The sequence below is a fragment of the Nymphaea colorata genome, chromosome 11 (assembly GCF_008831285.2).
Source record: "Nymphaea colorata isolate Beijing-Zhang1983 chromosome 11, ASM883128v2, whole genome shotgun sequence".
In the NCBI taxonomy this organism is placed as follows: Eukaryota; Viridiplantae; Streptophyta; class Magnoliopsida; order Nymphaeales; family Nymphaeaceae; genus Nymphaea; species Nymphaea colorata.
Window position 1 is genome coordinate 12826402 of NC_045148.1, and position 72089 is coordinate 12898490.

General features: G+C 38.6%; 1 protein-coding gene across 3 annotated transcripts; it reads left to right on the forward strand.

The window, feature by feature from the left end:
- Positions 1–1184: 1184 nt before the first annotated feature.
- On the forward strand, positions 1185–30838 carry LOC116264183 (cadmium-induced protein AS8). 3 transcript variants are annotated; one of them, XM_031644255.2, is made up of 4 exons: positions 1185–1433; positions 9383–9629; positions 13008–13272; positions 13362–13812. In XM_031644255.2, exons 1-4 carry the CDS (start codon positions 1431–1433, stop codon positions 13435–13437), a joined length of 591 nt encoding a protein of 196 aa, XP_031500115.1. In that variant the 5' UTR covers positions 1185–1430; the 3' UTR covers positions 13438–13812. The 3 variants fall into 3 exon arrangements, with proteins under 3 accessions (XP_031500115.1, XP_031500117.1, XP_031500116.1); XM_031644257.2 differs by lacking the exon at positions 13362–13812 and adding an exon at positions 30820–30838 and having other exon boundaries at positions 1187–1433; XM_031644256.2 differs by having other exon boundaries at positions 1188–1433; positions 13008–13478.
- Positions 30839–72089: the final 41251 nt, after the last annotated feature.

The window sequence follows — 72089 nt, forward strand, 5'->3', positions numbered from 1 at the left end:
CTCCACTTAAATAATGTCTCACTCAATAGGAGTCGTTAGAACAAGAACTGTGTTCTCTAGAACACAAAGCCGCATTGCTACAAGAACACACTCTTTTGGGTATAGTGTTTAGGAAAACTTTGTTGCTCATGTCTATAATTCATTATCTAAGTATTTGTTTTGAATGGATTAACCATATTGGATAAGGAATCTGAATTATGATGGTTATTGTTAAAGACCTACTCTCCAACTTGTTAAAGAGTATTGCTGCAATATTAGAAAGTTGGAGAGTAGGTCTTTAACAGTTATCAAATGCTCTTTGGTACAAAAAACTTCTTTGATGAATCTAATGCGCATCAACATCTGATTGCACAAAAAGCTTCAAACTTAATTTTGTTCCTTTGAACCTCAAGGCTGAACCCATCACAAATTCTTTATATTATTCCACAAGTGGATAGTGATAGCATGCAGTTGCAGTTAACTTTAGGTCTCGTTTGAATATGTGGAACTATACGATAGATGCGAAATTTTAGTTCAAATTTTCCGAAAGGTCCCATCACGAATCAACTCTTCCTCTGTTTGCACTTGTCAGTCAGGTAATTTACTGTTATGTTTCATGTTAACTCTCTCATCTGATCAGTTTACATCTTTGAACTCTAAAATGGCTTCACTTTTCCGATTGTAAGATGGGTATCATGTTCAAAGCAGCAATATTTCACCAGCCTAGACTTTCTTGTTCTTTGTCAATTGAATGGCACGTAAGTGAAGCAACCAAGGTGGAGAAGATCGAAGAAAACAGAACACATACTGTTGAGTAATTATTTTCTGAACGGTTTTTGTTGTAAACTGAACACAAGTTAGCGCCCCCTAAGGGAAGTCAGTAATTTGAATATTAATTGACATTCAATTTTAATTGGTGTTGTCCTTATAAAGCTTGACGATCTGATTTTCTCTCTTCATAACACAGTATTGATTTATATGATACTATCAGCAAATGAAAAATACATCAACACTCGGTTCATAAAGCGAAAATGAAAAACGAAACAGTAGCCAATTGAAAGTGCAAAGCCGAATTCCTGAAAAGGAGAGATTCTTTTTTTGATCAATATGTTTGGATATGGTTTTTTAGTTTCCGGTTTTTTGTTGCACCGAATTCAATACGAATTTAGTTGTATGATGCCGAGGTCTTTAGTTCCACATGTTCAAACGGGGCCTTATCCACGTCACTGGTTAGCTCGGCTCGCTTTGGCCTCTGTGGAGAAAACCCCAGCACCCAGTTGGGTTCCATGTCAATGGGACTCTCCGATTGAGTCCACCGGTTTCACCCATCAGTTTCTTCCTCTGCCTTCCGTTCCAGATACTTGTGAATCAAGCCGACGCCATCGCGTCGGCATTTTTGGAGGACCGTCGCCGGAAAAAGACCCGGCCGTGGAAGCCACTTCTTTTCCTTGATGGTAATTAAGAGCTGGAGTATAACTCTGTTTGTACTCCGTGGCTTTGTTCTCATGCCCTCGCTTGTGTTGCTCATTTCGCCATGTGCTTGTTTTCTTAACCTGGTTTTTTTACGGCTTCATGAAATCCTATGGGCCTCGCAAAACAGGCCCTGACGCTCTTTTTCTGAATAAAAATTTTGTCGTTCTTTCTGATAGTTATAGCTTTTGAACAGGGTTCTTTCTTCGGTCCTGTGAGCTAGGGACATTGCCAATTGTTCATCAGTTCCTTTTTTTCTCTTCTAGGTGCTTTTGGTTTTTATTCTATTTTATTTTACTTTGGTGCAATTGAAAGTCCGACGTGCATGACTTTTCTATTCTGAGGTCATGGGGAGGCTTTCTGATGATGTTAGATTTTCATGCGCATTCTGCAGAAATGACCCAAATCTCTAAATCTTTAGCTTATATTTGATTAGAGAAGTGGAAACGCTTATTCATCATTTGTTCTTTCTTGTGTATCTTTGTTGGATTGACTGATCAGCTTGAGCTTGGTTGATTACTCTTTCCTGCTACTTCGTTCTTAGGTGCTTGTATTTTATCTTCCTTTTCCTTTCTCGTGCTTGTATGGATGTGTGTTGGGTGCTTTATTGCTGCTTTTCCGTCTATCTTGCTTTTATTTTTCTTCTGATTTCATTGATTTGTTGCGGTAGTGATGGTGGTATTGATATTGGTACAAGTAATACTGAGTACAACATTGATTGGCATCGTTAGAGTGTCAATCTTAAGGTCATAGTAATGGTGAATGTTCTCTTCACTTAGTGTTGGTGGTGTTAATCATAGATGTGGTGGAGCCGGTAACAGTACTAAGCAGTATCAATGGGGCATTAGTTATAATGGACTGGTCGATAGTGTTTTTCCTAGTGTCAGTCATGAATATTACCCATACCTTGCTACTGGATTGAAGCATGATATTACGGTCCTGATCACACTATAGCACTTGCTGTTGCAGGTCCACAGCAGTAGTTAAAATGTCTTCGTAGCATGCAATTATGTTATCCACAAACTGACAGACCCTGGAGTCAAGCATATCTCTGTTGCTTGAAGCCTGAATATTGATGTCAGTCTTCCCATTAGATCTGTTTTTCAGATAATCATGTTCATGCATTTTGGTGATAAAGTCCTTGATTCTTGTGAGTCACACTATCATAATGGAAGGATCATGGGTTTGAGTCACAGCTTCCATACAAAACTCATTTTGCTTGCAGAAAAGTCACCTATTTTGGTCACTCTTGTCATATACTTTAGGTACTGTTAAAAATGTCTACTAAAAACTGTCTTCTTTAAGGAGCAAGACCATAAGAGGAGATTCATAACTGAGTCGTGATCTGCATAACTCTGTGTGTGGAGGGAAAAAACTCTTAGGTTTATCAGTTATGGTATTAATTAATTTAATTCTATCATCTATATTCATGCTCTACATGAAACTTGAAACCGTGCAACATACAAACATGTACAGAGAGTAATCTCCAAAAATAAAAAAGAGGAGGCTCATGTTGTACAGTGATCTTAATGTATAAGATGGTGGTGAAATTATCGTCTTTCATTGAATCTTTAAGAAGTGAGAAGAAAAATGAAAAAAGATAAAGGGAGGAAGGTTGCCCAAGGCACTCAAATCATCAATAGTTTGGGAGGGTTTTCACCAATTGAGGAAGCATTAGGGTAAAATGATCTGATGAAATATTGAAAGATGAGATGTAGGTTTAAATGCTACGCAGGCTTTGATTCCATGTAAGAAACTGTGTATATATATTGTAATATCCAAAGAAAAGCTCAAGTGTCAAGTAAACTCATTTTCAAGGAAGAAGCTCAAGTGTTACACAAGCTACCAAGGCAAGAATATCAATGAGCAGAATGTAATGTATAAGTAAATTAACTTTGTTAATCAATGCAAGAAAATGTGTGAGGAAATCCAAAGATCAAAAGCTACCAATGCCTCGATACCATGCACACACACAAACCTCTATGGCTTCATGATGGAGTAACTGAATTCTTGTAACTCACTTTATCAGACTTTCTATGCAATGAGTCCTTCCCAATCCTTGTTCCTTCCATTAGCATTGCACATTGAGGGAAGTATGAAATATGATAACTCATGAAGCCGTTGCAGTGATGTAATAAAAGCAAATAGGACTTATAACATATTGCCACCTCAAAAATGTCTCTAAAAGTCAAACTAATAACTTTGAACGCAATTGTGTTTAAGCCATCTGATCTACTTTGTTGAAGACCTTATGATGATCATTAGTTACACATTATACTTTGCAACCCTTATTTTCTCTCTCAATCTCTGACCTACTTTTCTCTCACTTCCTTCCTTTTCATTTTCCTTTTCACAACCATCATATTCACCCTAAGATGAGTAGATTTTATGAAGGGAAAGGTACCTGCAAATCCAGTCCCAAGATGAAACTGGCATGCAATTCCTACACACACACACACACACACACACACACACACACACATGTCCAAGATGAAACTAGTTTTACTCACACACACACACACACATATATATATATATATATAAGTTGCTGTCACAAATGTCGTGCACAGGTTTTTTATTGGCAATAGCTGGATTTTATTTGGTTATTAATTAAAAACCAAAAATGGAAAAGAATAAAAAAATATGAAAGTTGAGTTCTCTAGTAATTTTCTTACAAAAACATTGATAAAACTTTAATGTACTTCTAATCAATGTTGTAAAACGCGTATTGTAAGCCGTATCGGTCGGGCTTTAAGATACGTCGTATTGTAAAATATTGTAACGTATCGTAATCGTATCGTATTTTTTTTTTTTAAATTATAAATAAATCAGAAAAAATTAAAAAAAATCGAAAAACATAAAAATTTCAGAAAAAAATAAAAATAATAAGTTCTTCATAGAAAACATGTTTGAGATAATGATAGACTTATTATTGCTATAAACTTACGCGTTCATCATTCATAAACATCAAAATTCATAACAATATCATTCAACAAAGCAGAAGCCATAAAGTGATAAAACATTCAAGTGTTCAACAACCATAGATTCATAACTCTTAAGTCGTTCGATACATATAAAATGAAAGCACTCTTGACTTGACTCTCATTCATGATTCATCATTCATAATCTTCATCATCTTCATCTTCATCTTCTTCTTCATCTTCATCGTCAAGAATTGGAAGATCCTCACCAACATATTCAGCACCAGCAGTGCCAATAGCAGACTCTCCTTCATCAACAAAGCCTTCTGTTGCTTCAACTTCAAGGTTGAAACATTCAAGATCTTCATTATCAAATATTGTAGCTGGTTCTTCCTCAATCCATGGCTCTAGATCATCAAAATTTTTCAAGCTAATAGGATCGAATTGAGATGTGTGCTTCCTTGCTAATGATTTTTCTAATTCTCTACGTTAAATAAGAGAAAACTTGTTAATATATAATTTCATATAAATATATTGTACAAAAAATGTAAACATTAAGCTATATGCCTATATTACCTTTGTTTCAACCTCATATTATATCGAACAAAGACAAGGTCTTTTTTTGCTATAGATATGTTGAAAAACACTCCAGTTCCTTTCGCATCCACTAGCACTGCATGTTTGGCTGAGGACTTTGATTGCAAAACGTACTAGGTTTGAACAATCAAACTCATACCTATTCCACCACAAATCTAAACAAAAATATAACAAATTAATGTGAAAGTTTTAAAAGAATCAAATGTAACAAATGCAAAGTAAATTAAAAATTTTTATGTATTTACTGGACGCATGGTTGTCCTGGCTCGAATGGCGATAGGTTGTCCCATGTTCCGAAAACAAGTATCGTATAGATCCAACTCATTGTGCACAACATCTTGTTCTCTAAAATCTGCCACTAACACGTTAATACAATCCAACAAACCACCTAAGACTTCTCTGTCCTTCTTAAATGTAGAAGAAAATCTAATTGCAGGATTTAGATAGTAAGCTGCTGCGTAAAGAGGTTGATGAAGCTGTCCAATCCATCTTTTATCTATAATCTTCCATATGGGCATATATAACTTTTTCTTTCCTTTAAAGTTGTCTCGAATTGCCTTTTTTGCTTTATCCATAGCCTCATATAAGTACTTTATGGAAGGTCTATCCTCGTTGTCAGCTAACCTGAGAACTTTAACTAATGGAACACAAACCTTCAATAGTTTCACACATGATTCCCAAAATTCGTTATTGAATACAATATCCACAACTAAATAAGCATTTCTTTTATGAGCATGTGGATATGCAGCCCATTCTTCACTAGCGAACATCTGCCTCAAAGGAGTTCTTTGTTTCTCCACACTCTGCACAGTCAATACATTTGTAGCAAATCTAGTTTGTGCAGGTCTCAACTCCTTTTGTAAACTTTCTCATCAAACTCAATGCATATGCATGATTATAGATATCTTGACATTGGTCAATGGCATGATTTTATATCATGCATCTCATTAAGATCTTGAAGCATTAGATTAACACAATGAGTGGCACATGGACTCCAAAAGAATGTTCTATACTTTTGAAATAACAAATCTCCTGCAGCCTATGTCACATGGGTACGGGTACGGGTGCCGGTACTGGTACGGGTACAAACCATTTTCAAAAAACTTGGGTACGGGGGTACGGCCGTACACACACACATATATATGTCAAAAAATGCAGAAAAATAACATATTTGCACATATCTATATCAAAAATTACAAACAGAATAACATATTGTCATATTCATAAATCATATTATCAGTCTTGATTCTGATTCTCCTCAGTCTCATAGTTAACATTCAAAATACATCAGCTTTGTTGATTTTCATTATCCTCACTCCTCAGTTGCTTCATCAAGATTAGAAGGAACAACAGGTTCTGTAAGAAAGCTTTAGCCGAAAGTGTTTCAAACAACAAAAACATAATATTCAGACACCGGATTCTATATCGATCAAAGTCTCCCACCCATATGCACATACAAATCAAACCCAAATAAGAATAAATGAACAAATCCACCAAACGCTTCATACCATACCGACTACCGAGACATGTAAAAACAAAGAATCTCTCTCTCTCTCTCTCTCACACACACACACATCGCCGGTCGTTGCTGGCAGCGATGGGTATTCTGCCTGTCGTCGTCGCCGGCGGCGATGGCAGGGGTGGAGCCGCTGAAATGGTTTAAAAATAAAAACAAAAAAACAAAAAATATACCTTGAGAGGTAAGACAGTCTGCCTGCCGTCACCTCCTACCGTTTGCCGTCGCCGGTCGCCGCTGCTGTCGCCGTTTCGCCCTCCGTTCGCCGCCTCTGCCGTTGCCTGTCGCTGCTACGTTCGCCGCTGCCGCTGCCTTCATCGCCGGGCTCGTGAGAGGTAAGTCAGACGAGAAAAGGAGAAAAGGGTTTTGAGCGAAACCCTTACGATTTTTGTTTTTGTTTTTACGTTAAAATAGATATAAAATTTAAAATAAATAATCGTTAAAAAAAGACAAATTTGGACTTGGTCAAACTTGACTGTGTCCGAAAAAGGTCAGATACGGCCTCCAGTACGTTGACCGTACCCGGTACGGTCAACGACGTACCGGAGGCGTACCCATACGCGTATCGGTACCGGTGTCGTACCGGTACCGGTAGGGTACGCCTCCAAAGGAGGCATGCCCATGTTACACATAATTTGCAGCAATATTTGTAATAAACTGTACAATGTTTGTAGGTCCAAATTCTTGTACGACATTATCAAAAACATTAAACAAAATCTCAGCAGTCTTAGGAACATCAGACAAGTCAAGAGATTTCAAGAACATTGTACCTTTAGGGCAATAAACAAGAAAATTTACAAGTGTTCTTGACCTTGTATCAGTCCATCCATCTGACATAATTGAGCAACCTGTTTCCTTTCAACATAATTTCAACTCATCACAATGTTCAGACACTTTTTTGACCGTATCCTGAAGAATTTTGCCCCTCAACTGATGATATGATGACATTTTGAATCCGGGGCCTATAGAAGCAATTGCATCTGCCATAGCTTAGAATTGAAAAGAATTAGCTGCATTAAATGGAATACATGCATCATAAAACTATTTCCCTACTATCTTTTGTGCATGATATATCATATCTTTAGATGTCATAGCACCATAAATCTGCGGCTGACCACCTGGGCTAGTATTTGAAGGGAAAAAAACTCTTAATAGAACCAACACTAGACCTACCAGTAGGAACTCTACCACTAGGTGGTCGCATACCACGTCTGGCCCTAATATCTGTTGTGCCTCTTCTCTTCCTTCCTGTTATGTCAGATCGACCTCCTTCATACATGATTCTTTTTCCTCGACGATCTCTACCTCTTGAGGTCTTCAAATCTGTTCTTAGACTGTTATCATCTTCATCATCACATTCATAAGCTTCTTCCTCTTCTTCTTCATCTTCCAAAGGCTCATTATAGCCTATATCTGCCTCTTCAATTTCTTTTTGTATCCTCTTTTGACGTAAAACATGAAGCATATCTAAACATTGCTGACGCACAAATGGAGGCAAAGATTTGTTTGGTCCTCCAACACAAGGAGACGCATCTTTGGAGGTCCCTACCAAATTGTGTTTCATTCTACTAATCCCTCCTGAAAATGTATTCTCATCAAAAACTACATTTGAGTTTCAAGCGGTTATTCTCCTTCACCCTTTCGCACCATTGCCATGTAGGATCCATATCTTAAAAAAAAAACGAAATCCTATGGTAAATTTAATGAAAAACATTCAAAGTCTTTCAATCTATGATTGTATGATAAAAAAATATGAATATATGGTAAAAACATGAGATTTCATACCTTACGAAGAAGAAATGAAGAAAACCCCCTTCCTCCCAACGAAAATCAACCACCCATGCACAAATCGGCCCCTTAATCTTCGATTTCACGGTGAAAGTCAACTTTTTGGTGGTGAAAATGGACGATCGCCCTCCTTGACGGCAGTATCGGAGCATGAGAAATGAAGAACGGAGGGTATTTTTCAAAAAGAAGTCGAATAAGTAGGTCTTGGGCAGGTTTCTGCGAAATCAGCCCGTATCATACGATACAAGGTGTATCGTTCCGTATCGTACGATACGGACCATGTATCACACGATACGTGCGATACAGGAACGATACACCCCCTATTTACGATATGGGGTGTGTATCGTACTGTATTTTCAAAACAGTATAGTAGCATCGTACGATACGGGCTCGTATCGTACGATACGTACAACACTGCTTCTAATACATTAAAAGAAACATAAAAAACAAATTGTTAAATATATTAGTATTCCTTTTTTATGTCTGAGAAAGTGGAAAAGAGCGCAGTAAAAATACAACTTTTCCATATGACATTGTTTTTTCAAAATATCGCAAATTCGAGAAAGCAGAAGTATCTGTGACATATATATATATATATATACAGGCTACTAGGCCGGAGATGAAAACCAGACCCCTCAAAATTGATTGTTTAAACACTTTTTGTACAATCCAACCATGCAAATGTGATTTTAAGAATGTTTTGTTGGGAATATATATTAAGTTAGTCAAATAATGTTTCTATAGTAATACAAAAATCAAGGGCTGTTTTAATGTCAAATTTTACTTGTAGAAAAATCAATATTTTTTTTTATAGACAACTTGAATTAAGATCTGTTTTTTGTTGAATTAGTATTTATAAGCATTTTAGATTATTCATATTTTGTTTAAAATATTATTTTAACAATGATTTAAGAGGTCTGGTTTTTATACCTGACCTAAGTGGTTTGGGATAAGCCTTTCCTATATGTATATGTATTTGTGGGAGAGAGAGTTTGTTACGCCCATGCATGCACACATGCAGGTATATCAAACAAATTCTTATAATTGCATTTTCAATTACTTGTTCAATCTGTCAACTAATGCACTTTTTTTGTTAATTTGTTGACTATAGGTTAACATGATCATAAAAGGATTGTTCCGGAAATATGAAAAATGGAACCCTGTGCATCCAACATCAGGAACATTTTGGGGCATGGGAATAGGAGTCGGGTGTGGAGTTGGTTGGGGTCCAGGGTTTGGTCCTGAAGTCATTGGTTATGTTGGAGCAGGTTGTGGCTTTGGCTTTAGTGTTGGCATCACCCTAGCTGGGGTTGGAATTGGACTTCCTGCCAACGGCCTTATCCAAGCCCCTTATAATGGTATGTGACGCCTTTCAGTATCTTACATTTCTTTACTGTGCGCATGTTATATGGTAGGTCACACTAGTGAAAGCGCGAGTTATGGATACGAAGAGAACATGGCAAAAAAAAAAAAAAAAAAAAAAAAAAAAAAATATATATATATATATATATATATATATATATATATATATATATAGACACACACACATAGATACATAAGCCACAAAAATATCAAGCAAATACATCTGTAAGTTGTTACATATCCATTGCACTGACTCACAAAATATACTCCAAAGACATGCTTCTTCTTTCCTTTGGTCACTTCATGACTCATGCTTGAAAATGAGAACGGTCCACATATTCTTTGTATTTGATTTGATAGAATGTTTGTTAAGAGTTCTGCTGAAGGTTTCTGCTCATGGATTTGTTGAAACTTGAAAGTGGTTGCACAACCCAAGCATACAAACTTGATATTAGATACCTCCAGTTCTTAACTCAGTCATGGGATTTTTGGGCCTGGCTTCTGCTATGTTATTAGATTTTGTTTCCATTTATTGCATTATCGTTTTCATTTTTAATACTTCTATCTTACAAATCCATAGTATTTTACATAATATAACATATTACTGTTCTATATGACACCTTCCACTTGCTTATTGGTTCTCTAAATTTGAAATGACAGATAGTTGATTCCTTTTGCCTGATATTTTCTGTTTACACAGCCACTCTAGTAGCTATTATCTTGGGATAGTCTCGAACATATGCAAACGGATAGTCAAGATCTATAAATGATATTAAAGTAGGTAGTTTCTAATTCTTTCATAGGGTTGAAAGCAGTGATAAAAGTCCATTTATGAAGCTGATATTTTGCAGTTATGGACATGGAAAAATCAGGACTAAAATTGAGTCTACACCCACTTAAACTGGGACCTTCCCTGCATATTTTTTCACCATTGCATCTCTCTCTCTCTCTCTCTCCCTCCACTCTCTTCTCCCTCAGTATATATATGCACGGTGTGTCTGATGAGATCCAATGAAATTTAAGGCCTCCATCCTCCTGGGATCCCTCTGGAAATGGAAAACAGTATCTGTGATCTGCCAGTGGTCTACCTCGCTGGGGTAATAGATGACAATAGTTAAATAGGTACCGAAGCCACACTGCTGGAGGAGAACCATTAGACCTCATTTAGATAGCTGATTGTTTCTCCATGTGGAAATTCTCCTTTGGATTTTCTCCACCACTCCCTAAAGTATAGAATTTTTGTTGTGTGTGTGTGTGTGTGTGTATATATATATATATATATAGGAAAATTGGTATATCCCAGACCACCTAGGTCAGGGACAAAAAACCAGACCTACTAAGTTATTGTCAAAAATGATTTTAAACAAAATTGAACATTCTACTATGTTTGTAAATACAAATTCTACATAAAACATGTTTTAATTCAAGTTATTTTTAAGAAACACACTTATTTTCCTACTACAAAATTTTGGTGTCATAAGAGCTGTTCAGTTTTTGATTACTAGAAAAATGTGTTAAATTAAAAAAATGACTTTACTTAATATGTAATTCTCACCAAATTATTATTAAAATCCTACCTATACGGTTAGATTGTACAAAAAAAAAAACTTCAGCAATCAATTTTTGATGGTCTGGTTTTTGTCCCTGACCTAATCGTCTGGGATCTACCAATTACTAGATATATGTAGCCACAGGTATCATGATATTTTAGAAAAAAAAACTGTTAAAAATCAATTTAGTACCCTTTTATTGTTACCCCTTCACAGGATTCCTTTTTTTTTTTTAAAGTTTTTGTAAAAATAAAAACCGTGAATTGTCCCATCTGAGGAATATCGGATGACTCACGTGTAATGTAGCTATATATATAGCCACAGACATCATTCTTGGGATGACTCAGGTGTAACTTTGCTATTTATATATAGCCACAGGCATAATTCTTGAGTTTTTATCAGTGAGGTTTTTCTCAAATATCTTTTTTAAATTGCTTTTTCCAAAAATCGTGAAGATTTAAAAAATACAAAATTCAAAATGTTAGGTAAAATAAACTAAATGATTAACTAATAAGAAAATACCTAGTAGTTAAAATAATAAAATAATAAGCATCATATTGCATGTAGGGAGTCACCTTAAATACCTAAAAGTAGGGCTGTAGGGGAAATAAAACAGTAAAAAAGCTGAAAAAAATAAAAAAAAATCAGCGAATGGCGGTTGAGGGAAGGTGACAGCCTTCTGCCCACCCAAGAAAAAAAAAGCCTTGTCAAGGCCCTGATGCTGCACTTGGCGGGGCATCACTGGCAGTCCAGGACCGACCGGCCATCCCTGGCAGTGCGGGGGGCAGTGACCGTCTTTCCCAACCCAAGAAACTTTGCCCCATAGGTCCAGTTCTTTTAGTGGCGGGAGGCACTGGTGCTGACGATGTCCGTAGGAGCATCGCTGCTGACGATGCCTGGCAGGGGAAGCTACTGGCACCCCACTTAGTCACTTTCCGATCTATCGGGGAGCAGTGTAATTTTTTTTTTTTAAAAAAAGGCCGACAAATCAGACGCTCACAGTTGAGTGTGCTCATTATGCCATTACATGGCGTAGCAGGACACTCATTCTATATGAACCTTATCAAGGTTTTGGCTGTTCCCGTTCTGCCCTAGCTTTGAGGTTAACGTTCACCTTTGCCTTGGCTATCCTGGGGAGGTTTTAACTATAACTGGAAAAATCACTGGCATATTATCTGCCTTCTACGATACCAAATGACACCATGTGGCAGTCATTTTGTAGGAATTAATTCAGATATGACAACTTGCTCATGGTGACACCTTGTGACAAAATGTTGTTGGCTGTTCTGGTTCGTGGTCCAAGAGGCAGTGTCTGTTTTATGTTCGACTTTCAAGGTTATACTGTTATCGAGTTAGCCAATTTTCTTTATTAATTAAGTTAGATATGACAACTTGCACATGGTGACACCCCGTAACAAAGTGTTGTTGGCTGTTTTTGTTCATGGTCCAAGAGGCAGCCTGATTTATTTTCGACTTTGAAGGTTTATACTGTTATTGACTTAGCCAGCTTTCTTTTTTATTCTCTTGATTGAAGACAAACTGCTGTACAACAAGGTTTTCTGAAATTTGTCACGTGAACATGGATATTGCATATATGATTGGTAAATTGAGAATTTTCTGGTGACAATGTCGTGCTTGATGTTTATAATTGGCATTGTTATAAGAAAAAAAGAAATTCCATTGTTGTTTATAAAAATAAGTCCAAGTCACGCGTCTTTTTAGCTTAAAAATCAGGGGAGAAGCAAATAAAGATAGCTACTGCAGCTTCTGCTGTACTTATAGATGTGTTTCTGGGATTAACAAAATTCTTTTGGGGTTTTTCAGCATTTTCTGTAACAGGTAACAGTACACTGAAGTTCGCCAGATCCAACGTGATTCCTGCTATGAAAAATGCAGCAGAAAATTGGTGGACCCAAATTTGTCACATCCACGATTTCCATGCTGAAGCCACTGGTAGGCTATCTGCAGACAAGGTCAGGCATATGCTGCTCCCTAGTGGTGTCAACCTTGTTGAGTTGAAGAGGAACCTATCACTGGCTTCTGAATTTTTGAATCGACCGAGAAACACGTACTTATCTTTTGGCAAAGGGTCAGGATCCGGCACCAAATGATGATTTTCTTTCTGCTTATCTTGAATAATGTCAGCTATTAGAAACGTATTTCACCTTCCTTTTCCAGGGGTGCACAGGTACGACAGGTATTAGGTCTGGATCTAGTATTACGTTTTAGATTTGGATGCCTTGATCATGTTTGATTGTGCGACGCCGCATTAAGGGGGAGGTTGAATTCCTGCAATTGGTGGCCCTATATCCACACACGAGCTCTGGATGCAAATGTGCACAAAGAAACCTCCATCAAGCATAGTCACAAAAGACAAGTGTTTAAAAAAAAAGGGAAAAGAAAAAATGCCTTAAAGCAAAAAATAAGTCAAGCGAATAAAGCGACAGAGAAACTTTTTTTTAATGCCAAACTGCTTGTTTCTACTAATTTTTATTTGTTATCTACTTATTTTCTTGATGTTGTCTTATTATTTCTTGAGAAAAATCTCATCGTTTAAAACATGAAAACAATATTTGTGACCATCCACAAACTTGATGGAGTGGAAATCTAAAGGCATATTCCCATGACATTTTTTTTGGCTTACATTTCTTATTTTTATGAGATTTGGATCAGTATTTTAAGTAAAATAAATTGTCTAGGTAGGTTCCAATGGGGGTCTCTAGAACAACCATTTGAAGATTTACAGCATATTTAACACTAGATAATTGGAGATAGGCATCTAAGATGCCCGATCATTTTGGTTCCATTTTTCTTACATTTCTAAAAATTGTGCGTTTCTTGGATATTGAAGGATCATTAGTTCATCTGGTAGTAAACTTCTGCTGTAAAGTGAGAGCATCGGCTTGTGCCGTAGGGCTGAAAGTCATGCAAATAAGATATCGTGTGCTCTTCAAATCGTACTTGGGTTTGGGAAAAAAACCTTGTTCGGATGGGAACAGTATTCCTGATGAGATTGCAATTCCTATATGAAATGTAACCAATTACGTATTTCATAATATCTCAATAAGAGATTCCTAACTGAATTATTGGATGGATAATGTCATCAATCTGAAAAATAATAGGACAAAGGAATACTGTGTATCTAGTTCAAATGCATGTTCCATGAATTTATGGAACACTTTTCCCAGCAGCTTGCCTGTTGCAAGACACCCCCTTAGGATTATTTACAGGCATAAACTACTTAGGTTTTCCATGGGGTTCCTGGTTCTTGTTTATACAGAATCGAACTTCGAATCTAATTTTATGTGTAGCAAGCTGATTTGCAACCAAATTTACACCGTTGGTTAGGGCCTGTTTGGATGGAGGGAAGTGAGAGGGAAGTGAAGGGTATGCACCTCCGTCCCAGTCTCTCCAATTTTGGAGGGATTGGAATTACACAGGGCAATCATTTCTTTCTCCTCCCTTTCTTTTACATCCAAACACATTTAAAAGGTTTGTTTCCTTGTCCTTAATAAACCATCCAATCACATGTATTTCTGTCATTTTCTTTTCTTTCACTTTCCTTTCATCCAAGACAAGCTGTAACGTAAATAAATGAATGAGCAAGATCATGTTGAAGCATTTCGTGTTCAAGAGATTTGGTTTAGAAAGTACCTTCAAAATTGGCAGTGGATTTAGTGTTTTGGGAACCCACTGAGAAGGAAGCAACAGCCAGCAGCTACACACTCGGTTGATTTAGGAGTTGTGTGCCCAAGTAGTTAAGGGGTGATCTAAGGACCATGGGATGGAAGCAGTGCAATGCACATGTTAGGCCAATGGAACGGCCCTAGCTAGAACTCCAAAGGCACATGCTCAAATTCCCTAAAAAATGAGTGAAGACTAATAATGAGCCTTCATCATCGGATTTATCATATCAGCCAGTCCAGCTCACTTTTGAGAATGGATGCACCCAAATGATTGTCTTCACCTTAAGGGACAGATCTGGTACCTTGACCAAAACTGGCATCCAAGCTAGACCATGGAGCAGATGATTGCAAGCTATTGATATAGCTTGGGAGATACGATATCTGCTTAAACATTCTTAGGGAAAGGTTCGAGTCGTTTTGGGCCCTAAATATTGGTGTCTTCACATTAAGAAAGCCTTTTGACAGTTTTGTACAGAAGGCATAGGTTTTGTTGTTTTGATAAAAATACTTTTATCTATTTTGGTATCCCAACACCAGCCTTTTTTCATCTGAGTGTTAAATTGCCGAAGACTTGATTTTTTTTTTTCGTACATATATTCCTTTTTTTTTTTTTTGTAACAATAAGGTTGCAGTAGCCCTCTCTCCTGGCAGCCTGCATCAGAACCAGTCCAATGCCTATATATTATAAGATATGGGGCTTTAAGTGCTGGGGTAGATGCAAATTTGGTTTGGAAATTGCAACAAATATCCTTATAACTTCAAGTAAATTCATTTCTGTTTTTCAAATAAAATTAAAGAATTATTCTTGTTCTTGTATAATTCTCATGTATATGAATGTGAACCTGTATTAGTTTTCCAAACCTCCTTTTTAGGGTCAATATCTTCTCTAGCCTTTCTTGAGAGAACATATTTTTATGAAAAAATAGAACATTTTTCAGCGATGCCTCGTAATGATTCTCAAAGGATTACAACCAAATATTTAGGATCAGCAAAGAAATGCTCATGGTGTAGGCTTATTTTCTATACTACTGTGTGCTTACTTTTATGTTTGTGCTACTTTGCTAACCGAACATGTGGTATAGATTTGGATATGTGAACGCATATCTACTTTTTTGTCCAAAGTCGATGTTTGCTATCAGTGCACACAAAGCTTGAACAATTACATAGGTACCATATAAAGCCCGGCTCAGTGGACGGGATTCTTTGTAGATTGTGAGTGCATAAGGTACATTCATATTTGGTGTTATGTTATGCATGTCAGAGTTAAACTTGTTGATTTTGTTGTTTTGTCATGTATGTCATTGCCAATGCTTTTGACCTCATAGTTCTATTATTTATATCGTTGTAAAAAATTTTGATCTTTTTGTTTTGTTAGGTTTATCACCATCAAAGCTTCTCAATCTTGTTGGTTTTGTTATTTGTTGCTGTCAATTTTTTTTATTTTTATTCTTTTCTTATGTATGTCACTCAGTGCAAGTGGTATGAGCGCCCTATTAGTAAACCATGACGTCAACGAAGAAACTATGTAGATAAATAGTAGTTCAAAGCGAAATATTTAGCTACTTTATATGAATATGATAGAAAACCCTGCTCTTCTAACTACATTTGGGCCTCACCAACAAGACTTCTAGCATGATTTTCATCCATTATCACATCATCATCATTCTCCTTAGCTGGTAACTTGCAAGCCTTTATCAACATTTGTTTCTTCTATGCCTCAGAGACTGAAGGTGCCTTGCTTGCCAATGACTTAGTCATTTTATCATTCTTTTGTCTCATATCATTCAGTACGTAATAAGTTTTTGCTGTAGTATCTTGGTACTCATCAACAATGTCTACATAATCTGGCTTTCTCACTAGTTTTGAAGCATTATTCTTCAGTTTGGGCAATTGAGGGTATCTCCTTTCTCCTTTACTCTCCTCATTGAATGGCAAACAAGTAACCTGCAAAATCAACATTGTATGCAAGCATACAAAAGAAAATTCTCATGAGGATATCAATGGAGAAAACTTCAAGTGTTGGAAATGCTCATTAGGCCAATGTTCTAGCTTACTTATTTTGTCTGCTTTCCTACTAATGGTATGTTGCCTCACTCCAATGAGTTAAGCAAATGGGAATGCAACGGTTGCGGTTGTTCAAGCAATCTGGGGCATCATCATCAAGAAGTGGCATCATCCTCTAGCCAATGCAAATCCTGAATAGTGGTGAGGTTTGACTAGTTAAGGGCATAATTTTTTTTGGTAATTTCATGCTGGAAGGGCAGACACATCATTCAAATTTTGAATCTTGTGATTATTCTATGTCCCATTTGTTAGAATGTATGTATTCCTATATATATATATATATATATATATATATATATATATATATATATCTATGTGCATGTACATTACATATATTAGTGTGCTAATATATGTCTTACATATATAGATATGTGTATATTTTAGGGTACCTAGGTCATACTTGTAATTTTCCTTTTTCTTTTATGTATTTTTCTATTTCTTTTTACACCTTTATTATTATTTAAGAGGGGAACTAGCTGTTGGGCCTCTCTCCAACGGCTAGAATTCTAGCCGTTGGAAATGGCCCAACAGCCATTTCCCCTTCTCCTCTCTTCTTCCCTTGCATTATAAATAAGGGACTGTTGTCCCCTTTTAGGTCATGGCTTGTTAAGACACATCTTGTAGTATTTGCCTTGTTTGGCTGAAGATCAATATATTTTCCTTATCCTCTTGTTAGAGGATTCTTGTGTATTGCCTTGTTGAGTTAGTGAGAGATTCAAGAGTGATATTCTTGAAGTATTTGCTTAACTTGGGCCTGATTTACATGGTATCAGAGACAGGTTTTTGGCTTTTTGTCTTGCTGCCATTCAAGATTGAAGGTTCAGTTTTTATTCTTACGTTGGAGCTATGAAGCACTCCAAGTGTTCGAGATTTTGCTTGCTGCAGTTTTACACAAGAAGAGTGTTTTTGCTGGCTTCTTTTTGGTGATTTCTTGAAGAAATTTAGCTCCCTTGGTGGTGAGCTCGTGGCTGTTGGAAGGGTGACTGGTTTCTATTATTGTTGAGTTTTTATCCTTGCCGTGGACTTCTTTTCACGTGGCTGCCATCTTCTTCATAACTTGTAAGTGGATCTACCTTGTTGATTGTGCCCATGGATGACAAAGTCTCTTCTATTCCTTTTCCCAAACTCTCGTCAACAAATTACATACAATGGGCTAGAACTATGGAACACTTTATTCATAGTAAAAGCCTTTGGGGACTAGTTGATGGGACAAAACTTGAACCACAACTAGTCCTTACGAAAGTTGTTGATGGAAGGGCTATGGAATTGGATGCAACCGAAAAAGAGAAGGTAATGGCTGAATACAACAAGAAATGGGAAGAATGGAGTGTTGGTCATCACAAAATTATTACTTGGATCTTGACTTGTGTTGACAATGCTACTAGCGGGCAAATCTGTAAATTAAATTCTGCCCTAGAAGCTTGGGAATATCTAAAGAAAACTCATACCATGAGAGATGTTGCTTATATGCATCATGTTCAACTCAAAATTCATAATCTTCAACAAGGAGATAGATCCATTAAAGATTATGTGGCTGAAATAGATCAATTGTATGATGAATTGAGTATTTTTGAACCACATTGGACACAAGATCTTATTCTTAGAGAAAAGCAAATACAACGTGAGAAGTTTTACAAGTTTATCATAGGTCTTAGACCGGAATTTGATGGTGTCAAAACCGCTTTACTTCATCGTTCTAAAACACCATCTATGAATGAGGCTATTGCGGAGCTTCAAATGGAGGAAAATCGTCTTTGTCTTGATAAAGAGAAAGTCAACAATGTGCTTGCCACATCTAGGCCGGGGGCCCATTTGAGACCTTATAGACCTCCTCACTTCAATCGTAGGAGCAAGAAGAAAAGTTATTTGCTATCATTGTCAAGAAGAAGGACATACCAAGCCAAGATGTCCAAAACTTAGAACTTTTGACAAAAGAAGCAATGTTGCGGCTCCAATCCAAGAAGAAAGAAAAGAAGCAAGCTCATTCCAACTTGATCAACTCATAAGTGCTCTTCAACCGTTTCTAAATGGAGGAGGCACACCTTCCACTTTGGGAGCTACCGTGGCATCTACTTCTTCAAGTAAGTATTCTTGGATTATTGATTCGGGTGCATCTTTTCATATGACGCCTTGTGGATCCCTTCTCACCGAATGCACTAAAAATGATTCTTATTCCTTTGTGAAAACGGCAGATGGTACTTCTCTTGAAATTGATTTTATTGGAAATCTTGACCTAGATTTTGGATCCAAAACTTTAAAAGTACCTCAAGTAAGACACATTCCTAAATTAAGCTTAAATTTATTGTCCGTTTCTCAAATAGCCGACCTTGGTTTTGATATAATCTTCTCACAATCCAAATGTTTGATACAAGACCGAGTATCCAAGAAGACGATTGGGGAGGGTTTTAGAACAAAAGATCTCTACTACATAGACTTTTTGGATCTTTCAAGACCATCTTGCAATATCTCCAAAGAATGTGACATTCAAACTTGGCATCAAAGACTTGGACATTCCAATATAGAAAAAATGTTTCATCTTCCCTTCATGGAGAATTTTTGTCAAAAGAACTTTTGTTGTAATGATTGTATCAAGGCTAAAATGAAAGCCTTACCTTTTGATAATAGAAACTTTATTGCCCAAAAATCTTTTGATTTAGTGCATTCGGAAGTGTGGGGACCCGCTCCTATTATGTCGAAAGGAGGATTATTGTACTATGTGATTTTTATTGATGATTATTCTAGACATACTTGGGTTTACTTTCTCAAACACAAATCGGAGGTTTTCATAAACTTTAAAAATTTCTACAACATGATCTATACCCAATTTGGCTCAAATATCAAAGTCTTTAGAAGTGATTCAGGAGGAGAATTTATGTCAAATGAATTTCAACAATTTCTAAAAGAAAAAGGCATTGTTCATCAAAGATCTTGTCCTAACACTCCACAACAAAATGGAGTGGCCGAGCCTAAACATAGGCACATTATTGAAACTACTAGAGCCCTTCTTTTATCTAAAAATGTTCCCAAAAACTTTTGGGCTGAGGTTGTTTTGACTTCAACCTATTTAATTAATAGAATGCCTACCAAACTTTTGAAACATGTTTCTCCTTTTGAGAAACTTCACCATGTTAAACCTAATTACAATAGACTTAAAGTCTTTGGTTGCAAATGTTTTGTGTTAAGTGACAAAGATGATAAAATTTCTTCCAAAGCCATTTCTTGTGTTTTTATTGGGTATTCCGAAACTCAAAAGAGTTATAGATGTTATGATATTGAAAAAGATAAAGTTTATGTTTCAAGAAATGTGATCTTCCTAGAAAATGAAGATGGTTTCAAAGATGAACCCAAGAAACTAGAAGATTATGCTTTTCTTTGGACTAATGATATTGATGATGATGATGATATTGATGATGATGAACCCGATAAAGTTGTAGAAGTGCCAATTGAAGAAGTCAACAATGACAATTCTACTCATTTGATTCCTCCAAAAGAGATCTTAGTTTATAGAAGAAGAGATACCCAAAATCAAGAAACTAATCAATCTCTCCCTAAGAGATCCCAAAGGCACACTAGACCTCCTCAAAGATTTATCTCTTATGAGTCTTTTTCCCTAAAATTTCGAGCTTGTCTTATGTCACATCATTCTTTTTATGAGCCATCTTCTTACCTTGAAGCTAAAGAAGATCCCAATTGGATTGAAGCCATGAATCTTGAACTTAAAGCTCTTGAAAGCAACAAGACTTGGGATATTGTGCCTCTACCAACAGGGAAAAAGACTATTGGTTGTAGATGGATTTACAAAATCAAAACTAGAAGTGATGGAACCTTGGAAAGATACAAGGCCAGACTTGTTGCCAAGGGATATGCTCAAGAATATGGGATTGATTATGAAGAAACCTTTGCTCCTATTGCTCGCATGACTTCTGTTAGAACTCTTATTGCCATTGCTTCTGTTAAACATTGGACTATTTTTCAAATGGATGTTAAAAATGCTTTCTTAAATGGTCAACTGCAGGAAGAAGTTTTCATGAGTGCTCCCCCTGGTTTTGATCTACCTCAAAACAAAATTTTACGTCTTAAGAAAGCCCTTTATGGTTTAAAACAAGCTCCCAAGACCTGGTTTGATAAGTTTAGTAGTGTCATGTTTAATCAAGGTTTTCAATCTTGCTACTCTGACACTGCCATGTTTGTAAAAACCACCTCCGTAGGTGTAATTGTTTTATTATTGTATGTTGATGATATAGTTATTACTGGGAGTGATGATAAATGGATTATAGAGGTTAAACATTTTCTTAACAAATGCTTTCAGATGATTGATTTGGAAAGACTAACTTATTTTCTTGGAATTGAAGTTGTTTATAGCAAACAGGGTTATCTTCTTTCTCAAATGAAGTTTGCCAGTGAATTAGTTGACAGAACAGGTATCTCAGATGACAAAGTTGTTGATATTCCAGAGGCACTGGAAGTAAAAATGAAAATTGATGATGAAGAGATATTGGAGAATCTCACTCCTTTTCGGCAAATAGTTGGCGCTCTCTCTTATCTCTCCATCACCAGACCTGACACTACTCATGCCGTGCATGTGATAAGCCAATTTCAACAAAGACCCACCTCAGTGCACATGGGAGCGGCAATGCGGATCGTCCGTTATGTGAAAAACACTATCAACAAAGGACTATTTCTGTCTTCCTCTTCTATATTAGAATTAGTTGCTTATACAGATGTTGATTGGGGTGAAGATCCCAACAATAGGCACTCCACCATTGGTTTTTGTGTGTTTTTAGGTGATTCCTTGATCTCCTAGCGATGCAAGAAACAAAATAAGGTGTCACTATCATCAACAGAAGCTGAGTATTGTAAATCAGGCCCAAATTCGAGAATACAAATGCTTCAAGAGATACACTCTTGAAGATCCCAACAACTTCAATAGATAATGCAAAGCCAAACCTCAAACTTGAGGAGAAGATACCAAATATATTAATCTCAAGAGAAGAATACACAAGAGAGACCAAAAAGCCTTAAAAGAACAAAGGTCCCAAGTGCCCTATTTATAGAGGAAGTATATAAGAAAGGAGGAAGAAAAGAGGAAGAGGAAGTGGCTGTTGGGGCTCCCAACGGCTAGATTTCTAGCCGTTGGGAACTCCCAACAGCTACTTCCTTTCATAATAAAAAAAAGGAAAAGAAAAAGGTTTAGAAAAAGGCATGAAAAATAAAGACAAAATAAATACAAAAAGTTACAAAAAGTCCTATGCATACACACATACATTTATATATACAAATCATACATCAAACTGCTAGGAGTTTAAGATATATGATAGTAGATACAAAAACATGTATGTATACTTACATTATAAATTCTAACACCCCCCCTCAAACTTACGGTGTAATCACCAAAAGTTTGCCAAGAAGAAACTGGAATCTTGCGGAAGCTAGTGCTTTGGTGAAGAAATCTCCAAGTTGATATTCAGAAGGGACAAAAGATAGATCAATTGTTCGGCTAAGATATTCCTCTCTCACATAGTGACAATCCATTTCAATATGTTTTGTCCTTTCATGAAAAATGTGATTGCTAGCAATATAGATGACACTTTTGTTGTCGCAGCAGAGCTTGGTGGCGTCATTGAGGTCAATTCCAATGTCCTTCAATAAGCTTTTCAACCATACAATCTCCATGGTGGTGGTAGCCATTGCACGATACTCTGCTTCAGTTGAAGATAAAGAGACTTTATGTTGTTTTTTGCATCTCCATGAAATGAGAGAGTCACCTAGAAAAACACAAAAACCGGTGGTGGAATGCCTATTATTAGGATCTCCACCCCAATCAGCATCAGTATAAGCAATCATATTCAAGTTTGATGAGGAGGATAGAAAAAGTCCCTTAGTGATAGTGTGTTTGACATATCGAACAATCCTCAATGCAGCTCCCATGTGTAATGAAGTGGGTCTTTGTTGAAACTGACTTATAACATGTACAGCATGTGATATGTCAGGCCTTGTGATGGATAAATATGTGAGAGCTCCCACCAATTGACGAAAGGGGGTGGGATTCTCTAGAATTTCTCCATCATCAATCTTCATCTTTACTCCTAAAGCTTCAGGAGTGTCCACTACCTTGTCATCAGTGATTCCTGATCTGCTTATAATGTTATTGGCAAACTTCATTTGTGAGAGCAAGTATCCTCTTCTACTATAAGCAACTTCAATACCAAGGAAATATGTTAGTTTACCCAAATCAGTCATTTCAAATTCATTCTTAAGGAAAGTCTTTACCTGCATAATTCCGTTGGCATCATTACCTGTAATAATCATATCATCTACATATAAAAGCAACACAATTGTACCTATAGTTGTGTTTTTAACAAACATAGCTGTGTCAGAAAAACATGATTTAAAACCTTGTTTAAACATAACATTGCTAAACATATCAGACCAAGCTTTTGGAGCTTGTTTCAAACCATACAATGCCTTTCTGAGATAAAGAACTTTGCCTTTAGGTACATCTAGCCCAGGGGGTGAGTCCATGTATACCTCCTCATTTAAGTAACCATTCAAAAAAGCATTTTTGACATCCAATTGATATATGGACCATTGTTTAATAGAAGCAACAGCAATAAGAGCTCTAACAGAGGTCATACGAGCGACAGGGGCAAAAGTTTCTTCGTAATCAATCCCATATTCTTGGGCATATCCTTTGGCAACAAGTCTAGCTTTATACCTTTCAATAGATCCATCACTTCTAGTTTTGATTTTGTAAACCCACCTACATCCTATTGTCTTTTTCCCGATAGGAAGAGACACAATGTCCCAAGTTTTATTATCATCAAGGGCTTTAAGTTCATTGTTCATGGCTTCAACCCAAAGTGAGTTAGTTTTGGCTTCAACATAGGATGAAGGTTCATCAAGAGAGTGAATAACTAATAAGCAAGCTCTATGTTTTGGAGAAAAAGACTCGTAGGAGACAAATTTTTGAGGTGGATGAATATCTCTTTCAGATCTCCTAAGAGTAGGTTGAGAATCTTGGATGTTTTGTTGAGACCTTCTCTCATAAACTATTACATCCCTTGGTGGTGGTCTATTAAAAGAAGTGCTATCAACCTCATTTAGAGCATCATCATATGAAGAGTGCAAAACATCATCATCATCATTATCATAATCATCATCTTTTATCCATAAAAAGGAATATTCATCTTCATGCTTGGGTTTATTTTCATTAAAGCCATTTTCTTCTTCTAAAAAAATCACATTTCTAGAAACATAGACCTTATCGTTTTCAATATCATAGCATCTATATCCTTTTTGAGTTTCGGAATAGCCAATAAAGACACATTGAATAGCCCTAGATGAAAGTTTATCATTTTTGTCATTTAAAATGTAACATTTGCAACCAAAGACTTTGAATCTTTTATAAATTGGCTCCAAATTAAAAAGTTTTTGAAAAGGTGAAATATTTTCTAAAATTTTAGAGGGCATTCTATTAATCAAGTAAATGGATGTAAGAATTGCTTCAGCCCAAAAATTTTTTGGAACATTTTTTGATATAAGGAGAGCTCTTGTTGTTTCAAGAATATGTCTATGTTTTCTTTCGGCGATTCCGTTTTGTTGGGGGGTTTTGGGACAAGACTTTTGGTGTATAACTCCCTTTTCCTTTAGGAATTCTTCGAATTCATTGGAAATGAATTCTCCTCCGGAATCACTTCTAAAAATTTTAAGGTTTGCATCAAATTGAGTTTTGATCATGTTGTAAAAGTTTTTGAAATTCAAAAAGACTTCCGATTTGCGTTTAAGAAAGTAAACCCAAACATAACGAGAGAAATCATCTACAAAAATGACATAATAAAGTAAACCACCTTTAGACATAATAGGAGCGGGACCCCATACATCCGAATGCACTAATTCAAAAGGTGCTTTTGCAACAAAATTTCTATTTCCAAAAGGTAAAGCCTTAATTTTGGCTTTAATACAATCATCACATGAGATCATTTCTTTACATTTCTCTTCCAAAAAAGGGATACAAGACATTTTTCCTAAACTTGAATGTCCAAGTCTTTGATGCCAAATTTGGATGTCACTCTTCTTGACTACATTGCAAGTTGGGTTGGAAAGATCCAAATAATCAACATAGTAGAGATCATCTTTCCTAGAACCTTCCCCAATCGTCTTCTTGGAAAGATGGTCCTGTATCAAAAATTTATTTTGTGAGAAGACAATATCACATCCATGATTTGTTATTTGAGAAACCGACAAGAGATTTAAGTTAAGTTTGGGAATGAATCTAACTTTTGGTATTTTGAAAACTTTTGAATCAAAATTTTGATCAATATTCCCAACACATCTGATTTCAAGAGGAGTTCCATCGGCGGTTTTAACAAAAGGGCACGATTCCTCCTTAGTGCATTCGGTAAGTAATGAACTACAAGGGGTCATATGAAAAGAAGCTCCAGAATCAAGAATCCAAGAGTACTTACTTGAAGATGTAGATGCTATCGTTGCTCCGGAAGTTGGAGAAGTCCCTTTCCCTTTGAGTAGTGGTTGAAGAGCATCAATAAGCTTGTCTACGTCAAATCGATTGCTTTCTTCATACATTGTCCCAGCCACACTTGTCTTTTTGTCAAATCTCCTCAATTTAGGACACCTAGGTTTAGTGTGTCCTTCTTCTTGACAATGGAAACATATAATCTTCTTGTTGCCATTATTCTCATAATTTCGATTAAAATGAGGAGGTCTATAAGTTCTCATATGAGCGCCGGGTCTTGAAGTAGCAAGAACACTTTCACTCTTTTCTTTACAAAAATTGAGTCTATTCTCCTCCATTTGAAGCTCGGCTATGGCTTCATTCATAGATGGCACCTTATGTCTATGAAGCAAGGAAGTTTTGACTCCATCATATTCCGGTCTAAGACCAAGAATGAATTTATAAAATTTTTCCCTTTGGATTTGTTTTTCCCTCACTCCAATGTCTCTTGGATCATACCATTCGGGTTCAAATAGGGCAAGTTCGTCCCATAATTGCTCCATTTCTCCAACGTATTGCTTAATGGACTTATCCCCTTGTTGGAGACTTGCAATCTTCATTTGAAGATTGCACATGTAAGCCACATCTTTCATAGTGTGGGTTTTCTTGAGGAAATCCCAAGCATCATGAGCAAAATTATGTTTTGCTATTTGGCCCATAGTCGTAGTATCAACACAAGCAATAATCCAAGTGATAATCTTGTGATGTCCTATCTTCCACTCTTCCCATTTTCTCTCGTATTCACTCATGACCTTGTCTTTTTCCACTCCATCTAGTTCTTGGGCTTTACCATCTATGGTTTTGGTTAGGACTAATTGAGGTTCACTTTTAGATCCATCAACAAGTCCCCATAAGCCTTTACTTCTAATGAAATGTTCCATAGTTTTTGCCCAAGAAACATAGTTTGATGAAGTAAGTTTAGGGAGAGGAGTAGAAGAATTTCTTTCATCCATAATGTGTACCTTGTAGAGGAGACGTTGAGGTAGTGCTAGGATGAAAAACAGCCACAAAAAAAAAAGAAGCTTTTGATGTGCCAAAAACTGCTTCAATCTTCACCTCAAGGAAGCTTGATCCCGTCACAAATATCACCAAAAGAGGTCAGCAAACAAAACCCTCTTGTGTTTGTGTTAAATCACAGCCGGCAATACATCGAACACTTGGAGTGCTTCACAGCTCCAAAGAAAGAGTAATAGCTGAATCTTCAAGTCTTGAAAAAAAACAGCACGACAAAGAGCCACAACCTTGCTCTGATACCATGTAAATCAGGCCCAAATTCGAGAATACAAATGCTTCAAGAGATACACTCTTGAAGATCCCAACAACTTCAATAGATAATGCAAAGCCAAACCTCAAACTTGAGGAGAAGATACCAAATATATTAATCTCAAGAGAAGAATACACAAGAGAGGCCAAAAAGCCTTAAAAGAACAAAGGTCCCAAGTGCCCTATTTATAGAGGAAGTATATAAGAAAGGAGGAAGAAAAGAGGAAGAGGAAGTGGCTGTTGGGGCTCCCAACAGCTAGATTTCTAGCCGTTGGGAACTCCCAACAGCTACTTCCTTTCATAATAAAAAAAAGGAAAAGAAAAAGGTTTAGAAAAAGGCATGAAAAATAAAGACAAAATAAATACAAAAAGTTACAAAAAAGTCCTATGCATACACACATACATTTATATATACAAATCATACATCAAACTGCTAGGAGTTTAAGATATATGATAGTAGATACAAAAACATGTATGTCCGTTATGTGAAAAACACTATCAACAAAGGACTATTTCTGTCTTCCTCTTCTATATTAGAATTAGTTGCTTATACAGATGTTGATTGGGGTGAAGATCCCAACAATAGGCACTCCACCATTGGTTTTTGTGTGTTTTTAGGTGATTCCTTGATCTCCTAGCGATGCAAGAAACAAAATAAGGTGTCACTATCATCAACAGAAGCTGAGTATCGTGCGATGACAACTACAACAATGGAGATAGTGTGGCTTAAAAGCTTATTGAAGGACATGGGAATTCATATCATGAATCCTGTCAAGCTTTGTTGCGACAACAAAAGTGCAATCTATATTGCTAGCAATCACACATTTCATGAAAGAACAAAGCATATAGAGATGGACTGTCATTATGTTCGTGAAGAGTTCCTTCAGAAAAACATAGATCTCTTCTATGTTCCCTCTGAATATCAACTAGGAGATTTCTTTACCAAAGCTCTTGCTGCTGCCAGGTTTCAATTTCTCCTTGGCAAACTTTCGGTTATCACACCGTAAGTTTGAGGGGGATGTTAGAATGTATTCATTCCTATATATATATATATATATATATCTCTATGTGCATGTACATTACATATATTAGTGTGCTAATATATGTCTTACATATATAGATATGTGTATATTTTAGGGTACCTAGGTCATACTTGTAATTTTCCTTTTTCTTTTATGTATTTTTCTATTTCTTTTTACACTTTATTATTATTTAAGAGGGGAACTAGCTGTTGGGCCTCTCTCCAACGGCTAGAATTCTAGCCGTTGGAAATGGCCCAACAGCCATTTCCCCTCCTCCTCTCTTCTTCCCTTGCATTATAAATAAGGGACTGTTGTCCCCTTTTAGGTCATGGCTTGTTAAGCCACATCTTGTAGTATTTTGCCTTGTTTGGCTGAAGATCAATATATTTTCCTTATCCTCTTGTTAGAGGATTCTTGTGTATTGCCTTGTTGAGTTAGTGAGAGATTCAAGAGTGATATTCTTGAAGTATTTGCCTAACTTGGGCCTGATTTACACCATTTGCAATGCCCACTAGAGGGGATGTGGGGTCAATAGTTGCCTCTTTAGTTTGTAATAGATTTAATGCTTGGAGGCAATGGATGCTCAACGGTTGACCATTTCTCTCTAATGTGCCATGTTGCTGCCAAGTTAGTCCAACTAGAGACTAATCGTTGCTTCACTTTTTCTTGGACAAGTATGCCCTTAGTACTGAGACGTTTCCCTTCCATGGACACATCTACCCTATGATACACGGGTACGCCTCCAAAGGAGGCGTACCCTACCGGTACCGGTACGACACCGGTACCGGTACGGGGCTGGGTACCGCTTCGGTACGCGTTGACCGTACCGGATACGGTCAACGTACCGGAGGCCGTATCTGTCCAAAATTGGACACAGTCAACATTGACCGAGTCCAATTTTGTCCATTTTTTTTAAATGTTTATTTCATTTTAATGTTAAAAATGATTTTGATGTTAAAAAAAAAGTAAAACGAAACCCTTTCATTTCTGTCTTTACGACTCTTTACCTCTCGTCTCTCTCCGGCAACGAAGCGGCGGTGACAGGGGCGGCGAACGCAGGGCGGAACGGCGACGACAACAGCGACGACAGGAGGTGACTTTGCGTTTTTTTCATTTTTTGTTTTCATTTTCATCGGCTCCGCCGCCTCCACCCTTGCCTTCGCCGCCGGCGACACCGGCGACGGATTGTGTGTGCAGAAAACTCATCGCCTGAAAGTGAAAACCCAACACCCCTCCCTCTGGCTCGCCCTTTCTCTACCCGAGAGGGTTTCAAATCTCTCTCCCTCTCTACCCGAGAGGCTAGCTGATGATTTATAGCCCAACCGCTTCCTCATGTGTTTTGTGTGTTTATTTGTATGTGTCAATGTGATTTGCAGCTTTTTTGTGTGTTTTCATAATAAACTTGATCTTCTTCCTGGTAAGCCAGAGATTCAGAGAATATAATCGAGGCCTCCTTTTCATTCTTCATTGTCTTAGAATATGAGGCCTTTTCATTCTTCACTGTCTTAGAATATTGTTGAATGTGGATTGCATTTGCCGGCAGGGCATGTGAATGAGTGTTGCACTCATGCCGTTGTACTGAATGAGTGCTGCATGTAGAGCCGTTCTAATCTTCATGATGCGACTGAGGAGAATCAAGAAAGCTGACATGTTTGTATAATTGTATGTTAATTACTTTCATACTGTGTTTTGGACCATGATTTTATTCTGTTTGCAATTTTTTGATATATATGTGTGAATACGTTATTTTGTTTGAAATTATATATATATATATATATATATATATATATATATATATATATGCCCGTGTGTGTATGGCCGTACCCCCATACCCAAATTTTTTGAAAATGGTCCGTACCCATACCCGTACCTATGTGACATAGCATCTACCCCTACAACCCTGCCTGAAACTTTGTCTCCCCCATCTCCTCCAAGCTCTTGAGAAGAGAATGCTAGGCATTGTGATACTCCTTCCCACTGGAAGAGTGTTGTGGAAGCTATTTGTCGATGGCTTGTTCCCTCTCCTCATCTTCCCCAAACTCCTGAGAATGTTGGGTGCTATAAGATTTCTTCATATAAGACTTGGAACTTATTCAGTGCACAAAACCAGAACTTGGTTGCTCCTCTCTTTTGGATACTACAAAGGGGAGGTAAGGAGCATGGCTAAGCTGTTGGAGAATAAAAAACAAGCAAATAAGATAAAGCTGGAGAAGACGATAAATTTGATGAACTGGGTTATTAACGCACTGGAGGACTTAAGGGGGACTAAGAAAAGGGGGATATGCATATCAATGAAACAAAATTAGTGATGGCACAGTTTATGGAGGTAGTAGAGCGACTGACACTGTCTCGTGGACAAAATAAGGATGGGCAGAGTATGGCCATTACTATAAGTGGCAAAATGTCGATGGGGGAGGTTCCAAAAGAGCAGGAGACTATAGCAAAATCGAGCAAAACTTTATCAGAAGGTAGCAAATAGACGATCATTCAGTTGATCAAGATGCCCTACTTGGTAGTAGCCATGATAGAAGAGGATATCAGAATGCAACTGGACAAGGCATAGAAAATCATGTTTCTGATAACGAGGAATAGCACAATGCCACGTGTGGAGGTGCAGACAAGTAACAGTTTGGTAGATAGAGCAAGCAAAATGACACTCACAAAGAATTCTAGGGACATCTAGCAAATACATCCTCAACTAAACGGGCAGGAGGAGGGGAAGCCAAAGATTCAACCAGGACCGAAATAGAAGGATGTGTGTTTTCCATTGATCCCTCTTTCATTGTTGAAATCTTTTATTAACTGTAATACACTGCTGTTCATACTAGCGACACAGTAACTTAGTTGTTTCTGTGGTATCAGACCATTGCCTAAATGGTGACACATCAATAGCTCAATAGCTTAAGGGTTTTGTTAATTATTTGTTGCATTAGCTTAAGGGTTCTCATATGATAACTTCTTAATGCGGTGTCAGCCTATTATCTTAATGGTGACTAACTAACGACTCTGATTGTTGTTCATAATAGCAATATGACAACTTTATGTGCTTTTATGGTATCAAACTATTCTACTTTTTATTCAACATTCAGGTAGGAGGTAAGTGGAGTCTGCATGCCAACTAAGATGCAATCTATGAGTGGTTCAAGAGGCTATTTAAGTTCCCAAAGGATCACTTGAGAGCCTTGCCTTTGGTGGAATTCTTGAAGAGTACCACTGAAAATGAATGCATGCATGCATGTTGTATCCTCGGCCAATATTGGATCCCAGAAACCAACATGTTAAAAATTGAATTTAAGATGACACTGGAGGTTATCTATCACATCACATGTCTCAAGTGTCATGGAAAACCAGTGGTTGAGCATCTTCAGTACGATTACGTGGTGCATGATTGGACTAGATACGATTTGAAAGGGAGAGAAAAGTCCCTTTCAAAGGGTGGAGTTACTAGAGGATAATGTTTAGAAAGCTGAATTGTTATAAAGAATCCCCTTCACCACAAAATCACTAAGGAACCAGCAGCGGACAAGGAGTATTGAGCATGCATCCTGTGCTTCTTTGACTACTTTTTGTTCACTGACATCTCTGAAGGGAGGGTGCACACCATACATCCAATTCACAGGACCTTGATGTGGTGACGACTACACATGGAATGTGGCTACACTGGACCACCAATACAACTTGCTATATAGAAGCCAGAGAAATGGTGGTTTTTTGTTTCGATTGTACAAGTAAATTATCATTTTTTACTACCTTTTATTTCCTTTGCATATGTTTGGTGTCGTGTTGACTTACCAGTGCTTTATTAATTTGTCATTGTATACAAGGTGCATATCTAAATGTGGGAACACGTTATCAACCTGCCTCCTGTTGAGGGACATCTTGCCATTCATGAAGTCTTGAGTCTCGCAAATTGAGACGCAATATTCAGAGGAGTTCATAAGGGACAACAGAAAACTAGGGTGGTGGCAGGGGCAGAGCCAAATTTTTTTTCAAGGGCGGGCCAAACAGTCCAACCTCTAGATTCGGGTGAGGCCAAACTAAATTTGAATCCAAACAATACATGGCGCACCTAAAAATTTTCAATTTTTTCAATGTAATTTTTTTTTTTTCAATTGACTGGGGTGGGGCCATGGCCCAAAAGGGCCCCCCTTCCCTCCGCTCCTGAGTGGTGGGGTAAATCCTTCATGAATTGATAGTGGAGGAGGCATGATCTGTAGTTTTGTGTCTATTTGGTGTTTATTGTGGTGTTGTTCATTTTGTTATTTATGGTTATTAAGAATAAGTAGTTTGGATATTTTATGGGAAGTTGCATTGGAGGATGAAGTATTGGGTGGGAAGGCAAAAGCCCTTTAGAAGAGAAATGTCTACCCATTATGCATGAACATTTTGAAGCGACAAAACAAGGACTGGTGCTAAGGTAGTCAAAGTTTGACTAACCGATACCAGGACAAGTTCAGCAGCCGATCAAGAGGATGAAGTGATGAACACCACAAACAAGGATATGGATTGGCATCGTCAGCATGTTGAATAGATTAAGGATTGAAAAAGTAGTGGTTAGATATGCCAACATACAATGGTACTGAAGTTGCCTTAGGCTGCGTAGAGGTTTACCAACAGACTATAAAGATTCTATACAAGAAAGCATAGGGATGATAAGGTCAAGTGCTGAGACTTCCTAACTTTATTAGTTAACTTCTTGTATAGACAACGTTGAAAACGTAATCTGTTTATCAACCTTTAAGCATTAGGAAAACAGTTCAAGGGTTGGGCAAGAAGTTGTAAGGCTGCATGTGTGAAATGACTACCAAAATATCATGATTGACCAGCTATAAGAGAAGATGAATTACATGATGATGATGTTATGGGGTGCTGGGCACCTAAAGGACTAACAGACTCAAATAATTTTTATTTGTATGATATTAAATTACTTGTCATATTTGTGAGAGTTGCATACTTGTTGCATAATATCATTTGCTATTATCTTATGGCAATTATGGGTGTGTATAATGATACTAATCATTTTTTGCTTGTCAATTAGATGTCATGATAGATTCTGAAATAAAACTAGATTTTAGTTGTTAGTTTGATAAATAATATCATGCTGTTTGACAAGGTTGTGGTACTGATATGCTAAAGGTGGTTGTCGATTTGTAACCAGTAACACTCAGTTTGTTACTGTGCCTAGGACATTGTTTGCATTCCAAAATTGATTTTGGTTTTTGAAGTGCATCCAAAAGGGGGTTTTTTATTTTAACAAATGAGAGAAAGCAACTTGCCTGTCGGTAGAAGGCCCAATAATTCTCAATGCCTCTATTGAGGGTAACTAGACCAAGAACTAGTCACTTCCTTTGCACATTCCAACATTTTTAAGTGTTATCTTAAATCCTATATGCATGTGTGCTTAAGCAAAATTTTCAAAAGATTGATAGAGATTTTGGAGATGTTAAATGAACTTTGGTTCAAAATATGGTGTCTTCAGGGTAGAAGTATCTGCTTGAAATGTAGAAACCTGAAATAAGTTTAAAAAATATATTGTTCAAAGAGAGATATTTTAAAGTCATTTGAGTTCTTCCAATTTTGTATTAGAATTCATGTTTAAAGATAGTTTGAAAATCAAAATTTTCAACTTATTTTGTTTGAGAAAATAGGATTGGAATACATATTTGTAAGTTACTTATTTTGCGAAGCATCGTCAACTTGTCATGCTTTATAAAAGCAAGATTTTCAAATTTTATTTTAGAAAATATGATCTTAAATTAGAGGAACGATGACCATAATTCGACCCATCAAAGGGCAAATAGGGAGGGGTCTTTGCAATCTTGCTAAAATTTTGAAAAATAAGAGTATGTTGAAAAAAAAAGTACCAAGTTGAAGATTGTCGATTCTAGAAAAAGCCAAGTGTTTCAGTATGCATGTAGGACATTTCTTCAAATTTTCCTCACAAGGTCGAGATGGACCGATCTAAGCCCCAAATCTTTCATTTGGCTTTTCAGTTGCATGCCTCGCGAGTCACCTTCCTACTCAAGATTCGAATGGAAGGTACCAGTACCGTTCCTATTCGATGAATTCACACATGTCAACGACAAAGCAAGTCACCATGTGGTAACATATACATTTATCCTCGTGTTTTTTTACTTCATAGGGTCCCTTGCCTAATCACGTATACTCCCAAGAGTCTTCGTTCAAACTTAAAGTCAAGCGCGGCCTACCTCAATACAGTCGAGTGTTAGTACAACCACATATTATAAACCACGGTTCACACTTCTCACTTTCTAGACCCAAGCGACCACGGAAATACTCAATTGGGGTCATTAGGTGTGAAAATCTGCCCCAATGACACTACTACACACCAAATCAATTAGTTAGACACCCGATCTAGATGGGTAATGCCATTGAAGCATCACCATTGCTATGATGTCTCTCCATAAACTATACGTTGTTGATTCAACCTCAATTCACTAGCAAGAACATAAAATCAATCGAATCAATGATTATAAGCATGGAGACATGAAAAATATCGTCAAAATGACTCTATGCTGGTGGTAGTGCTAGTCTTTATTATCACCTCTTTGTTTTTCTCCAATATTTCAAAAGGCTCATTATACATTGGTCTCAATTTCCTTTAATATCAAATGAGAAAACACCTTTAGTAATTGAAATTTTCAAAAACACATGATTATCGACCTCAAAAGTCAACACTTTATGCCGAATGTCATCATAACTCTTCTGTCTACTCTAAGTAGTCCATAACTTATTCCTTATCAATTAGTCAATACAATACTGCAAAACCAAAGGGTTCTCGATCTTACTATCACTCATTTCGTTCCAACAAGCTGGTGATTTGCAAGGCCTTTCGTACAATGCTTCAAAAGGAGTCATCCTACTAGAGTGGTAGTTATTATATGCAAACTCTATCAATTTCAGATGTTTATCTCATTCTCTTTTCTAGTTTAGAACACAAGCATGTAACATGTCATTTAATGTATGGATCTTCTAAGATTGCTCATCCATTTGGGAATTGAATGTGGTGCCCAACTTCAGCTTGATACCCAATGTTTTTTGTAGTTGCCCATAAAACTAAAGGTAAAATGTGAATCTTGATCCACAATAAATAATAGACTTTGGTACCTCATGTAGTTTCACAACCTCGTCAATATATAACTATATGTGGCTTTTTAGTAACTAATTGATTTTAATTGTCAAAAAATGGGCTGACTTTGTAAGTCGATCAATAATCACCCAAATAGCATCATGTTGTCTTCTAGTGCAAGGCAAACCTACCACGAAATTCATCATGATATCTACTCATTTTCATACTGGAATGTCTATCTTCTGTCACAAGCCACCAAGCTGTTGATGTTCTACTTTGACCTTGTAGCAAAATTAGGCATTTGGCCACATTTTTCTACAATTTCACACTTCATTCTAGGCCACCAATGATTCTGTTTCATATCATGAAACATCATAGGTGTATTTGGGCTGATGTTATCATGAATAATGTTATCTAAGGGACTAGCTTCGTCATCTTGGGTAATTGGCAAAGGCAATACCGGCAAACTTTTGTTCTCTTTGACTTGCTGAAAGGGCAAAATATTTTCATAGCAAATAACATCTCGACTAGTAAAAAGGTTTTTTCTTTCTAGATCATATACTTTGTATGCTTTTTGTTCTTCAGGATAACCAAGAAATATGCATTTATGAGCTCTAATATCAAATTTATCTCTACTGTGGTTATTGTTTGTAGCATAATAAAGTGATCAAAAAATACGCAAATGCTTGAAGTTTGGTTTTTTGTTAAACAATTTTTCAAATGGTGACTTTCCTTTCAAAACAGAAGTTGGGATGCAGTTGATCAAGTAAGCTGCTGTTAAAACACACTCTCCCGAAAAACGTTTTGGTAAATTTGCGTCAAAACGCAATGGTCTAACAGTTTTTAAAAGATGTCGATGTTTTCGCTCTGCTACTCCATTCTGTTGTGAAGTAGCGACACAACTGTGTTGTTGTAAAGTCCCTTGCATATGAAAGAAAGATTTTATCTCATATGAAAAAAATTCAGACCCATTATCTGAGCGCAGATTATTAATACAGACTCCAAACTGATTTTTAATCATGGCAAAAAAATTTTCATGAGATGAAATGTTTCATGTTTATGTCTCATTAAAAAAACCCATGTAGATCTTGTACAGTCATCAACTATGCCTAAAAAATAATGTGCTCCAGTAAGAGTGGACTGATTATACGGCCCCCAAATGTCACAATGTATTAATTCAAAAGGCTTTGATGTTTCAATACTACTTAAATCAAACTTCAAGCGAGTTTGCTTTGCGCGATGACAAGCATCACAACAAATTTCTTTTTTCAAATCACAATTCAAACCTATATAAGAATCAACAAGTTTAAGACGAGAAAGAGAAAGATGACCGAACCGCCTATGCCAGAGATCTTGGGAAGAGGACACAGTAAAGCAGTTTGTGGATGAAGTCACTGGATCGAGTTCATATATACCTTTTCTTTCTTTATCCTGCAAGACACAATGAGTAGGGAATGAGTAGGGAAGAAAGTTATAGAACAGTTTAGTGCTTTGGTCAACTGACTCACATAGAGTAGGTTTACTTTGAAGGAAGGAATATACAAGGAATTTTCAAGAGTGAAAGGTGATAGTTTAACATCACTGGATTGTTGAACAGTTATTGCATGTCCATTAGGTAAGTTTATAGGTACTCGACAATTTGTTGGTTTTTGAAGTAGAGAGCTATCGGTACAAATGTGTCGACTTGCTCCAGAATCAATAATCCAAGGAATACGGGATGAGCATATATTACCTGCGAAATTGATAGAGGCAGACGAAGTTCTAAGAAGTGATAAGAGTTTATGATACTCATCCATAGTGAATGAAGGTGCAACTTCCTTGGAAGGTTGACTGTTATTGCTAGAGAAACCAGTACCATCGCTTGCATGGAGGTCCACCGGCCTTTGATTATGAATGGTAGCTGCAGATAGTGGTGGCAGAAAATTCATGTTTGGACCACCACCGTGCGTAACCGTCGGTCCTGGTTACGTCTCCGATCGAGCAAGAGTCGCTGCCAAGCAAAGAAAAAGAGGGCGCCGAAAAAACTTAAAACAAAGAGAGGAGCGACTCCTTCTCAGCTGCACACGGCCTGTAGCAACTGAAACAGGCTTCACGCCTGGCCTTAGCTCTCGGCACTCACTGCACTTTCGCCAGACATGAAATCTGTTCTCCTTACAGTTTCAGCTGGACAGCGGATTCTCTCAACCCTTCACCGAGTCGCAAACGTAGGCGTCATATTTGCTTCTGCCCTAAGCACCTGTCTGGTCGCCTCTTTGGGCCCAAAATGTGCACTTTGGGATTGCCCTAAGCTTGGGATGAAACCAGCTCTTCGACCTGGTGGGATCGACCTGAAAGATGGTCCTTTATTTGTTGCATTGGGTGCTAAAAACACAAGGAAAGGATGTTGGTATTCCTGAATGTGAAGGCGCTGCAACAACAAAGTCACCGTGGAATGCCCCTGGGCTATTTGATATTTCTGTTCTGGAGGGAGAAACACTCAGGGAAGGGTTGTTCTTTGACAAATCCAGAAGGGCCTTTGAAAGTGGGAACCGGAAGCAGCAATCACTGCCAGACTATAGTGGCCGTCCTTTGTTCGCCCTGCTTCTCTATTTCAGGAATCAAAAGGGAGGAGGCAGAATGCAAAGAGAGGGCGTTGGTTGATCTTTTGCAGCAATGGCCCTCAAGTTTCTGAAACAAGAAGGGATGGCACACAGGCAGCCGGCGGACGCAGAGGCTTCCCACATTCGGTTCCTGCCTGTTGTGCCTGACTTCTTCTCGCCCACAGGCTTTAGAGATAGATAAAAAACCCGTCCTATTGATAGAATTGGGGAAACTGCTGAGGATTGTCCTCGCTGTAATTTCCAGGCGCTCCTTGGTTCACCAGTAGTAGAGGCTTGACTGTTCTTCTGCTCAATCAAGCGGGTTTGTAAAAATCCCAAATCTAAAATAGAATTGAGGAAACAGTGGTGATTCTCTGTTGCAGGCAATGGAACAAAAGGGAACGGAAGACGCTAGTGTAAGTCACTACTGTCGAACAATGAAGACAGCAGAGAAGATCTTGTTGTTGGAAGTTCCAGCACAGCCAGACTGGACCAGCGAACTGAAGCACGGTGAGCCCATCATGCCTTGTCTTACATCGACAATGAGTGGCTCTGATATCATGTGAAAATCTGCTTGTGAAAGAATCAAGCGAGCGCTGGTCGAGATTAAGGAAAGGAAGGAGCGAGTTGGGAGCGAGTGAGAGGAGAAATAGAGAGAAAGAGAAAAGAGATTCATTGCTTTTCCATTGATCTTTCACACTTATATACAAAAAAATTGTATAAGATTTCATCAACATTTGGCTCATCTTATCCCACAACTTTCGAGTTCATCCAATGCTGCTTCTTCACGCGAGTTCATCCAAATCCTTATCGTTTAAGATAAGCAGCGAACAAGGAGGAAATGAGATAAGGAAAATCTTTTTAACACTCCTCCCCTTCCCTTGTGTTTCTTCTTCCTCAACCTCTCATTCTTATGCCACTCTGAGCGATCGAGAAGCTGTTTCGATCGGCTTCTTCTGCTCCTTCTTCTTCATCCCCACTTTCGACTCCTCTGTGTTTCATCTTCCGCCTCCTCTTCCCTATACCCAGGCAGTCAAGACGGAGGACCCTTAGGCGTTGGGCCTTCTTCATTCGGGTGGGGAACTCAAGTCCGAATCTGGACCCTGATCTAGATCTGCCTTGCTTATTCGAATAAACGTCTGGCATTATAGTTATAGTATGACGCCACTCATTCTGTTATTTGAAAAAAAAAAAAGATTTGATATTTTCCAATTAATTAGATGACATGATAGATTTTGAAATAAAACTATATTTGATATCCGAACTTTGTCACACACGGTTTCTAGGCCTCACCGATTGTTCCGAAGATACAAGGGCTCACTTGTTTTATTAAGTCCATGATATTGGTGTGACAATGGATCATGGCTAGTTTGATAAAGAGAAAATGTGGTTTGTTAATGCCATCGTGCAAGTGTGATATGAGTCATTGTTGACTTGGTAACCACAATTACATGGTCTCTTATAGTGAATAAGACACTCGTTCTTGTTTTGAAACAACACTACATTTGATATTTACCAATTAATTAGATGGCATGATAGATTTTGAAATAAAAAGTATGTTTAATATATGAACTTCAACACGGGGTTTTCTTGGACTTACCAATTGTCAAAGTAATATCAAAACACCATGGTTTCATTAAAGCTTTGATGTAGGTTTTCTTGGCTTTAAAACGTAGAGTAGAGGACATAGAAAGTGTCTTGGTTTGCGATCGCATCCTACCATGGTGGTGCAGAGAGCAGTTGGCCTTGGTTTTGGAAATATACTAGCATTTAAACTTTGTTTATAAAAAATTTAATGAAAATTGGGGGAAAAAAAAAGGTTTTGATCGAAACCCTTTTCCCTCCTCACATTGCAGCTCAGCTGCTCTACTTCATAAGCTCACACAAGAGAAAGGCTTGTCCGCCCTCCCTTTGTTGAGCAGTCTGGCGGCAACAGCAATCTCTCCGCCGCCGGCAGCACTTTCTCTGGTGGCGACAGCTCTCTCTCTCTCTCTCTCTCTACTGGCGGCATTCCGTTCGCATTGCAGCTTAAGCTGCTCAATTTTAAAAACTCACATCAGAGATTCAGGGAAGGACGGTGTCCGCCCCTCCCTTCGGTGAACTAGTTTTTTCTGCTAGAAGAATTATCTTGAAGACGATCATATTTCGGTTACAATTATTTTCTCTATGAAATTTGCTTTGTTTTCCTTGAACCCCTCACAACTTCTATTCAGTTTTTCTCCTTTTTTTTTCTGTATTCTTAGTTGACAGTAGAAGTTCATGGCATTTGAACTCATCTTCTTCTGTGCAAGTTGCTGCAAAAACAAAAATTAGGTCCGACACTATTTAGAAAAGAACAGCAAAAATCAATAAGCCAAACTTTTGAAGGAGACAAATTTTTTACCACGTCTCCGCCGCTTTTAAATCATCGGTATTACTCACAATTGGCGCTTGAGAATTCAATCTGGTTTCAATAAAAATTGGCCGGTTTGTTCAAAGTTCTTATAATAGTGGCCACAATATTTCACGATTGGTATGAAATCGACATTCTACTGGCATGAACCAACATTCTGTATGCCTAAATAGAAGTCCAACTAGACTGATCCATCTAGGAGTTTATTACAAGGTGATCCTTCATCTCTATTCATGGCATTGTTGATTGATTTCGAATTTATTGAACAACATTCTTTAGGTTGATGACCTTTAGCAGTTGGACTCAGTTTTTGTGTGAACCACAAACTCACACTGACCACGGAATTACATATGGTACAGTAAAAAGTGAAAAAAATCTTCAATCTAGATTGAGAACTATTTGCTACACCAGTTCTAACATCCACAAGATCAACACTTTATCTAGTTTATAATATTTGAATATTTGTTCAAATATTGTGTTTCAAACTTGCATGATGCTTCTTCCCATTGTCCTTTATTCAAATACTTGTTATTTTGATTGTAGATTTTCATTTTTATATTATCTTGAAGATATTTTATACTTAAAATTTTTAATTGTGATGAGTATGCATTACTTCACATTATTGCGCATTGCATCGCTTCACAAGGTCAATGCACTTAACAAAATTGAACAAGCGTAAAAGAATTTTAAAGAAACTGGCATGATATGTAGAGGTGGGCATCGGGCCCAGGCCGGCCCGATAATGTATTGGGCCGACTCGATGGAGGCCTGATTCGGCTCGATAAATTTTAAATATTACTTTTATTTTATTAATAATGTATATTTTATCATTAAAAATTTATTTTATATTTAAAAAAATGTTTTTATTGTAACCGGACCCAGGCTCGGGTTTCGAACATCGGGTGGGCTGACCCGATGATCAGGCCTAATGATATGCCATTTGATATACAACAAAACAAATTGATCCAAATCTTCATGTATTTGTTGATTATCTCCTGCACAGATGTGTATGCAATGCCAAACATCTTGATGCCATCCGTATTTTGCTTCTTTTTAGGCACAGGAGGTTAGAAAATCAACAAAAAAGAAGATGTTGTGCCAAGTGGGGCAATGCCATGCCAAACGGGGGATTGTCAACCCTTAACAAGTCTCTTTCACTACCCTACAAGAGGCTATGGTAGATCGTGTTCGGGATGAGGGGACTTCGATTTTCCAAAAACAAGGGTTCATTATATAGACAAGTGATGTACGGATGGGGAAACAAATAACGAGTTAGAATAACCTGGTAGGTATTGGAAAAATGAGGTGTGGGTTGGGGAAACCATATAAGATTTGGGAAAATGAGATATGAGCTTGGAAAACCACGACATGTTTTACGCAGTTAGGTAGTCCATCCTTAGGAATGTTCAACTAGTCGAGCCAACTTGGAGTGGACTCAAACTTGCTTAGTTAAGCTCAATTTGAGTTCAATTCATTTGTCAAATGAATCAAAATCAAGCCTAAATTAAAACCCAAGTTCTTAAGTGAGTTGATATCAAGAGCATGACTCGAATTTTTTAGAGTTGGCTCGTGTAATCACCCCAAATTTTTTCAAAACTGTCATTTTACCCAAGCATGAAACCCAAATTTAGACGCAAGATTCAAATCCAAGATCCAACTATCAAATCCAAATTAGTTCCAAAACTCAAATTTAGATCCGAATTGAGCATTTGAAACAAAAAATCCAAAATCGAGTTCAAAACAACAAAGTTTGGTGCTATAAGTGTCGCGGGCGCATGCACAAACCTTTCCTTTGTTTTATGTTTCGCTCTCACGTCGAGATGTACTTTTGAAGCTTAACCAACTTACTAGAACACGTCGGTGGCCAATTGAATTGAATCCGGATTCAAAACGAGCTCTGAGTAGCTCAAAATGGAGTCGGCTGCCCATTTTAAACAAAACTTTTTTGACACATTTTAAATAAATACATGTATTTATATTTTATGCTTCTTATATGAACAACTTTTATTTATTTATTATTTATGCTTTGTGTTCCATTTTATTTGTCTTCATTTTATTTTATTTTATCTTTATTTTATTTTTTTTAAAAAGAGAGAGAGCGTGCCACGGTGCACAAACGCACATCGTGCACGAGTGCGCTATCTCGCGTGGGCACCCGCGCAAGCGAGCGCCGCGTGGTCGGGCAGCGCACCAGGCACAGACAGCGCCAGGCACGCCGATGCTTCCTATTTTGATGAAAAACCGCCCATTGGAGAGCAATTTTGGGTCTTTTTGTTTGGCAATAGCCCTGCCCACACCCCAAATGGGTATTTAAAGGGCTAAGGGCCAATCCCACTTAGTCAAAACCTATTTTCTTTAAAAAAAAATAAAAATAATTTAAAATTTTGTGAAATTTGGATGAAAATGTTGTGAAATTCGAAAAAAAATCAATTTTTGAGTTTTGGCTTCAAAATCCTCAATAAATACTCCACATTTTCCCCCTCTTGAGCAAGGAGCTAGCCCTTGGAGAAGCTCTAGCAAATTTTCACTTGAGAACTTAAGAAATTTTAGTCATCTTCCTCCATTTCCCTCTCCCTCTTTCATCCTCACTCCCTCTCTCCTTCTCCAATACTTGGGAGCAAGCTTCATCAAGTGACAACCCTCTTGGAGATATCATCTTGGAGCTTCACTCAAAGGGGATCTTAGGTGCTCATTTTTTCAAAAGTTATTCTCATTAGAGGTATGTAGTTATCATCCCTCTCCTTTATTTCTCTTGTTTCTTTCCTTCTATTGCTTTAAAATCTCCATTTTGAAGTTAAAAAACTATTCTTAGTACATCGGGAGCATAAGAAGGTGAAGTAGTCTTTCATTTTATGATTAAATCATGCAATTTCTTTCAACGAATATAGTTTTGTTGTTGTTGCTCTTTCTTTTCTTGTTTATAGACTTATTGTGGTTCCCTCATTTCTTCATTTCTTCATCTCCCTATGGCCATATAAGATAACATTAAAATCTCTATTTTGAAGTTAAAAATCTATTCTTGAGTGCATTGGGAGCATAGGAAGGTGAAATGATATTTCATATTATGATTAAATCATGCTCCCTTTTCTTAAATGTAGTCTTGTTTTAGTTCCTTTCTTTTCTCTCTTTTTCATCTCCCTATGGCTATATGAGATGGTTCTCAATCTTTATCTTAAAGTTAGGAACCTTTTCTTAGATATAACCTTGATTTAGTTTCTTTGTTTCCTCTCATTTTCATCTCCCCATTGCCATATGAGATAGCTCTCAAATCTCTGTGTTATAGTCAATGAGCTATGCTTGAGTGACCAGGAGCATGAGAAGACGATATGATATTTACATTTTATGATAGAATATGATCTCTCTATTACTTGAATGTTGTTTTGTTTTAGAGATATTATTCATGCATAGTTGTTTAATTTTTTTTTTCTATTCATGTGTGAATGCACGGTGAGAATGAGAGTGTGGTTTGGGATTCTTTCTTTATTATTGTGTTGATTAATTTTTGAGCTTGGGACTTGTCCAACTAAACCCTCACGAATATGTACATGTTAATATGCATTTGCATGTCATTTTGCATTAGTTTCCTTTTAATCATCCCATTAGGAACTCTAATGAGCGCCTTATCATATGGTTTAAGTTTCTTTCATACCCAACGGTGGAAGAAACATATTCCTTTGCAACCAATAAAATAACAATGTTTTATGTTGATAATCATATTTTCTAAAATATTTTTAAAAGAATCCTTTCTAATATGGTTTTGGGGACTTAGCTTAAACTCTTGCATGAGTCCAAGCTTCCCCTCCGGCATACATCAAACTTGAGGTTGGATGTTTTAAGTTACTTTTAATCTCATGAAGATACATATGTATATACATGTCATATACATATGTATGCACATGATGATTTTCTTCATTCTTCCTTCTCTATGTTTTCATATGCTATTTTGTAAATTTTTCACATATACATGTGTTCTATTTTTTCTCTCTAAAATCTTTTACTTCTCTTTTCAAGTCAAATACCTCTATCCACAAATTTCTTTCACACACACACACACACATATATATATATATTTCTTCATTTCTTTTCCTTTAAAATCTCTCTTCCTATTCAAATCAATGTCATTTTGTGCATCTTTTTCTATCTCTCTCTCTCTCTCTCTCTCTTTCTTTTAAAAGTTTCTTTTCCTTCTTTACTTAAATGAAGACTTCATTGTCAAAAGCTTATATACGTATATGCGTACATATAGAGATATGCATCTTCCTTTTCTTTTGAAATCTTGCACTTAAAGATCTTTGAAATCTCTTTCTCTATCTCCCTTTCTTTCTATAGTAGTATTTCATCTTTTCCATCCTTTCAAATATTCATTTACCGACTTCAGTAAGACCAAAACTCAAGTAATGACCTAATATTGGAATCATGCTTATAGTGTACAACCTCAATCCAATTTCAAAAAATTTTTCTTTCTTCGTAAAAATATTTTTGATAACTTAAAAAACAAATTTTTTCTATGTATGTTATGGTATGAATGTTTTTATATAAATGTTATGGTAAGAATGCTTTAATCATATATGATCAATGCATTCCACTCACCACTCACTTAAACATCACTTATGATCCCAAGCACAACTCCAAAGAACTTAAGCAAGATAAGATGAAACTCTAACTATGTGGTAATCGAATGGGAGCAAAATCTCAAACCTACTTAAAATTTTAAGAGAACACTAAAATAACTTCAAAATGATTTCTCAAGCTTTCCAAATAATATGTACAAAGATTTCCCAATTCTAGTTTTCCCTAAAATGTTTCACATTCTCAAGTAATTTTTCAAGAACCTTTTTAAAAGTTTGAAACATCAAACTTTCAATGTTTCTTTACACTGCATATAGAGTGAAAAAGATGTTTAAGCCAAAGTGAAATACATCAATAATAGACATAGCTTTTGGATTGATTACTCCCGGTAAAGGCACCGAGAATGGTCGATCCTCATACTGACGAGCGAGTTCATTTCTCTTTTATTTTGAAAACAAAACTTATTTTTCTAAAGCACTCCAAAAACCAAAATACTGAAGGTTTTTGGTGATGCAAACAGATGGCCACCGTGATGGGACCTGTCATCGTTTGGCTATGATTTCCATTGATGCATTTCTACTAAATTGAACATCTCATGTGTTGTCGATGATAAACCATGTTTCCATCTCAAGCATTTTATTACATTGCTTAGTGATTGTATTTGCTTTCTTGCATATAAGTCTAATTAAGGAAGATCAATCATGTTCACCTAGATATAGGATCAAATGCAATCGTCCTCAATTTAAGATTTGTTTGAAGACAATGCTTGTTCTTCTATTTTAATCATCATCTTATGTAACATTGCATGATTTCTTACATTTCAAATTTCCTCATACCTATGTGTCCATGTCATCATGTTGTCGGGCTTGGTCTTAGACGGTAGCACAAGACTAAGTCTTACAATTAGACCACACCTTGGGTGGGAAAGCCCCCTCATTAGTACCATGAGTGACAATTTGTGGTATATCGACGAGCGATCGAGAAAAAGTCGATGAACCCTACCCTTAGTTGCCTAAGGAAGAATCTATGCTCGTACTAAGCCATTTGGCTAAAGTATATAAGCACTTGACATTGGATTATCGAGACACAAAATTATCTCAATTAGGTCCCCATACCAATTTTTTCTACATAAATTATTTTGAATGACATATGTATATGCATAAAACCTTGTATGAAGTTTTACAACCTCATTATGTACTTCTACTTCATATTATCTTTGTCAACCTAGTCAATCTTTTCCACTAATTCAATCCTTGTCTTTTAGAGTCATCATTCATGATGTATTCTTTCCAACGTTGTATCACCTTCCCTTAAGATCACATCCTTTTCGGGGAAGGGCCCGAACGGCCTACTTATATTTCCCTTGAGTCTAAACCTTTGGCTCCCGAATGATATTGGTCTTGGCATCCCGCCTTCTATCGGATGTTTCCTTCATACTTTGAAGAATGTGGGCTAGAGACAGAGGCAACCGGAGGAATACAAACAGTGGATGGAAATTTGGTGCATGCAATTACCAAGCGATGGAACCCAATGACCTCATCTTTTTGGTTTCCATGAGAACAAATGACAATATTATTAGATGAATTTACCGAAGTACTAGACCTCCCTACCCCGACTTGTGACCCAAATGATCCATTGGAAAAACAATTCTTCATGAACTTGACTAAGGTTAATGCAGATGACCTTATAACCTACTTTACCAGACGAAAAACTTGGCTCCTATGAGAAAACCATGAGAGCCAAAACATCAACTTGAAAAATTTGTATGAAGAATTTAGAGCCTATGTTAAACCTTCCACCCTACCTCAAAAAGTCATAGGAAGAATCAAACATTGTATGATGCTTTGCACAGTAAGAGTGACCCTTTTTACTGATAAAAGTGATCTCCTAGATGTGTGTATTGCCCAACTTTTTCTAATATGGGGGCATAGTGGGACCCAACATTTGTCAGTAGTAATGACGGCCCTAGCTTTTCTCTATCGAGGACTCACCCACTTCACCATTAGAGATACCGACTTCATATAAGGATGCACATATGTTTTGCAATTGTGGTTCCTCAAGCACGCGGGACCCCGAACCAGCCTATTCAGAAACATTAATGCAGCATTGATAGTCTTGGAGCAATACCGCCGTTTGATCGAGCAGTTAAATGAAGATGAAATCATTTGAGACTATTGTGATCGTCGTCAGGGTCCACCTCGATACACTCACCATCATCATAGACATACTACACTCTTGGGCCCTTACTTCATAGTTGATTATTGTGTTGATAGATGTATGAGACAATTCTCTTAGAGGTAGATGATGGTTTCTGTGCATGCACCAACTGGAGCTATTTTGAAATTCGACCTCAGCTCTCATCAATGGGCGACATTGTTCACAGTGGCTTGACAAGAATGGAAGACACAAATATAATACACTTGGTTCGTAGGCCCAATGGTAAAGAAAGAATACGCCAAGTGGTGGGATGCCAACCGACCAACATCCATCCTTCCTTAAAAGTTTACATTGTTAATCTTGTACTGTAACGCTCGACATATGCAGGTCGGGTCGGGTCAAAGTCCAGACCAGAGATCCACCCGCGTGTGAGCCCGACGTCCTCTTCTCCCTCACCTTCCTCTCAGACCCCCTTTGTTGCCTCTCGTGCCAGCACAAGGAAGAAGAAGAAGATGGAGGTCAGTGCTGGGCGGCGACGAGAACGGCGGCGGTGGCGCTTAGGTGAGACTTCTGACTTCTCTCCGCCTCCTCCTTCCTCTTCCTTCTTCACCTCCTCCCTCCTGCGCAGCCTCCTCTCCTCTTCACCAGTGCCCTCCCTCTGCTCGCACGATTCCTCTTTCCCTCTCCCTCTTTGCTCGATCTCTCTCCTCGTCCCTTTTGTCTCCTCCTTGCCATCTCCCCCATTTCCCCTGCTCGATTTTCCCCTCTCTGTCTGCCTCTCCTCTCTGCACATTCTCGTCCCTCTCGCTTCTCTCGCTCTCTCTCTTCTGTCTACCTCTGTCAGCGCCTCACCCTACCCACATGCTCTCTACTCGAGCTCTCTTCCCATTTTCTATTTCCTTTTTTTCCATTTTCCCCAACCGAGCACTCTTCCTCTCTGATTTTATCACTGTTTGAATGAATTTCAGCTGGGGGAACGTGTTCTTCCCCTCATAACAGTGACTAGACGGTGTTGGTGGTGGCGACATTACGCGATTTTTGCCGTTGGGGATCGTTTAAACGCTTGAGGTGGCTGCCAAGATCATTGTGACAGTTTGGACACAAAGATTGGGGTGAGCGAGACCTAATCGAGCCTAGATTATTGAATATTATCTATTAGAGCATGTATAATTATTGTTTGAGCATTCTAGAATTTAGAATTAATGATTTGGGGTGCATATTAGCGATGTTGCTTTTTGGGGAAAGTTTAGGATTATGTTGGACAAGCGATGATTCATGCCTATAATGATCTTTTAAGCTTGAGGTGTTAAATGTCTAAGCTATTTGGAAACATGGTAGAGATTTTCATATGGGTGAGATGATTTACAACCGTCTTAGTGAGCACGTGGCGCATGCTTTTGTGAACGGGTGTATCTTGGCGTTATTTGGGAAAAGAATACGTAAGTTGGATGTAACTAGTGGGTTGACGCCTCGACTAAAGAAAGTTAATGAGAAATGTGTTAGTGATGGATTGATCGAAGCATTGAGTTCTCACGTTTGGTGGCAACGTCAAGAAGTTGGGAAGTGGCTTATTGGAGGGCCTTGTGGTTCGACACTACCCGTCGACACCCTTTTGAAGCCTTGTGGTTCGACACTACCCGTCGACACCCTTTTGAGGCGATGACATGTGCCTCAATGATGTTGTTTTATATTTGTATGCTTTGTGAAACTAAGCTAGTAGAGAATTTACCACTTGTGTATGTTTGCAGGTACACCGACCGCGTCCAGTAGACCTTGAGCAACTAGACGTGAAGCTCGAGGCGTTTTGAAGCTTTTTGTGGACACGCGACTGGTATGACGGTATTCCAGGCAAATCCATGCCTGGGGCAATGTGTGGATGTGTGTTCTTAGGATCGTGGGATCCTAAGATTGTGATGTGATTGAATGAATGCTTTGTGAATGAATGTATGTATGTATGCAAATGATTTGATTCATGATCAAATTTGTTTTCAAAAGCTATTAGAAGCTTGTCTTGAAAACTGTTATGCATTTGCATGTGCATGCTAGAATTTATAACGGTTTAGGACAGATGAGGCGGGGTATCGAGTCGAGTGTCTCCTCTACCCTAATTGTGCATTAGAAAATATCCTAAAATGATAACTGCCTAGGACAACTATGAGCCAATCACGGATCTAGACTACTCTTCGAGATTTGGCTAAGTTTTAAAAGATGTGAATGATGTGGTTGATAAGATGTGAGTGCTTATGAATGTGAATATTGTGATTTGTTGCATCTGCATTGCCACGGGTAATGATGCAAATGAATGAATTGGAGGGTAGTTGTACCCGTATAGTATGACGGTTAGCTAAAAATGTAATGATATGTATGGCCATCGTGTGGAGGCAATTGGAGGTATGAGTGCACTCGTGATGTGTACCAACCTCATGAGCTAGCCAGTCATTTTGTGAATGTGCAATTATAATGATAATAATGAAAGAATAAGAGATGTGAGGCCAGTGGGATGTGGCTATATGTTTGGGAGTTGTCCCGCCTTCGCCACTGGTCTCGCCTGTTCAGAGCGCAGGCGGTGCAAGGCCCCAGGGTACTGTTGTGTGATATGGTTGAAGCATTGGGCTCCTGCCTTCCCAACCTGGGTGTCCTAGGAAAGGCTGAGTATCTCTTCATAGAATTCACACACCCATGGATGAGTGCTCTACCACTGCAGTGGATGAATGGATCCATACTGTTATGGGTCACCACGGGGTTTGTCTCTCGGCTATGGGCTGCCCATGGTGTGCACGTGTCTGTGTTTGCACCTACAGGAACTGTAAATTCACTAAAGCTAATGAAAATGAAAGTATGTGAATGAAGTGTATGTGATTGATGTGCATGTGATTTGAAATTGTGTTATCTTGGCAACTGAGTGGCCTTTATATGTCGTGGTCAATGTGAGGGGCCTTCTTTGCAAATGATGTGACTATGTCCTGACATGACATGATGATGATTTATTTTTATGATTGTATTATCTCATATTTGAGCCCTACCTAAGAGGGTTTGGGATTTTCCTGGTTTGTTGCCATACTGCGAAGGCTAAGCCTTCAGTTGTTTCTTTTTTTCAGGTTTTGGAGGACCCGGGGCTGCAGGTTGAGCAGATGGCTTCACTCACATCCTACTGGGGAGGTTTTGGGTCGTTTGTAGTGCCAACGCGTTGTGTTTTGGTTATATTGATGTCTTGTTGTTGTTAGACATCAATTACATGGTTTGGGGCATTTTGTCATACACATTGATGAAATTGTGTATCAACTGAAATTGTAATATAAATGAAAGTTTTCCCCCTTGTTTCTAATGGCATAGCTCCATTCGTTTTGAATTGTTGTGTCATCACACCTTAATGCTTTATGTTTAGAAAAAAAATTGTTTGAGGGTCAAAAGGTTGTGGTGTGACATCTTTGGTATCAGAGCTATGGCAAGATTGTTACAAGTAAAGTATACGTACGTAATGTGATCGATGTTTTGAGACATTGTGCTAATGCACGTTTGTGATTGGATTTGCAAGATTGGTCATGGACTTGGTTTGAGAACAAAGATTCTTATTTGTACAGATGGAGTACTAACATAGGGGAAAAAAGTGAGTTGGACGGCCTGCAGATGCACAAAGAGAGCCAAGTTCGGCCCATTGTGATGCACGTACCCTAGTGGATGATAGTACATCAGGGCAATAGAATGCTCAGACTAGTATGGGTGCCCAAACCCCACCAAGGCAGACTCCACTTGTGGATCAATAGACTATACTGCTGACAACCTTGCAGACATTGACCTCAATTGTGCAGTCGATGGTCAGTAATCAGAGGAGCCATACATCCCCTACTGGAGACACCAGTGCGCCGCTTCAGGGGATGGTAACAACGGTGTCGTTCCAACAGTTTATGGCGATGCAGCCGCCTGTCTTTACAGGAGATGGTAGTCCTGACAAGGCAAAGGAATTGATTGAAGAAGTTGAACGCATATTTGATCTTCTGAAGATGCTAGAAAGAGACAGAGTGAACTATGGCTCATATCTGTCAAAAGGTGATGCCAAGAACAGGTGGCAGTTGACCTGTGAGATTCGGTTTGCTGGCCAACTATCAATCTCATGGAAGCAGTTTAGAGATTCCTTCTTCAGTACTTACTTTCCAGTGCATTCCAGAGACAAGAAAATGCAAGTGTTTCTCTATTTGCAGTAGAATCAATTGAGCTTGAAATAATACGTTACGAAATATCGACACTTGGATGTGAATTGCCCGTAGCTCTACACTACAGATGAGGCTAGAGCAGGCAAATGTGTGTGTGGGCTCCGTGATGGACTGCGAAGCGAAGTTTTGTCAAGCAGACCTCGTGACTTGGACGAGCGATCACCATGGCAAGATGCATGGAAGAGGACTGAGCAAGGACACATAAGGACCATTATAAGAAGTCAGGCCAGCACTCACACAGTGGGTGAACACAGGTCAAGCACCAACACCTTGCAGGCAGGGCAAAGCCTTATGAGAGGCGTGATGACCGAACATTCAAACGAAACAGGCCAAACCGCAGTGAGGCCACACAGGGGTCGGTGGCCACTCTGACTTCACCGAGGTGCCCTACTTGCTCCCGTGTGCACCCCAGAAAGCCGTGTTATCGGGTGACCGGGGCGTGTTTACATTGTGGAGGGATGAGACACTTCATCAAAGATTGCCCCATAAAGTAAGAAAAAGAGTTGAAGAAGCCCGACGCCGGTCCTTCTAATGCACAAAGGACAACTGGATGTGTCTGTGCAACTACTATGGAGGAGCGACGGGCACACGACCTTATTGAAGGTACTTTACTTATTGGTTCCAATATTGCTAGAGTGTTGTTTGATGTAAGGGCAAGTGATTTGTTTATATCTAGTCGATTTGCTTCTTCACTAGAAGTGTCGGCTAGGATGATGCCGTATGTTTTAAAAGTTGTCAGTCTTATGCATGCTCAAGAGTCGTGTAGCGAGTATCTACCTGATGTGGACGTGGAGATCCATCAACATCACTTACCTGTACAGTTGGTGATCATGAGTCTTAGTGAATTCGATGTGATTTTTGGGTATGGATTGGCTTTATGCGCATTATGCCAATATAGATTACAGGAAGAAGCAGACACAGTTGTTGACTAGTGAGATGCAACCTGTGGAGTTCCATGCTTATAAAGCTAGCTGAATTGATAAGCATTGAAGGCTAAGCGTTTGATAGAAAATGAAAATGTGGCATTCTTGGTCAACGCGTTGACTAATGAGAATGAACTGGTGAGGTTATAGGATGTTGCTGTTGTGAGTGAGTACCCCGATGTGTTCCCTGACGAATTGTCAAGTTTGCCTCCAACACAAGAAGTAGAGTTGAAGATAGAGTTGTTACCAGGGACAACTCCCATTTCTAAGGCACCATACCGAATTGCACCAGCAAAGTTAGAATAATTGAAGAAGCAATTGCAAGAGCTCTTAGATAAGGGCTTCATTCGACCTAGTGTGTCACCTTGGGGAGCGCCTGTGTTATTCGTTAAGAAGAAGGATGGAACGATGCGCTTGTGCATAGACTAGCGCATGTTGAATCAAGTCACTATCAAGAATAAGTATCTGCTTCTTAGAATTGAAGATTTGTTCGATCAGCTTAAGAATGCAAAGGTATTCTCCAAAGTCGATCTGAGGACTGGTTATCATCAACTCTTGATACGAGAGGAAGATATTTTTAAGACTACTTTTCGAACTAGATATGAGTACTATGAATTCAGGGTCTTGCCTTTTGGCTTGACCAATGCTCCCGCAACGTTTATGGACCTCATGAATCGGGTTTTCCAAGACTACTTGGATCGATTTGTTATTGTTTTTGTTGATGATAATCTGGTGTACTCAGAGAGTGAGTCAGAGCATAGAGATCACTTGAGGAGTGTGTTGAGTATTTTGCGCAAGCATAAGTTATATGCCAAATACTCGAAATGTGAATTTTGGCTAGAGAATGTAAACTTCCTTGGTCATGTGATCTCGAAGGATGAGATTTTCGTTGATCTGACTAAGGTGTCGGCTGTACAGGATTGAAAGGCGCCATGCAATGTAATTGAGGTGAAAATCTTTTTGGGATTGACAGGATATTATTGCATGTTTATACAAGACTTTTCGAAAATAGCTACACCAATGACTAAGCTATTGAGAAAAAGAGTGAAATTTGTTTGGAATGAAGAGTAAGATAAGAGTTTCCAATCTTTGAAAGACAAGCTTACCACCACCCTCATTTTGACGCTCCCATCGGGTCATTCTAGATTTGTGGTGTACACTGATGCATCCAGAATCAGTTATGGTTGTGTATTGATGCAACATGGTCGTATAGTGGCTTATGCATCAAGACAATTGAAGGACCATGAGAAACACTATCCCACTTATGATTTGGAGTTGGGAGCGGTTGTGTTCGTATTAAAAATGTGGAGACACTATCTCTATGGTGCAATTTTTTAGGGGTTTACAGACCACAAGTCGTTGAAGTACATATTCTCTCAAAAGGATCTCAACTTGAGGCAAAGACGATAGATTGAATACTTAAAGGATTATGATTTCACAATATCATATCATCTAGGCAAGGCGAATGTGGTGGCTGATGCTTTGAGCAGACAAGCTAAAGCAACGACGTGCAGTATGTTGACTTGTTCTTGGACATTGTTGCAAGATATGATAGCATGACAGCCTTATCTTTATGGCGAGGACAAAGCAACAATGACGGCCTTGATACGACACCCTCTATTGGAGGAGCTTAAATTGAAGCAAAAGAAAGATCTCGATTTTGCTAAGAACATGAAAGAATGTAAGAAGGTAGATTCTCTTTGGCATCAAGATGAAGATGGTTCATTGTGGTTTCGATGAAGATTGTGGGTCCCTAGAGATGAAGGGGTTATGCGCCAGTTGCTTGATGAAGCGCACAAAGCTAAGTTTTCTATACATCTTGGCAGTACAAAGATGTTTTAGTATATGAAAATAAATTTTTGGTGGCCTGGAATGAAGCGTGAAATTACAGAATATATAGCAAAGTACTTAGTTTGCCAGCGGGTCAAGGCAATGCATCAACGGCCAAAAGTCTTTTTGCAAAGAATTGATATCCTAGTGTGGAAATGGAAAGACATTAGAATATATAGCAAAGTACTTAGTTTGCCAGCGGGTCAAAGCAAAGCGTCAACGGCCAAGAGTCTTTTTGCAAAGAATTGATATCCTAGTGTGGAAATGGAAAGACATTACGATGGATTTTGTAGTTGGTTTGCCTCACACCAGAAGTCAGCATGATGCCATTTGGGTGATTGTTAATTGACTTACGAAGTCCGTTCATTTTCTGCCAATAAGAATCAGTCAGTCCTTGGAAAGTCTGGCAGAGTTATATATTGGCGAGATAGTGAGATTGCATGGAGTGCCAAAGTCTATCTTCACGGATCGAGATCTATGTTTTGCCTCTAGGTTTTGGGGGCAATTGCAAAGGGCATTGGTTACCAAGCTTAAGCTGAACACAACGTTCCACCCCCAAACTGATGGGTAATCTGAGAGGACCATTCAAACCTTAGAGGATATGTTGCATGCATGTGTCTTAGAGTGGAAAGGAGAATGAGATAAACAGGTGAAATTGACAAAATTTGCATATAATAACCGTTACAACTCTAGTATAGGGATGACACCTTTTGAGGATTTGTATGGAAGACCATGCAGATCACCAGCTTGTTGGACCGATTTGAGTGATGGCAAGATTGGAAACCCTTTAGTATCACTACACCGACCAAGTGCAATTGATAAGGAAAAAGTTGTTGACTGCTCAGAGTAGACAGAAAAGCTATGCCAACATTCGATGTAGAGAGTTGGCTTTTGAGGTTGGTGATCATGTGTTCTTGAAGATTTTGCCTACTAAAGGCGTTTTTCGATTTGGTGTGAAGGGAAAGTTGAGCCTGAAGTTCATTGGACCATTTGAAATCTTAGAGAAGATTGGAGAGGTGGCATACAAATTGGCACTACCACCTAAGTTGAGTCATGTTCATGATGTTTTTCATGTTTCCATGCTTCGAAAGTACGTACCAGATCCCACACATGTGATTGACTTTCAAGGTATTCAAGTGCAAGATGATTTAACAATGGAAGAGAAACCTATTAGAATTGTGGAGCAAAGATAGCAAGTGTTTCGCACGAAGAGAATTCCGTTAGTGAAAGTCGAATGGCAACACCATGGGTTGAAGGAGAGCACATGATAACTTGAGGAGGATATGCGAAAGAAGTATCCACACTTATTCTTACTTTGACGTATGATCTAAATTTCGAGGACGAAATTTTCTTTAAGGAGGGTAGGATGTAACGCTCGGCACATGCAAGTCGGGTCGGGTCAGGGTCCAAACCCAGACCCGAGCTCCACCCGTGTGTGAGCCCGACGCCCTCTTCTCCCCCGACACCCTCTTCTCCCTCATCTTCCTCTCAGACCCCCTCTGTTGCCTCTCGTGCCAGCGCAAGGAAGAAGAAGAAGACTGAGGTTGATGCTGGGCAGCGACGAGAACGGGGGCGGTGGCGCTCAAGTGAAACTTTTGACTTCTCTCCGCCTCCTCCTTCCTCTTCCTTCTTCACCTCCTCCATCCTGTGCAGCTTCCTCTCCTCTTTGCCAGTGCCTTCCCTCTGCTCGCACGATTCCTCTTTTCCTCTCCCTCTTTGCTCGAGCTCTCTCCTCGTCCCTTCTGTCTCCTCCTCGCCATCTCCCCCATTTCCCCCGCTCGATTTCCCCCTCTCTATCTGCCTCTCTCTCTGCACATTCTCGTCCCTCTCGTCTCTCTCGCTCTCTCTCTTCTGTCTGCCTCCTCCTGCCCACACACTCTCTACTCGAGCTCTCTCCCCATTTTCTATTTGTTTTTTTTTTCCTTTTCCCCAACCGAGCACTCTTCCACACTGATTTTATCACTGTTTGAATGAATTTCAGCTGGGGGGACGTGTTCTTCCCTTCATAACAGTGACTAGACGGTGTTGGTGGTGGCGGCATTACACAATTTTTGCCGTTGGGGATCGTTTGAACGCTTGAGGTGGCTGCCAAGATGATTGCGACAGTTTGGACACAAAGATTGGGGTGAGCGAGACCTAATCGAGCTTAGATTATTGAATATTATCTATTAGAGCATGTATAATTATTGTTTGAGCATTTTAGAATTTAGAATTGATGATTTGGGGTGCATATTAGCGATGTTGCTTTTTGGGGAAAGTTTAGGATTATGTTGGACAAGCGATGATTCATGCCTATAATGATCTTTTAAGTTTGAGGTGTTAATTGTCTAAGCTATTTGGAAACATGGTAGAGATTTTCATATGGGTGAGATGATTTAGAACCGTCTTAGTGAGCACGTGGCGCATGCTTTTGTGAAAGAGTGTATCTTGGCGTTATTTGAGAAAATAATACGTAAGTTGGATGTAACTAGTGGGTTGACGCCTCGACTAGAGAAAGTTAATAGAAATGTGTTAGTGATGGATTGATCGAAGCATTGAGTTCTCACGTTTGGTGGCAACGTCAAGAAGTTGGGAAGTTGCTTATTGGAGAGCCTTGTGGTTCGACACTACCCGTCGACACCCTTTGGAGGCGATGACATGCGCCTCGATGATGTTGTTTTACATTTGTATGCTTTGTGAAACTAAGGTAGTATAGAATTTACCACTTGTGTATGTTTGCAGGTACGCCGGGCGCGTCCAGTAGACCTTGAGCAACTAGACGTGAAGTTCGAGGCCTTTTGGAGTGTTTTGTGGACACGCGACAGGTATGACAGCATTCCAGGCAAATCCGTACTTGGAGCCAACGTGTGAATGTGTGTTCCTGGGATCGTGGGATCTTAGGATTGTGATGTGATTGAATGATTGTTTTGTAAGTGGATGTATGTATGTATGCAAATGATTTGATAGATGATAAGATTTGTTTTGAAAAGCTATTACAAGCTTGTTTTGAAAATATTGCTTAGGACAGATGAGGTGGGGTATCGAGTCGAGTGTCTCCTCGACCCCAATTGTGCATTAGAAAGCATCCTAAAATGATAACTACCTAGGACAACTACGAGCTAATCACGGATCGAGACTACTCTATGAGATTTGGCTAAGTTTTGAAAGATGTGAATGATGTGTTTGATAAGATGTGAGTGCTTATGAATGTGAATGTTGTGATTTGTTGCATCTGCATTGCCGTGGGCAATGATGCAAATGAATGAATTAGAGGGTAGTTGTACCCGTACTGTATGACGACTAGCTAAGAATGTAATGATATGTGTGGCCCTCGTGTGGAGGCAATTGGAAGTGTGGGTGCACTCATGAAGTGTACCAACCTCATGAGCTAGCCAGTCATTTTGTGAATGTGTTAAGAATAAAAGATGAGAGGCTAGTGGGATGTAGCTATGTGTTTGGGAGTTGTCCCGCCTTTGGCACTGGTCTCGCCTGTTCGGAGCACAGGCGGTGCAAGCCCCGGGGTACTGTTGTGTGATGTGCTTGGAGCGTTGGGCTCCCGCCTTCCCAACCTGGGTGTCTTAGAGAAGGCTGAGTATCTCTCATTAGAATTCACACACCCATGGATGAGTGCTCTACCGCTGTAGTAGGAAAGGATCCATACTATTATGGGCCACCACAGGGGTTGTCTCTCTGCTGTAGGCCATCCATGGTATGCACGTGTCAGTGTTTACACTCACAGGAACTGTCAATTCATTAAAACTAATGAAAATGAAAGTATGTGAATGAAGTATATGTGATTGATGTGCATGTGATTTGAACTTGTGTTATCTTGGCCATTGAGTGGCCTTCTTGGCAAAGGATGTGACTATGCCCTGACACGACATGATGATGATTTGTTTTTATGATTATATTATCTCATATTTGAGCCCTACCTAAGAGGGTTTGGGATTTTCCCGGCTTGTTGGCATACTACGAAGGCTAAGCCTTCAGTTGTTTCTTTTTTTCAGATTTTTCAGATGGTTTCACTCACATCCTACTGGGGAGGTTTTGGGTCGTTTGTAGTGCCGACGCGTCGTGTTTTTTGTTATATTGATGTCTTGTTGTTGTTAGGCAACAATTACATGGTTTGCGGCATTTTGTCATACACATTGATGTAATTGTGTATCAACTGAAATTGTTATATAATTGAAAGTTTGCCCCCATCGACACCCTTTTGAGGCCTTGTGGTTCGACACTACTCGTCGACACACTTTTGAGGTGATGACATGTGCCTCAATGATGTTGTTTCATATTTGTATGCTTTGCGAAACTAATCTAGTAGAGAATTTAACGCTTGTGTATGTTTGCAGGTACACCGAGCGCGTCCAGTAGACCTTGAGCAACTAGACGTAAGCCTCGAGGCGTTTTGGAGTGTTTTGTGGACACACGACAGGTATTGCGGTATTCTAGGCAAATCTCTGCCTGGGACCAATTTGTGAATGTGTGTTCTTAGGATCGTGGGATCCTATAATTGTGATGTGATTGAATGATTGCTTTGTGAGTAAATGTATCTATGTATGCAAATGATTTGATTCATGGTCAAATTGGTTTTGGAAAGCTATTAGAAGCTTGTCTTGAAAACTGTTACGCATGTGCATGTGCATGCTAGAATTGATAACTGTTTAGGACAAATGAGGTGGGGTATCAAGCCTACTTTCTCATCGACCTCAATTGTGCATCAGAAAGTATCCTAGAATGATAACTGCCTAGGACAACTACGAGCCAATCACAGATCTAGACTACTCTCTGAGATTTGGCTAAGTTTTGAAAGATGTGAATGATGTGGTTGATAAGATGTGAGTGCTTATGAATGTGAATGTTGTGATTTGTTGCATCTGCATTGCCACGGGTAATGATGCAAATGAATGAATTGGAGGGTAGTTGCACTCGTACAGTATGATGGCTAGCTAAATATGTAATGATATGTATGGCCCTCGTGTGGAGGCAATTGGAGGTGTGGGTGCACTCGTGATGTGTACCAACCTCATTAGCTAGCCAGTCATTTTGTGAATATGCAATTATAATGACAATAATGAAAGAATAAGAGATGAGAGGCCAGTGGGATGTAGCTGTGTTTGGGAGTGGTCCCGCCTTCGCCACTAGTCTCACCTGTTTAGAGCGCAGGTGGCGCAAGGCCCCAGGGTACTGTTGCGTGATGTGCTTGAAGCGTTGGGCTCCTGACTTCCCAACCTGGTGTCCTAGGGGATGCTGAGTATCTCTCCATGGAATTCACACACCCATAGATGAGTGCTCTACCGCTGCAGTAGATGAATGGATCCATACTATTATGGGCCACCACGGGGGTTGCCTCTCGGCTATGGGCCGTCCATGGTGTGCACGTGCCTGTGTTTGCTCCCACAGAAACTGTCAATTCACTAAAGCTAATGAAAATGAAAGTATGTGAATGAAGTGTATGTGATTGATGTGCATGTGATTTGAAATTGTATTATCTTGGCCACTGAGTGGCCTTTATATGTCATGGGCCATTGAGTGGTCTTCTTGGCAAAGGATGCGACTATGTCCTGACATGACATGATGATGATTTGTTTTTATGATTGTATTATCTCATGTTTGAGCCCTACCTAATAGGGTTTGGGGTTTTTCTGGCTTGTTGTCATTCTGCGAAGATTAAGCCTTCAGTTGTTTATTTTTTTCAGGTTTTGGCGTACCCGGGGCATGAAGTTGAGCAGATGACTTCATTCACATCCTATTGGGGAGGTTTTGGGTCGTTTGTAGTGCCGGCGCATTATGTTTTGGTTATATTGATGTCTTGTTGTTGTTAGGCATTAATTACATAGTTTGGGGCATTTTGTCATACACATTGATGTAATTGTGTATCAATTGAAATTGTTATATAAATGAAAGTATGCCCCCTTGTTTCTAATGGCATTACTCCCTCCGTTTTGAATTTTTCTGTCGTCACACCTTAATGCTTTATGTTTAAAAAAAAGTTGTTTGAGGGTCAAAAGGTTGGGGTGTGACATGTACTCCTTATGTTGTCTTTAGTCATTGTCATCTTTGTCTTTGAATGTAACTTTTTAAAACTTTCAATGCAATATGAACATTCATTTTGTCATCACTTCTTCCCAATGACTCTTCATTTTCCTCTCTCACAAGGTGAATACTTGAAAGCCAACAAGATAATTGAAACAAGATCGCAAGCTAAACAGGCTCCTCAGAATGAGGCTTCATCTTTCGAGCTTAGGCCAGAAATGCTTGGTCTCCTAGCAATTGAGCCAGAACGCTACCTTATGTTCCAGCTGTTCATAGAGCGATTCATGAGAGAGCAAGAAGAATAAAAGGCATTGGTGATTGCTCCAGAACCAGAAAATGAAAAAGTTGCCAAGCAGAAGAGAAAAAAGAAAAACAACAAATCTTCTCCTACAGATCGGGTTGAAGATCATACAGGCTCAGATTCAACAACTAGTAAGGAGGAAAAACCCATGTTGCTTCCTTTCAATTAGAAAAAGACAACAAAGAGAAACAAGAAGGGAAAAGAAATTATGGAAGAAAGCATCTCGCCTAACCCTCTCACCACTGGATGTTTAAAAGAGAAACCCAAAAGAAAGAGAAAGTCTACCAAAAAAGGCAAAAAGACAAAGAAGTGCATCCCCAGCAGTAGCTCGGACAGTGACAGTTCTGCAGAGAAAGTAAAAGAGATCAAGGGAAAGAAGAAAAAGACAAAGCCAGAATTAGTCGAATCAAGTGATGATGAAAGCCCAACTAAGTGTCGGTTCTATGAAATGGAGAAAATGATTATCAATCTTGAACTTAAGGGAAAAGGAAAACGCTCATACTCATGCAAGGATTATTACATTGGTATTAAAGGGGACGAAGATGTGAAGGGCTTACCCAGGGAGTTCGTTAGATATGATGGAACCACCTACCCACATGTTCATCTTTCAACCTTCTTCTATGATGCTACAAAATTCGAACAAATAACAGAGCTTTGTTTCGCTATTTTACAAGGAGTCTTGAAGGCATCACCGCACAATGGGGCAAAGAAAATGTCAACTCAGTCAAACTCAAGGAATTTGACAAGTTGATTAACATGTTTGTCGAAAGATTCGAGTAGAATGCTCTCATGGCTCTGACCCTCAGTACCATTTGCAGTCTTCGTCAAAAACAAGGAGAAAAGGCTCAAGAATTCATCCAAAAATAAAAAATTCAATGCAACAAGATGAAAGAGCTCATTTCTGAAACACAAGCTTTGTCGCTCATCAGGAAACTATTGTCCAGCCTTTGAAGAGTCTCATCCGCAATGCCCTGATCAAGACCTTTGCTGAGTTGATTGAACAAGCAAATTCAATAGATGAAGGAATTGAGGAAGGTGATTTTGAAGGAATCATTGCTCCTAAGTACAAGGAAGATGGTAAGAAAGGAGGGAGAACACAATTGCTTGCACATTTCATAGCTAACGCCGGCATTTGAAAGGACAACAACAATAGCTACAAGCATGACAAGAAAGTTAGTCTCAAGAAGAACACGTTGTTTTCGAAAGGCAATGACAAAAGAAAAAATAAACACCCTGGCTGGAGTTATGACAAAAAATTCACCCCTCTCAGTCAATCTCGTGAGAAGATCCTGGAATATCTTCTTGCCAAAGGAACCATTGTCTTGCCAAAAATATCAGAGCCTCAAAAAATGATGGGAGGAAATGAAGAAAAACTATGTAAGATTCATCGCACCCCTCATCATGACACTGAGGATTGTTTTGTCCTTAAAAACATTATCCATGACTTCATCAATAAGGATCTCCAGATTGGTGATGATAGCATCCCTGAGGTATTAAGGAATCCATTTATTGATCACAGGAAGGCGGCAGTAGCCACAATTAGCATAGACACTCTACTTCCATATCATCTACAAGCGCACATCTGACCTTGTGATGGAAGCAGTTCATACGAGGTCATGATGACAAATCATGAAAAGAAACCTTTGGATTTTATTGCTATGATGAACGGCAAGAGAAAAAGTTCATCCAAAAAACTTTCAATAATCCCAAAGACTTTTATCCTATAAGGCGGCGAGAATGAATCTTCAAATGACTCTTCGGATGAAGATCCATGCTACTTGGGTGAAATACTCCCCTTGGATGAGCATATGGTTGAGGGAGATTGGATTTGACCCTCTAAGGACCAGTCAATTACCTTTTCAGAGAATGACTTCTCAAAATGAAGATATTTTCATGAAGATGCTCTTTACATCGTTGTCCAGGTCAATAGAATGACTGTGCCACATGTATTGATTGATGGAAGAAGTGGCTTAAATATTTGCCCTGATCTCACGGCCAAAGCTTTGAGATTTCGTGAAGATTAATATCGTTTCGATAATATCAAGGTCTACAGATACGATAGCTGATGCATGAACAGCAAAGGTACCATCGACATGAATGTGATAATTGAAAACACTAGCCATTGCATTATATTTCATGTGGTGGATGTGCCACCATCATCTAACTTACTTTTGGGATGACCTTGGGTCCACCAAGTACTAGGAATCTCATCTGCTCTTCGTCAGTGCCTCAAATGAAATTTTGGCCCATCTGTCATCACCATACGTGCTGAGGATCTGGCCGAAAGGTTGGTGCAACCAATGCTCCCTAGGCCAATTGATTTGGTGGATGTACCCAATATAAGAACAACAAAGGACAAACCTTTGGAAGAATGGATGCAGAACATAGAGATAGGCAGATCATCTCGAAGTGCCCATACTATTTCAAGCAATCGTGGAAGTTATCAAAAGCATCCCTTATACGTTCATTTCATGAAAAACCCTAAGGGATTTCAGTTGCTTCTTAAAGGTGGCTATCGTCCATTCAGTGGCCTCGGGAATAATGAAGATGACATCTTACAACTGATAATTATCCCTTTTCAGATGAACACCAGGAGACTGGGATATCATGAAGAAAATTGAAAATATCTTGTGGGCTCATAGTGTTCACATTTGTTTTTAATCTTCCCATGAATTTTGTAATCTTGAACTTCTTTTTGTCTCGTCTCATGAGAGGACCCCCCTCTATGAACTAAGAACTTCTTTTCGATATGCAATACGAGTAATCTTTTGGTATCAATTTTATTTTTGTTTAATTTTTCCTTTATCATCCTTTTTACAGTATGTCGAAATTCAACATGCCTCAATTTTTTCTTTTTCCTTGAAAGTTCGTCCAAAAATCATTTGCCAAACAAATAGTCGGTTAAATTGAATCTATGACAATACCCGAGTCAAAATTACTAGAATTCACTCAAATTCAGAAACAAGAACATCTCTCATCCTTGGTTAATGACTCAATTGAAGAGATTAATATTGGAACCAGTGAGGACCCTAAAATCCTTCAAATTGGTACCAGCTTGTAAGTAGACGAGAAGAAAAAATTGGTGGACTTTCTTATAAGCCACCAAACAGTTTTCGCATAGACCTATGAAGATATACCAAGTTTAGACCCCAAGTTGGTTGAGCATCATTTGCCTCTAAGCCTTAGTTGCAAGCTAGTTAAACAGAAATTGCGTAAACTTGATCCTCGACTAGAAGGGCCTGTAAAAGAAGGATTAGAAGACCTGCTAAGGGAAAATTGATTCGTGCCATCGATTACCCCGAGTGGTTGTCTAATATCATGATTGTCCCTAAAAAAAATGGCAAAGTTAGATTATGCATTGACTTTCGAGACTTGAACAAAGCCACGCCAAAAGATGATTATCCACTTCCGACAATTGATTTGTTGGTGGATAGTATTGTAGGCCATGTCATCTTCTCTTTCATGGATGGATATTCAGGATATAACCAAATCAAATTAGCAGTCCAAGATCATCCTAAGACAGCTTCTACTACACCGTGGGGCACTTTTTGTTACACGGTAATGCCATTTGGGTTGAAAAATGCTGGAGCAACTTATCAAAGATCCATGGCCACAATCTTCCATGATCAGATGCACAAAATCATGAATACATATATCGATGACATATTGATTAAATCTAAAGCGAGAGAAGACCACATTGAAACTCTCGCCCAGGTATTTGAGAGACTCTTACAGTACAAGCTTTGTTTGAATCCTCAAAAATGTGTACTTCAGGTTGAATCATGCAAACTTTTGGGTTTCATGGTCAGTAAGAGGAGAATCGAGATGGATCTTACCAAAGCTGAAACAATCATTGATATGCCACCACCTACCAATATCAGGGAACTGCGAAGTTTGCAAGGGCGAATCCAGTCCATCAAACGATTCATTTCCAATCTGGCCAAGAGATGCGAACCATACAACCAGCTGCTGAGGAAAGGTGCCAAGTTTGAATGAGGTTTTGAATGCCAACAGTTGTTTGAAAAGATCAATAAATACCTCCTAACTCTGCCAATTCTAAAACCCCCAGTGTTGGGTAGACCATTGCTATTTTACATCACACAGAATGAGTCAGCATGTGACGGCTTTTTGGCACAATATGAGGGAGGAAGTCGTATCAAGCATGCAATTTATTACATTAGCAAACTTTTGTCCAATACGAGAAGAAGTAATCTCCAATAGAGAAAACTTGTTTAGCATTGGTTTGGATGTGTCAAAAGCTGAGACATTATTTGTTAGCTTGTGAGGTCAAGATACTATCCAAGCTAAATCCTCTTAAATACATCTTGCAACAGCCATTCCTTAACGGATGCATCGCCAAGTGGCAAGTTCTACTGATGCAATATGACCTTGAATATGTCTCAAAAGTCAATCAAACGACAAGTAATTACAGACCAGTTAGCAGACTTTTCCCAATACGAGGAAATCAGAACAAATGAAGAGTTTCCAGACGAATACGTACTAAGGTTGGAAACTATTTCGATATGAAAGATGTACTTTGACGGATCCAAGAATGTGATTGGAGCAGGAATAAGCATCCTACTCATCACTCTAGAATATGAAATGATCCTATATTCTTTGGAACTCGACTTTCCATGTACCCATAACATGGCTAAATATGAAGCTCTCATGCAAGAACTTCGTTCTTTATTTAGTTTTCAAGTGAAAATGGTGAATGTCTTTGGCAACTCTCAACTTATCATAAACCAAGTGAATGGAAAATGGCAAGTCAAGGATGAGAAGTTTGTGCCATATCAAGAAATCACCACCTTAGTGATCTGTCAATTTGAAGAAGTGCATCTAGCTCACATAAAAAGAGAAGGTAACCATATTGCGGATGGCCTTGCGAGCATAGGATCCCCCATCACATTTCGAACCAATGAAGCAATCCGTTCTTTTGAGATTGAAAGAATGAAACACCTTGCTTTTGAAACAATGACACATGTTCATCATATCCAAGAGGGGAATGCACCTTGATACCATGACATCAAAAGGTATATTGAAAGCGGAAAATTTTCAAATGGAATGTCCAAAAATGAACAGAAAGCAATTCAGCATATGTCAGCGAGGTACTTTATTCTGGTAGGGGTACTATATAGACGTGAATTTAGTACTAAATATTCTCGGTGCCTTGATGAGGACGAGGCAAAGGAAGTCATCAAAGAGTCACATCGAGGAGACTGTGGGGGCCATGTTGGTTACCAAACCCTCACCAAGCAGATAATTTGAGCGGGATTTTATTGGCCCACTATGCAAAAAGATTGTTACCAATTCGTCAAGAGATGTAAAGAATGTCAACTGCTTACACCAATGATCAATGCACCAGCTTCTCACTTGTGTGTTGTGACTTCTCTTTGGCCATTTTCAATGTGGGCATTCGATGTAGTCGGACCAATATCCCTGCAGCTTCTAATGGCCATAAATATTTTCCTGCTGCAACAGACTATTTTACCAAGTGGATAGAAGTCGTCACACTCAGAACAGTAGAAGGGCATCATGTAGTGTCCTTCATTCATAAAAATCTTCCTTGCAGATTTGGAGTCCCTCATGATATATTATTTGACAATGAGACTCATTTTCAAAATGAAAAGATGAGGCAACTGTGCAGCAAATACTGCATCATGCATCATTTTTCACTCCTTACTACCCCCAAGGTAATTGACAAGCAGAAACCACCAATAAGATCTTGTTCAGCATCTTAGAACGGACAGTAGAAATTGGAAGAGATTGACATGAAAAAATGCATAACGTTCTATGGGCATACCGCACCACTATGAGAACTTTAACAAATGCTACTCTAGTAGAACTAGTCTATGGAACAGAAGTAGTACTGTCATTACATGTGTTTAAACCCACTTTGAAGTTCACTTTCCTCATAGAGCTTCCCTAAATCAATATCAGCAAAAAAGACTAATGCAACTCGATTTGCTAGATGAAAAGAAGTTAAAAGCGATTGAACATGCTGAAGCTTATCGCCAAAGGGTGGCTACACAATTTGCAAAGTCAGTTATGGAGAGACAGTTCAAAGTGAATGACTTGGTTCTACGATCGGTGGTATATCTTAGAGGACAACCACGTGGCAAGTGTGCACTAAACTGGGAAGACCCATATGTTGTCAAAGAAGTGTTGCCCCGTAATTCATACCGACTGATTGATGCTAATGGGGTGGAACTTATTGATCCTGTTAATGCCCTTCACCTCAAGAAATTCTATGCCTAGTCCTCTTGTATTCACTTTTCAAATAAATGATAAATATTTATGTTTTCACACCTAATCTACCATTCAATTTGGATTCTTCCCAGTTGTAAAACTTGAGAATTACACTGGAGCATTTTTTTTTATTATCAATCAAGATTTAAGGAGGACCCATGCAAAAAGGGATAAACTTGTCATGTGAGGCAACCCAGGCAGGTAAGAGGTCAAACCTACAATGCAAGCCAATGTGAGGGCATCCCATGCAGGTAAGAGGTCAAACCTATTCGGGGGGTTAAACCTGAAATCAATATTGGCAAACCCATACAGGGAAGAGGTTAAACCTGCAATATAAGCTCAAAGAACCCATTCAGGTAAGGGGTTAAGCCTGAAACATCTCTCCAAAAAAGTCTCGTTTGAAAAATTTGTGGTGCTTATCTTTGTCTCTAAGCATGGCTGGCACCGACTTATTAACAAAGAGGAAAATCTGTAATCTCCCCAAATTTTTTCAAAAGACTATGTTATTTTACTCAAGCACGAAACCCAAATTTAGACACAAGATTCAAATCCAAGGTCCAAGTTTCAGATCCAAATTAGATCCAAAACTCAAATTTAGATCCGAATTGAGCATTTGAAAATCAAAATCCAAAATCGAGTTCAAAACGGCAAAGTCTGGTGCTATAAGCATCGCGCGCGCATGCACAAACCTTTCCTTTGTTTTATGTTTATCTCTCTCATCGAGATGTATTTTTGAAGCTTAACCAACTTACTAGAACACATTGGTGGCCAATTGAATTGAATCCGGATTCAAAACGAGTTCGGAGTAGCTCAAAATGGAGTCGGCCGCCCATTTTTAACAAAACTTTTTTGACGCATTTTCAATAAAAATATATATTTATATCTTATGCTTCTTATATGAACAACTTTTATTTATTTATTATTTATGCTTTGTGTTCCATTTTATTTTATTTGATTTCACTTTATTTTATTTTAACTTTCTTTTATTTTAAAAAGAGAGAGAGAGAGAGAGAGAGAGAAGTGTGCCACGACGTGCCAATGCAAGCCACGCACGAGCGCGCTATTGCGAGCATGCCTTGAATTTTTATGAAAAACCGCCCCTTTGGGGGAGATTTTGGGTATTTTTGTGTGGGCAATAGCCTTGTAGACACCCCAAATGGGTGTTTACGGGGCTAAGGGTCAATCTCACTTAGTCAAAACCTATTTTCTTTAAAAAAATAAAAATAATTCAAAATTAAGTGAAATTCGGATGAAAATGTTGTGAAATTTAAAAAAAATCAAATTTTGAGTTTTAGCTCCAAAATCCTTTATAAATACCCCTCATTTTCCCCCTCTTGAGCAAGGAGCTAGCCCTTGGAGAAGCTCTAGCAAATTTTGACTTAACTTAGAAAGTTTAGTCCTCTTCCTCCATTTCTCTCTTCCTCTTCCATCCTAACTCCCTCTCTCCTTCTCCAATACTTGGGAGCAAGCTTCATCAAGTCACAATCCTCTTGGAGGCATCATCTTGGAGCTTCACTCAAAGGGGATATTCAAGCTAAAGTGTTCATTTTTTCAAAAGTTACTCTTATTAGAGGTATGTAGTCATCATCCCTCTCCTTTCTTTCTCTTGTTTCTTCCCTTCTTCATCTCTCCATGGCCATATAAGATTGCTTTAAAATATCCATTTTGAAGTTAAAAAGCTATTTTTGAGTGCACTGGGAGCATAAGAAGGTGAAGTAGTCTTTCATTTTATGACGAAATCATGTTATTCCTTTCAACGAATATAGTTTTGTTGTTGTTGCTCTTTCTTTTCATGATTATAGACTTGTTGTGGTTCCTCCATTTCTTCCTTTCTTCATCTCCCAATGGCCATATAAGATAGCTTTAAAATCTCCATTTTGGAGTTAAAAAACTATTCTTGAATGCATCGGGAGCATAGGAAAGTGATATGATATTTCATACAATGATTAAATCATGCTTTCTTTTCTTTAAGAATATAAGATCAATGCATTCATGCATTCCACTCACTTAACATCACTTATGATCACAAGCACAACTCCAAAAAACTTAAGCAAGATGAGATGAAACTCTAACTAGGCGGCAACCGAATTGGAGTAAAATCTCTAAACTACTTAAAATCTTAAGAGAACACTAAAATAACTTCAAAATGATTTCCCAAACTTTTCAAATGATATGTACAAATATTTCCCAATTCTAGTTTTCCCTAAAATGTTTCACATTTTCAAGTAATTTTTCAAGAACCTTTTCAAAAGTTTGAAACATCAAACTCTTAGTGTTTCTTTACACCACATATAAGTGAAAAAAATGTTTTAAGCCAAAGTGAAATGCATCAATAATAGACATAGCCCTTGTATTGATTATCCCCGGTAAAGGCACCGAGAACGGTCGATCCTCGTACCGACGGGCGAGTCCATTTCTCTCCCATTTTCAAAACAAAACTCATTTTTCTGGAGCACTTCAAAAACCCAAATACCAAAGGTTTTTGGGGATGAAAACAGCTCGACATGAGTACGGTGTGTTCTCTTTATGGACAAACAATATCAAAGTTTAAAGAGGGGTAGTGTCACACCCAAACCCTTTTGAACCCCCAAATAACACCTTTTTTAGAACATAAAATGACGAGATGTGACGACACAATAATTAAAAAGGAGCTATGCACATCAAAATGATAATGGGACAACATTTCATTATGTAGTAAATTCAGTTCATACAAAAATCACTTCATATTTCTCAATAACTCACATAACAAAAACATCCCAAAACCACAACATTGATGTCAAACAAAAATAAGACACCAATGAAACCCAAAGCATGACGCATCAGTATGACAATAGACCCAAAATCTCTCCAATAGGATATGCACGGACCCATCTGATCAACCTGCTACCTTTGGTCTGCCAAAACCTGAAAAAGGTAAACAACAAAAGGCTTAGTCTTTACAATATGACAACAAACCAGATAAATCTCTAATTTTCTAAGGTAATGGCTCAAATCTGGTACATAACATATATGAAAACATAAACACTATCATGTCATGATAGGAACATGCAGTCCTTCACATATTCCACGACATGTAGGGACCACTCCATGACCACAATTAGCACACTTAATAGTCATATTCATTTTATGCATATTCACTTCATTCACATTCGATTCACTCAATTGACAGTTCATGTGGATGCCAAGACATGTGCGTGCGCACCACGTGCAACCTATAGTCTGGAGACAACCCCCATGGTGACCCAAAATGATATGAATCTGTTCAGGCTGCAGTGGCAGAGTAATCATCTATGGATGTGTGAATTCCAATGAGAGTTGTTCAACCTTTCATATGATATCCAAGTTGAGAAAGAGGGAGCCCAACACTCCAAGCACATCATACAATAATATCCTGGGGCCTTGCACCTTTTGTGCTCTGAGTAGACGAGACTATTGGCGAGGGCGGGACATACCCCAAACATATTGCCATAACCCACTCCATCAATTATTATTTGTTAACTTATCATTATGAGAACACATTCACAAATCGGCTAGCACATGAGGTTGGTTAACTTCACGAGTGCATCTGTACCTCAAAACGTCTCAATACGAAGGTTACACATTCATTCAATACTCTTAGCTAGATATCATATTTTATAGGTACTTCTACCATTCAAATTTATTCAATTGCATCATTTCCCATGGCAATACATATGAAAATCTTATAGCATTCACATCAATCAAACATAACAATTACATCTTACAAAAACTTAGCCAAACCACATAAAGTAGTCTCGATCTGTGATTGGCTCGTCGATGTCCTATGCAAATATCATGTTAGAATGCTCACTAATGCACAATTGAGGTTGAGGAGATATTCGACTCGACACACTGCCTAATCTGTCCTAAGCAGTTATAATTGCTAGCATGCACATGCCATGACGTAATAATTTAAAAACAATCAACCAATCTCAACTTCATTCAATCGCATACATGCATTCATGTGGCAATAAACACATTATGTCACACATCATTCAACACAACACAATCATAGTATCCAATAATCCTAAAAAGCACTCAGTCTACATTGATCCCTAGGCAGAGATTTGCCCGGAATGCCACCTTACCTATCATGTGTTGCTACAAATACCCAAAATCGCCTTGAACTTCGAATCTTGTCGCTCAAGGTCTACTTGACATGCCTGGTGTTGCTACAAAAAATATTCAAAGCGGTAAGTTTTTTACTTGTTTCGCTTTAAAATCTGTACAAGTAAAAAATATGATCATGGAAGGCAGGTCATCGTCTCAAGAAGTTGTCAGCAGGCAGTATCGGCCCATAAAGGCCCCCAATTGGTTTTTTTTCAAATCTTTGAAGTTGTCACCAAATGATTTAAACTTAAGACTTCGATTCCAGCTATCACCAGTATGTTTATCAATTGTTTCTAAGTTGAGGCGCCATCCCAACAATTATACTCTCCAACATAAATACTCTTTCCCAACAAGCGATGTAACATGCACATCAACAATATCATACGTCACGAGTTCATTAAAACGGTTCTAAACCTTCTCAACTTCATCCAAATCTTTACCATGTTTCCTAACTGCTTCAAATATTAACCCTTCATGCTAAAAAGATAATTATATACATTCTTGGGGAAAAAATCCAATAGAATTAGGCTTGTTTAGCAGTACTCGCTCATCTTTTATCATCTTAGTTGTTGTAGTGCTCCCGATAGCCACCTCAAGTGCTCGACGGACCTCCAAGTGGCTAAGGTTATATGTTGTTGTCGCCTCCAACACCTTCAATTCGCTGGTCTGAGGAGAAAGACAAGTTCCCCAAGATGTAATCCAGCCCAACAACATCAAATAGGGTGAGAATGAGCGAAAGAGAGTGCCAAAAAGAAATCTGATGAGAGAAGAGAGCATTCAGTTGAGAGGGTGAATGGTATGGCTGAGCAAGACACATGCACAAGAGAGAGAGAGAAATCTGCCAAGAGGAAAGGAGCACTCGTTGATGAGGGAGAGTATAGAGAGACAATGAAGGAGCAAGTGAGATGGAAGTAGAGGGAGAAGATTGGGATGGGGCAACATGACTCAGAGGAACAGGCAAAAGCAAGAGAGAGGGAGACTGAAGACGAGAGAGAACACAAGAGGGTGTGAGTGAGAGAAGCTGCACACAGAAGGGGCTAGAGACGGACAGACGAGGGGGGTGAGAGCTAGAGGGAGAGAGGGACGATTGAACAGAGAGATCTTGGGGCAGGGGTAAACAAACAGAGAACGACGAGGGGGAGAGGAACAAAGCTGCGATAGAGGATGAGAAAGAAGGAGAAGACAGAAGAGATACAGAGAGATCGAGAGGGCTTACCTGAGTGCCGCTGCCCTCACCTCTACCGCTGCTGCACCTTCTTCTGCCTCTTGTTTCTCTGCGCCACGTTCGAATCAGGGAGAGCGATGAAGAGGGAGAGCCCCGGCGTTAGGCCTCCTCTTTCATGCGGTGGAGTTTGGATCTAGGGTTGGGCCTAATCCAGCCTGACCTACCAAGAAGCCGCTCATTGCAAGTAGGCAAAAAAGATAAAGTTGGGCCCTCTTGTTGAGATTATGTAAGTGTATGCAACCCCCCTTTTACAAATTTTGATAAAGGAAATGTTGTTTGTAACCGGGAAAAAAGTATAACCCCTTTTCAAAAATGTTAGGAAGTATTGGGGTCATTATTGAGATTTTTGAAAAAGGTATAAAAATCCCATGTCAAGTGAAACCTCCTTTTTTATGGGCAAGCCATTGATGATACTAAACAGTATATACAGACAAAGAGAGTGGGAAAGGCATTCAATCAAAGGCAGAAGAGTGATGAATTAAATACTTTTGATGGTTGGTGAATTAAAAATTTGAATATAATATATGTCCACTAATCAGTGAAATCCAAAGGCAAGAAGTTATTTATCATTTTATATATGGCAGGGTGTGACATAATCAATACCCAAGGAACCATCTAATTGATTCTAAGTAACAAGGCAAATATAATATCAAATATATTTTTATTTGAAAAGTGAAAACATGTCACCTAAAC

Coding starts and splice junctions, on each gene's coding strand:
- LOC116264183 (XM_031644255.2), top strand. Junction 9,630..13,007: donor TATCCAAGCCCCTTATAATG/GTATGTGACGCC, acceptor GGGGTTTTTCAG/CATTTTCTGTAACAGGTAAC. Junction 13,273..13,361: donor TACTTATCTTTTGGCAAAGG/GTCAGGATCCGG, acceptor TTCCTTTTCCAG/GGGTGCACAGGTACGACAGG.